This window comes from Pelophylax lessonae (assembly GCF_965119305.1).
Source record: "Pelophylax lessonae genome assembly, chromosome: 10".
In the NCBI taxonomy this organism is placed as follows: Eukaryota; Metazoa; Chordata; class Amphibia; order Anura; family Ranidae; genus Pelophylax; species Pelophylax lessonae.
This window is the reverse complement of record NC_138777.1, coordinates 92,118,919-92,191,007: the sequence shown is the minus strand read 5'-3', so window position 1 is coordinate 92,191,007 and position 72,089 is coordinate 92,118,919. Positions and strand designations below refer to the sequence as shown.

Sequence of the window (72,089 nt, the reverse complement as noted above, 5' to 3'; positions counted from 1 at the left end):
CCTATCAGTGCTGCCCACCAATGCCATCTATCAGTGCTGCCCACCAGTGCCGTTATTGCCATCTATCAGTGCTGCCCACCAGTGCCGTTATTGCCATCTATCAGTGCCGCCCACCAGTGCCCATTATTGCCCATCAGTGCCCATCAGCGCTGCATATCAGTGCTATCTATCAGTGCTGCATATCAGTGCTACCTATCAGTGCCCATCAGTGCTGCATATCAGTGCCACCCCATCAGTGTCTCCTCATCAGTGCCTGTCAGTGCTCATCAGTGCAGGAAAAAACGTATCTATTTACAAAATTTTATAACCTAAACAAAAAAACTTTCTTTTTTTTTCAAACTTTTCAGTCTTTTTTTTATTTGTGCACCAAAAAAAGAAAAAACCTGACGGTGATCAAATACCACCAAAAGAAAGCTCTATTTGTGGGGAAAAAATGACACAAATTTGGTTTAGGTACAGTGTTGCATGACCGCGCAATTGTCATTCAAATTGCAACAGTGCTAAAAGCTGAAAATTGGTCTGGGAAGGAAGGGGGTTTAAGTGCCCTGTATTGAGGTGGTTAAGCAAAGATACAGTAGCTGAGAGTTTGCGGCAGCCCCCATATCAAGTAACAACTCTTTGTTCAACAGTTGCTGTCTTTTTGTGTGCAAATAGTTTTTTTAATAATAACCTGGGTATAATGTAGTTATTTCTGTTTCTCTTTACCAGGTACGTGAGCTTGACGAATGGGCTGCTACCATGAATGCCCAGTTTGAAGAAGCTGAAAAGTTTGATCTAATAGTGGAGTGACAGAAAACTGGGACTGTATTGTTATGGACCATCTTTTGTACATATGTTTCCTATTCTTTTTAGATACTTTTTTTTTTTTTCTTATTTACATCTTACTTTGTCTCTTTGTATGTTTTTTTAGAGAAGTGGTTTTATGTTAAATATATCTTGTAATAAGATCTGTTTCTTGTTAATATTTTGTTTGTAGTTTGTAAACTATAAATGTCATTCAGAATTACAGGCATCCAATAGATGTACTATGTCCCCATTGTAGTAATCGATATTAGTAAATCTAAAGTGAATATACCCCACACGAAGGGCCAGTTCACACCATAGAAACGCAGTCCAGATGCTTTTTTTGCATATGCGTTTTTGACACGTTCTGGTGCATTTTTGATGCATTTCAGTGCAGAAACAAATGCAGCATTTTTTCTTCTTTTTTTATTTACTTTTTTTTTTTTTTTTACTGGAACACACTGAAACTGACTGCACTGGTGAACTATGCCATTGAAAACCATTTAACCTACTATCAAACGCACTGTATTGCATGTGGTGTAAACTGGCCTGAAGGCTAATTTAGTAGTCATTACTCCTAGCATGTCAGTTTACAAAAGCAAAACCTGGACTTGGTTATAAGCAAATACTGGAAATTTGGAACATACCTGTACATACAAAAAAAGTGAATGCTGTATATTGTGTGTACTGTATATATGTAATCCTGACAATGCCTTTAAGTTGAAGGATCAAAAACAAATGTGTAGCAATGCTGACGATGAACAATGTACCTGGTTTAACTGTGAGCAGGCAGGCACTCAGATATATGCATAAAAAACAAAACAAAATAAAATCAGAAGTCTTACTAAACCCACTAAAGTAAAATCAGTCTGTATATGTAGTAAAGCATATGCTTGTTATACTCGCTGTGGAACCTAAGGGGTTAATCCCCCGTATTTTGTAAAAAAGGCTGTTTGGGCCTATCTTCTCTTATCCTCCTTTTACTGTTCCCAATCCATCTACTGATAGAACAGAGCCATGGGAGGCATTCTGCACATACTGTTTTGTGTGCATTGCTAGAGATTTTTTTTTTACAGATTAAATATTATGACATTTATAGAAGACTGGCCTGTGATTCAGAGATTACGGAGTGCTGGATAACATGTTGAACAATGGCTGTATGTCAAGACACAGACAGAGCCCACTTTCCTCTATGGGCAGCTGGCTGTAAATGGACTCTGCTGTCCGTTTGCACCGGCTATTCTCTGATCTGATCCGCCTACATGGAGAACGGATCCCATTCAGTTTTGTTTTTAGCAGACTGGATCAGAGGTAGGCGGGTGTAAACGGACACAAGTTCATAGTGGCGAATGGACCTTTCGATCAGGTCTGCCTGAAAAACTGACAGGCGGACCTTATTGGAATGGTAGTATGAAAGGGGTTCCATTTTGATTTTTTTTTTTTTTTAAATCAAAACAACTTTATTGTGTTCTGAAAACACAAGACATATGCAGCAATAACTGGCACTAGACAGTGAACAGCAAAAAAAGGAATAACATCATAGAGGCACAAAATGCAGGACAGTAAAAACAAAACATCCCAAACATATGACTTGTTACGAGACAGCGGAAACAGTAAGTAAGCATCTAACAGCTGGTCAGTAAAACGGCACTCATGACGTACAAGTAGTAGAAGAATTGAGCCATCGGTCCCGGACCTTATGATACTTGCCCGGGCAACCCCTATTAACATAGATAATTTTCTTATAGGGGAGAGTAACATTTACCACATTGATCCAGGCAGCCAAAGTAGGCGCAACCTGTTGAATCCAGCCTCTAGCCAAAAGTTTACGGGCCAAAAAAAGGGTTTCGTGCATAAAGGTAACCAGGTGTTTATCCAACTCTGCATCAGGGAACAGCCCGAGGAGGCACAGTCTGGGGTCAAGTGTCACAGGAGCACCCATCTGGTCATGGAGAAATTGGACAACTTGGGCCCAAAATCCCCGCACGCGCGGGCAGTGCCACAAGAGATGGTCAAATGTGCCAGCCGACAACAGACACTTAGGGCAATGGGAAGCCCGGGCGGGACAAAACTTAGCCATGCGTTCAGGAGTAAGATATGCCCGGTGAAGGATACAGACATGGGTAAAACGGTCAGACATCTTGGGGGAGACAAATTTGGTACATAGCAAAACATCCTCCCAGTCTTCATCTAGAACCTCCCCCAACAAGGGTTCCCAATTAGATTTAAGGTGATACGCAGCTTTAGTAGCCGCTGGAGTCACCAACATTTCATACAGTAGGGCAATCAGTTTACAGTGATCCGTTCCCATGAGAACCCTAGACAGATCTAGTGGTTCCACAACAGGACACGTCACCGGAAACTGGGCCCGCAACGCATGATGAAGTTGCCTATAACGAAAAAACATGTTGGGCGGAAGGTTAAATTCCCGCTTGAGTTGACTATACGTTTTCACCGATCCCTGATGTAGTACATGAGAGAGCAGGAAAACACCCTTAGAGATCCAAACCTTCGGATCAGGGAGCGGCAGGAGTTCAGGCAGCGCTTTATTTAACCACAGCGGAGTATCAGCATGAAAAGTTTTACATCCCATCTTTTGCCACATCCCAAATCAGTTTATAGTTATAGAGGAGACCCCCACGTGAAGGACACCTAGGAGAACCACGCACTCCCCGAAAAAGATCACAAAACGGGTGAGGGAGATCGGCTCCCGAATCCTTACAGACCAAAAGACGGCACCGCAGATTACCCCTGTTTGTCAAGGTGGAAAAAACGGGACAGCTGAGCAGCTAAATAATACAGGGGGAGGTCTGGGACAGCAAGGCCCCCCAGGGAGGTGGGGAGTCAGAGCACACGCGAGGACAACTTGCGCCGGGAGGAGCCCCAAATGAAGGAGTTCCAAAGGGACTCTAGGACCTTAAAATAGCGGAGGGGCACATACACAGGGCAGTGCCAGAGGACATACAATATTTTAGGTAAAAGGATCATTTTAAGGAGACCTATACGCCCCATCGCCCTTAAGGGAAGCCTAGCCCACGTTTGTAATTTAGCCTTAAACAGAGCAATAACTGACTCAATGTTAAGCGAAACGTATTCTGAGAGATCGCGAGAGACACATACTCCTAGATACTTAACCCTACTCAACCGTTGCAGGGGCGAGGAAGCCTGATCCAAAGTAGGGGGGAAGACATCCATGGGAAGGATCTGAGATTTATCCCAATTAATGCGTAGGCCAGAAAACTAGCCAAAACGTTCGATCGCCTGTAGAGCCGAAGCCAGGGAAGGACCCGCATCAGAGAGGTACAAGAGCATATCGTCAGCATACAGACTGTTTCCACCAGGGGGCCGACACAGAGTCCCCCGTGATGCCCGGATGGGAGTTAAGCACCGCCACCAAGGGCTCCACCGCAAGCGCGTACAATAGGGGAGAGACAGGGCACCCCTGTCGCGTGCCCCGAGAAAGGGGAAACCTATCAGAAGTCCACCCATTCGCCAACACACGCGCCCAGGGGGGCATCGTATAGGATAGTCAACCACCTGATGAAGCGCGGGCCAAAACCAAAGGAGTGTAAACAGTGCCACAAATAGGTCCATTCGACAGAGTCGAAGGCCTTAGCCGCATCAAACGAGACCACCACACGAGACCAGAACTGATCATGCGAGGCCTGTAAGTTCATAAAAAGACGTCTGGTATTGTACGCAGTGTTTTTCGTGGGCATAAAACCGGTCTGGTCAGAGTGTATCAATGTAAGGATAACTTGATTTAAGCGGAGAGCCAGTATCTTAGCCAAAATCTTTTACGTCAGTCTGTAGGAGAGATATAGGTCTGTACGATTCAGGTTGGAGAAGATCCCTCCCCGGCTTCGGGAGCAGTATTATAAGAGCCTCACGCATAGAATCCGGCAGAGCAGCTCCCTCAAATATGAATTGATACCGGGCCACAAGTCTGGGAACCAGGGTAGAGGAGAAGTGAGTGTAAAACTCTATTGGGAGCCCATCTATACCCGGTGCCTTACAGCGGGCAAAACTAGAAATCGCCGCCTGCACCTTTTCCGCGGAGAAGGGGGCCTCAAGGGCCGCCACCTGGTCCGCCGAGAGCTGAGGAAGGGAAAGATCAGCAAATAATGTGAGCAGTTCAGGGGGATCATAGGCCACCTTAGAGGAGTATGTGTCACGGAAAAATTCAGCAAACATGCCAGCCACCTGGGCAGCGTCTCTAACCAGAGAACCGTCCGGGGCAGCTAGGGAGATAACGCGGGGGCGGTCCTCCAAATGAGCCAGGTACGCCAGAAGCCTACCCGGACGCTCACCCTGTTCAAAAATACGCTAAGGCATACTGAGCCTCGCGGGAGGCCAGCTCCTCCAATATCTGGGCATAAGAGGCTCGGGACTGTCGCTTGAATTTGGAGATAACATCCGAAATATGTAAGCGTGCATGGGATTTAAACGCATCCCACACCGTCAGGACATCTGAGGTGCCGTCATTGAGTTAAAAAAACGAGTCCCATTCTGTACCCATGGATTCAGTGCCAGGGAACACATCCAGCCAAAACGGATTGAGAGGCCAGTTACTGCGTGGGGGTCTGGACAAAACATCCAGGACCACCCAGTAAGGGGCGTGATCAGACAGGATACGGGGGCAAAAACCCGCTGCCCGCAGACAGGGAGCAAGCTGTGGAGAAATAAAATCGATGCGGGACATGGACGCATGAGCCGCAGAAAAGCAGGAGTAAGCCCTTTTGGTGGGGTAAAGGTGGCGCCATGTATCAATAAGGGAAAACTGAGCTACAACACGTCCAAAGCGGGTCAGCCCATCCAATGGTCGAACAGGGGGGTCTGAACCCACCCTGTCCAGCATGGGGTCAATGGTCATGTTGAAATCCCCCAACCAGACCACAGGCACCGAGGGGTGCCGGGCCAAGAAATCAAAACCCGCCCCAAGAGCAGCACCAGTAAATGGGGGAGGCACATAATACGCCATGAGCAACATAGGGGATCCTGCCAGAGTCACATGTAGAAAAACATAGCGACCCTGAGGATTGGTCTCCACCGAGCAAATGGGAGGGACTTAGCCACCAGCACAGAAACACCACGGGAATAGGAGCTGTACGTGGCGTGAAAGGCCCAACCCATCCACGGCTTCTTGAGTGCACGAACCATAGAACCAGTGGCGTGGGTTTCAACCAAAACAACAATATCGGCCGATTGGGCCTTCAAAAAAGTAAAAAGGGCCGTACGTTTAATTTTGTCCCTTGCGCCACGGACATTCCAAAGCAATACCTTCAGTGGGGCCATGGCAACAGAAAAAAAAATATATCAGAAGGAGAGTACACTTGAGCGGAGACCGGGCCTACAGGGAGACACAGCAGAAGACCACACGACACAGCAGGGAAATGCATAATAAGAAAAATAAAAAAACAGGAGCATAACACACAATATGAAGATATGCACACAAAGCAATAGTGTAAGTGGTTCATATGCAGTACACAAAAAACATCCATAAAAAACAAAACCCTAACCCACCCAGCTCTACACCAACCCCAACCTGTGTGAGCATACAACCCCGAACAAAAAGTCCCAACAAAAACTGGAAGGAGATTGCGCCAGCCATGGTGAAGACCCCAAAGGATCCAACACAACCACGGCCACAAAACAAGTGCCCAATACGAGATGGCAACACGGGCACGTAGCAGCCGGGGGGCAACCATTCTCTGAAAAACAAAAGAGGTCACTTGACACATCCGGTTGACAGCTCCCAGTCGACATGACACCCAGGGGCCATGCAGGTAGAACAAACCGGAGATGAGTCCGCACGGCAGTCTGTTGAAAGTCCATCAGGTAGGCCGGAAAAACAAAAAGTATAGGCAGCTTCCAAACAGTAAACGAGGGGGGAGAAGGAAAGTCCAGGAGCAAGGGCAACAGTCATAGGTAGTGGCAGGCAGACACTCCAATAACCCCCCCCCCCCCGGTAGGCACAAACAGTGAGATACAGGCCCCAGCGATAATGGTCCTAGGCGATCCATAGCAGCCACGGGCAGTAAAAAATAGGCAACGGGCGGGAAACAAGGGATAGTCAGAGTGCTCACAGCTTAAGCAGGGCGCAGTCTATCCAGCCATGCCACAGCCTCATTCGGGTCCTCAAAAAAGTGCACCCGGTCTTCTCCGACCACTCTAAGCCGGGCCGGGAACAACATAGCGTACTTCAGGTTGCAGGCCCGCAACCTCCGCTTGATATCCACAAACTTGCCCCGACGCTGCTGGACCTCCGCGGAGAAATCAGGAAAAGCCAGCACCTGGGAGTTGAGATGGGGAATATTGCCTTTATCCCGGGCCAGGCAGAGAATAACATCCCGATCCCTGTAATTGAGGAACTTAGCTATGAACACCCGTGGAGGAGCCCCCAGGGGCGGCGGCTTGGACGGCACACGATGGGCCCGCTCCACCACAAAGGACTGAGAGAAGGGTTCACGGCCGTATGTAGTAACAAGCAGGTCCTCAAGGAAGGTGGCCGGGGAGGCTCCCTCAGCACCCTCAGGCAAGCCAACGAATAGCAAATTATTGCGACGCATGCAATTCTTGAAGTCATCTTGTTTAGCCAGGAGCATATTGATATGGCGTTCGGCCTGATCAGAGGAGGCCTGCAGAGGGGGGACCGCATCCTCCACATGGCCCAGGCGGCGCTCTGTCTCCGACACCCGCTCCCGGAAGCCGCTGCATGTCTTGTCGGATGAGGGAGACATCGATCTTCACCTCCTCGATTTTCGCCGTCCGGGTCGCCTGGCAGGTTGAGATGGCATCCAGGACCTGGGCAAGATCAGTGGCGGGGACTCCTTGTCCTTGTGCCGGAATTTGACCAGCTTAGCGGCGGCTTCGGACTTCTGCCGAGGGGGAGACATACTGCCACCGGGTCCGTGCAGGAATAGAAGCCGTTGCAGGGTAAGTTAGACGTCGGGTAGGAAGCAGGATCTTACAATCAGGATGATGCCGGCGGAGCTCACGGTCAGTGCGTCCTACTCCATTGAGCTTCAGGCCACGCCCGTTCCATTTTGATTTTATTTTGAAAATTAATATTTTAGCTGAGTAAAAAAAAGAAATGGCTAAAAATGATGAATCCCTAATATGGGTCTGTAAGAGGGGGAAACTCTGAGAAAAATTAAATATACATATCAGAGTGCCCAAGATTTTGAGGCAGTAAATATGCTGAAAGGGTATGCTTAGACATTGTGTCTGCACTGCAATCACTTGTTTTTTTTTTTTTTTTTTTTTTTAGGGGAACAGTTTTCTTTAAAGCAGTGGTAGGCAACCTCGAAACTCCAGCTGCTGTGGAACTACATGTCCCATAAGGCACTGCCATACTGAGAACCACAGGCACGACTCCAAGAGACATAATGGGATTAGTTGTTTCACCACAGCTGCAGTGTCAAGGTTTACCTACCCCTGGTTTGGGTTCTGGGGTGGCCTTTATGATTTTGGCTTCGCTATCTGGTAGCTCACAGACAATTGAGTACTGTCCGTGATATTTTTTTTATTTTTCACTAACCTACAATTTTTCAGGACAAGCTTTTGGGGTATGTCCCCTTCATCAAGGTCCAAGCAGTACCTGGTAGGTGCAGTGTAGACTCTCAGTAGCTGTACAAAACCATCCACAGGGGTTGTCTACCCTAAAAGATAGCAAAAGCAAGACTTCTATCAGGATGTATTCAAGACAACTGGTGTGAGCTGCTAATGCTGTGAAGGAAACACAAGTCAGAATGTTCATTCTAGTCTAAATTCTCTAATACACTGCAGCTAGATTTTCATAGGCCATCTAACAAAGGGGGGTAGGAAGGCAGTGGTAATATATCTGATTAGTGCTTAAAGCAGTGTTTCTCAACCTTTTTCCATTCAAGGCACCCTTTGAAGTTATGGACAATCTCGAGGCACTCTCCAAAAGCATGGACAGTCTTGAGGCACCCCATTCTAAAATGTAAAAACTATTCTGATTGATGAGTTTTACACAATGCAGCAACATCAACATGTAGGACATGCAACATTAGAGGTGATTTATTCTACCAAAGCAAATAAACTTTTGCAAACTGGAACTAACTAGTATTCCAATGATATCCTCCTTATCAACTGATGATATCATTGGTCATTAGGTGGTTGGCAGCTAGAAGGTTGTAATGGTGTACAATGAAAACCTGTGGCTTTGTGTAAATAAAAGGCAGGCTTCACAAACCCACCAGCTTGTATATAACTTTGGGGCAATTTTTAGGCATTTTGCCAAGGCACCCCTGAAGGAACCTCAAGGCACCCTGGTTGAAAAAGTCTGGCTTAAAGAAAACTTTGTACTGATATTTTTACATCAGGTAAGTTCATTTATGATACAAGGAGCCTTTGGGCACCCAAGCATCTAAAACATGTATTTTGCAGAACCACCAGATTATGGACAAAAGGGACCAGGGGGAACTGGTACAATACAGCAATGCCTGGATAAAAATGTAAGTGCCATCCAGTTGGGCTGTTCCTGTTATGTATCTCAAGGCTTCATTCTTTAACAGCAATTTTCTTTTTAAAAATGCATAAAGATATCTCCATCGCACACCACACCAATAAATACCCAACCACAGGGTGCTGGAGCAACTGGTGGATGATGCCATAACAATCGCTTAAAAAATATTTTGCCAACACACCTTAGTCTTCTCTGGCACCTATGATGTATGACAGGCTGAACAAACGTCAGTAAAGGCGTTTCTTTTTTTTCACAGATTAAGGTGTGCTGGAAACTTTTAACTTTTTTAAATATGCCACACAGTTGCCAGCATCTCTCAATTCTGAACATTTCTGAAAGGTAAAAAATCTATTAGTATTAGATGTTTTTTTCTCCAAAATATTTAAAGCTGGTTTATTCAGATTTTATAAAATCTCCTTGTACTTTTTTTAGGGCAAATATTGTTATTTCCAAAGGTTGTTTGTAAAGCCAGCCATGCATTGATCAAAATTCAGCCAGTTCAGCAGGGACCGGACGAATTTCGATCCATGTATGGGCAGGCTGGATATATTGAAGTTGATCTATAGATCGACTTGTGTACAACCAGCCTCTCAGCTTTATCCCAAACCATCAGTGCCGCCGGCTATAGCCAACAACACTGATTATCGTATTCTGATGGCAGGAAAGGCTCCCTGCTGCCAGAATACAATACCACAGCTGGAAGGATTCCCCATTCACCTTGAATGTGTGGATGGAAGATTCAGATCATTATTTATTTATTTTTTCAACCCATTGGTTGAGCGGAAAAAAAAAGATGGATGTATAGGCTGCCTAAAACACTTTGCAACATTTTGTACAAGTAAATAGCCATGGCTTGCTGCATTAACCGCTTGTCACCGAGACAGGAAATGAAGGGAAATTTCCCCAATGTGAACACATAGAGCAATAATACATTGCTTCCAACCCTACCCTATTCAATCCAAAACAAAAATGATTTGGCTGGGGCTAAACTTCAAAGCCTAATACCATGGGATTAATATACTAAAGGTAAATAGGCTGTTTATTTTGTGCATAAAGTTACACTTTGCAGGTGAAGTTTCCCCACAGCTAAGTGAATGGAGTGATATTTTACTTTGCAAATACTCAATCACATTTAAGGAAAAAATAAAAACAGCAATTTTTACTTGCATATGATTAGATGATGGAAGTCAGCAGAGCTTTACCTCATTCACTCTGTTCTGGGGAAAATTCCCTTTGCAAAGTGCAACTTCCATTGCAAAGTGAACAGTCTGTTTGCCTTTAGTACATCCACCCCATTGTTTCCTTTCATTCTCGATGCAATCCAAAACGAAAAAGATTTGGACCTACATTTCAAAGCTCAACAGAAATCAAGCTATTAAAATTGTTCCTAGCTAATAAAGAATTTAATTCTATTTTGTTTAGGGGATGAACTGAAACAAGATTACTTACCTTACGCCAAGGTCCTGACTGTAAAAACCGGTCCTCCAAAGTTGCTTTTCTTTCCTATCTTTAAGTAGTCTTGTTGCTGCCCTACTTGTTGATATTATCATGTACAGTGTAGGATCAGCCACCACCACTAGCCCTGCATTTTACCTGATGATGGAGTGCCAATTTTCTGATACTGGAGATTAGACACAATTATGGGGGAGAGTGGGCAATTTAAATTGTTTGGTTATCGCCCAGAGTTCAGCTTTTAACCACTTCAGCCCTGGAAGGCTTTACCCCCTTCCTGAGCAGGCCATTTTTTGCAATACGGCACTGCGTTACTTTAACTGACAATTGCGCAGTCATTGTACCCAAATCAAATTGCTGTCCTTTTTTTCCCACAAATAGAGCCTTCTTTTGGTGGTATTTGATCACCCCTGCGATTTTTATTTTTTGCACTATAAGCAAAAAAAGGCCAACAATTTTGAAAAAAAAAAAGACGATATTTTTTACTTTCAGCTATAAAACAAAGCCAATAAAAAAATGTAAGAAATCAAATTCCTTCATCTATTTAGGCCAATTTGTATTCTGCTACATATTTTTGGTAAACAAAAAGCGCATATTATTTGGTTTGCGCAAAAGTTATAGCGTATACAAACTATGGCATCGATTTGGCGGGAATCAGTGATTTTTAGTGGGACTTCGACATTGCGGCAGACAAATCTGACACTAAGTGACACTTTTTGGGAACCAGTGACACTAATACAGTGATCAGTATTAGTGTCAGACAACGGTCTGCCTTGTTTACTTAGGGTGACCGCAGTTCTGTCACTCCTCTGAAATATCACAGGTGGCCGCCAGACCCGCTGATCCAATCACAGCGGGAGCGCAGCTCCGGCAGCGCACACGCGCCCTCCTAGAACCAATGAAAACAATCACGTACAGGTTTCCAATCACAGCCGGCCACATGCACTGTCCTTGTGCACACCGCTCGTGCGCGCCCCCCGGGGATGGAGAGTGTCACTCTGACACAGTCCATCCCCGATCAGGGTAAAGAACCAATGAAATTGGCTCTTTACCACGTGACTGGCTGTGTCCAATCACAGCTGGTCACAGAATGTCAACAAACGGTAACTAGCTGTTACTGGGCTCTCCTCCTCACACACCGATCCTGTGTGAGGAGGAGATTGCAGTAACAGCTAGTTGCCAATTACAGTGCACACTAAAACATACTGATTGCCCCCCAAATAAAGAGGACCTGTCCCTAGCCCATCAAAGTACCTATCACCAGCCCATCAGAGTACCTGTCACAACTCCTCAGAGTACCCGAGTACCTGTCACCAGCCCATCAGGTACTATGATGACAGGTACTCGGGTACTCTTATGGGCTGGTGACGATAACTCAGGGACACTGATGGGCTGCTGACAGGTACTCAGGTACCCTGATGACAGGTACTTGGGTACTCTGATGACAGGTACTCTAAGTAACTGTCATCAGAGTACCTAAGTACCTTCCACCAGCCCATCAGAATACCTGTCATCGGAGTACCCGAGTACCTGTCATTTGAGTACCTGTCACCAGCCCGTCAGAGTACCTGAGTACCTCTCTGTAACCCATCAGAGTGCCCAAGTACTTGTCTCCAGCCCAGAGTGCCCGAGTACCTATCTGCAGCCCATCAGATTACCTGAGTAGCTGTCTCTAGCCCATCAGAGTACCCAAGTACCTCTATGCAGCCAAATCAGAGTACCCGAGTACATGTCATCTGTGTACCCAAGCACCTGTCACCAGCCCATCAGAGCACCCAAGTACCTGTCACCAGCGCATCAGAGTACCCGAGTACCTGTCATCAGAGTACCTGTCTCTAGCCCATCAGAGTACCCAAGTACCTCTCTGCAGCCCATCAGAGTACCCGAGTACCTTTCTGAAGCTGATCAGTGTACCTAAGTACCTGTCCGCAGCCCATCAGAGTACCTGAGTACCTATTTGCAGCTCATCTGAGTACCTATTCTGCAACCCATATCTCATAGATTATGTGTTGGGGTGTTTGCTTTCCAAAATGGGGACATTTTTTGGGTAATTGCATTTTCCTGGTGCTCCAGGGCCTTCAAAAGTGTGATAGGTCGTTAGGAAATTATATGTGTAATTTATGCTTGTAGAACACCTGACGGTGCTCCTTGCATGTCGGGCCTCTGTATGTGACCAGGCTGTGTGAAAGTCTCACACATGTTGTATTGCCATACTCAGGAGGAGTAGCAGAATCTATTTTGGGGTATAATTGCAAGTATGCATATACTGTGTGTGAGAAATAACTTGTTATTATGACAATTTTGTGTAAAAAAAAATGTATTTCTTCATTTTCCCAAGAAATGTGACAAGAAATTACAACTTCCAAAAACTCTCCATGTCTCTTTTTAAATACCCTGGAATGTCTACTTTCCAAAAAGGGGTCATTTGGGGGGTATTTGTACTGTCCTGACATTTCAGGGCCTCAAGAAATAAGATAGGCCGTCGGTACATCAGGTGTGATTAGGTGTGATCAATTTTTAATGATTGGCACCATAGCTTGTAGACTCTATAACTTTCACACAGACTAAATAATATCCACTAATTTTGGTTATTTTACCAAGGATCTGTAGCAGTGTAAAATTTGGCCCAAATTCATGAAAAAAATACTTATTTGCAAACTTTTATAATAAAAACTAAAACAAAATGTTTTTTTTCCAAAATTTCGCTCTTTTTTCACTTATATTGCAAAAAAAAAAAAAAAAAACCCCAGTGGTGATTAAATGCCACCAAAAGAAGCTCTATTTGTGGGAAAAAAATGATAAAAAATTTGATTGGGTACAGCTTTGCATGACTAAATAAAGGCCCGTACACACGTACCGATCGTCGGCCGAAAAGCTTCGGCCGACGACCGATCTGCTGATTGTAGGCTTGTTAGTATGATGCCTCCGACAGCCGACAGCGCACATTCGGCCGAAAAGAATCTGTCATGCAAGCATTAAAATTTTTGTATGCCGACACCAGAGCGGCCGATTGTTCGCCAGTCAGTACAGAATTCGGCCGACAGACCGCAGATTTGCAAGACTGGGCATGCTCAGAAAAGGGAAAACACAGGGAAAGTTAACCATTACATGACATCACTTCTGCAGTCGGCTGTAGTCGGCAGACAAAATTCTTGTGCAGTCTTTTGCACTTTTCAACAGACACCGACAGCCCTGGACAAAAGACGGCCGATCTGTCGGCCGACGATCAGTACATGTGTATGGGGCTTAATTATCATTCAAAGTGTGAGTGCGCTGAAAATTGGTCTGGACAGGAAGGGGGTGAAAGTGCCCTGTATTGAAGTGGTTAAACATCTCTGGAGAGATCTGAAAATGGCTGTGCACCGACACTCCCCATCCAACCTGATGGAGCTTGAGAGGTCCTGCAAAGAAGAATAAGAGAAACTGCCAAAACATAGGTGTGCCAAGCTTGTAGCATCATACTCCAAAAGACATGAGGCTGTAATTGGTGCTTCAACAAAGTATTGAGCAAAGACTGTGAATACTTTCCACAGGGATTGCTGCACAAATATTCTTTCTTTTGTTGGAAAAACATCCAAAAAGTACATACCAGTACTCTAAGGTTAACGTCCTTCCTAATACAGAAATACATCTAAATTTTCATACAAATACAAAATCTGATATATGCTTAATACCAATTAAGAATCCACCAAGTCATCAATCATTAATTAATTCACACAGGTGTCTCCAATTGGTCATTAAGAAGACTGAGATAAGGTTATAAGGATTGGATCCTTCCCCTCATACAATTAGTAGTATCCAGTATATTCTGTCCTAATAGTAAAAAAAAAAAGGAGGGATATTTATCAATATGATAGCTCCAAAATCATACATTTTAATTATTGAAATAACACCAATAATCATATGTTCAGGTATTAAATATAGTTGTCACTGTTGAAGGTGTAAGACACATTCACTGGCATATTAAGTCCGAAACGTTACTAAATGAAATACTCTGCAATTGTACTGGTATGTACTTTTTGGATGTTTTTCCAATAAAAGAAAGAATATTTGTGCAGCAATCCCTGTGGACTTTTCTGTATATATATATATATATATATATATATATATATATATATATATATATTTGTTTATGCACTATAAGCGCATGGGTTATACATGCTTTGATGTTGATATTTAAGTGTTGTGACAAACCTTTTTTTACCAGATCCCATATTAATGTAGCTTGTGTGTTTATTAGTATCATATACATTTGTTTCAAGTTTGAAGTATTTTTAGTAAAAGCTATTGTAGTAGGATATTTAAGCAGAAGGTATTTTGTACCTTTTTTAACCTTGATTATCTAATTAAAAGTGCAGACTGTCTCTATAGTAGAGTATGCAATACTACTACTGTTCACTACTCTTTAATGATTGTTTGCTTCTGTAAAACTTTCATCATCTCAGATGTTACGTAACTGTGCCGTGTGCTCATTCATGTGCTATGGCTTATTGATTAAATGCCACAGCACATATTCACAGATAGTTGAGTTTTGTATTTCTCTCGGTAATGGAATGGATTGCTTCCTAGTTTGGCAGTGCCTGAAGGACCATTTCACTAAAACAATCAATATCATTTAATGCCTGCTGGGCTACATTTTCCACCCATGTGATTTTGTGAAACATTCCTTACGTCAGTAGACATCAGTACACTACTCATATTGAGATATCCCAGGCAAGGTTAAACATAGTTGGTTTCAACTTGCACCAGAGTGAGTTTGGGAAACCATGAGCGTTCAGAGAGAGGGAAGAAGAATCAGACTGCCAGAAACTAGAACATCTTGGGAGGACAAAGGTACTTCTGAAGTAGCAGCTGGAAAACGAGAAGTTATGGAGAAATTTTTCACACCACTGCCCCATTCTAGCAGCCAGAGACCTTCCAAAAGCAATTCAAAAGGAAAATCTAGCTGGGAGGGGGCCAGGAATCATTACTATAAAGAATCTATGTCTTCTTCCTCACCTTCTTCCTCTTCAAGCCCATGGTCATCAGAATCGAATTTCAGAGTCCATGGACAGTTTCAAGGATACAACTCTCGTGCTCCCCATTCACGTTCCTGTAATGATCTATCGCTGGCAAAGGGGAGAGGAAATGAGGCCAAAAGGAATTTTGTTTCTAAGCAAGATGCTCTACATGCCAAAAAAGCTACCCGAGAAGAAATAAATCATTTGTCTCCAGTAAGAATTAGAGCAGGGTCAGCTAAAAAAAGCCATTCAGGAGATTCAAAGGAGGCAGGTCCCAACAACAAGGGTGGAAGAGAGGATAAAAAAGTTTTAAAAAATGAAGCTCGAAGAGCTAGATCAATGGAGGCACTAGTGGAAAAGGAAGCCAGGAAGAAAGAAGGTAAAGGCAAAAGGAGAGTCATTGAAGAGAAGCAGAAATTTTCTCGTTTTCTAGATGAAATAACTGTCCAGGTGTTAAGCCCATCAAACCTGAACTCTTTAGGCATTAAAGAAAGGCAGAATCTAGGCAATCGTGATCAATGGAAGAACTCAAGTACTGACAGCTTGGGTTCCAGGGGTAAAAGAACCCAACATAATTCTGTAGCAGAACATCAGGATGGGAAAAAGAAAGGTAAAGGAAAAATGGGTTCTGCTACAAAAGCAAAAGTGAGTGCGGATGCCCCTGAACCCTGGCGGAGGAGAGATAAGAGTACCAGTCCAGACTCTGTGACCTCCTCAACACGAAACAGAGGTGACAGAGAGGATGCCAACCTAAGTGCTTCAAACACAGGTCACCAACCAAGAAGAACAAGCCGGAGGCTGTCACAGGAAAATGTTGGAAAGCCACTGGATCACAAAGAAAGGGATAACAAAGATGGTGGCTTAAGTGGAACGCCAAAACGAAAGGTAGGTTGAATCTTTAACAAGGCCAATAATTACCACAGTAATGTAAATAAACACTATATTACTATATTTATTAGGAAAGCATGTTATTTTGTTTGTGAACGAAAACTAACTTGAAGTTTACCTTTTGTTTTTGTAAGACTTAAGCCCCCTACACACGTACCGATTGTCGGCCGAACGATCAGTAGTCTTTTGTATGGTGCTGTCCTGTCGGTTGAAAAGTGCTAAAACTGCACACGAATTTTGTCGGCCAACAACAGCCGACTGCAGAAGTGATGTCATGTGATGGTTAACTTTCCGTGTGTTTTTTCTTCTCTGAACATGCCCAGTCTTGCTCATCTGCTGTTTGTCGGCCGAATTCTGTACTGACTGAGGAACAATCGGCCGTTCTGGTGTTGGCCAACAAAAATTTTATAGCATGCACACCAGATTCTGTTCAGCCGAAAAGTCGCAGTTGGTTGTCGGAAGCATCATACTAACAAGCCGACAATCGGCCGATCGGTCAGTGGCCGAATATTTACGGCCGACAATCGTTACGTGTGTACGGGCCTTAAGTTTGTCTTTGTAATAATGCTATTCCAGTACATAAAAACATTTCTTCGAAGAATTCAAAGCCCAGCCCCAGCAAATTAATCCATGTTAGCAGAGAGGTTAGCATTAAATACTTGTTATGCCTACGGGTTACTGTAAAAGTAGCTTTACGTACCTTACACCAGCCGGGTACAGGGCAACTGCAGAAACTGGTCCCAGATCTGGAGGGAGTCCTGCGGGAGCAAGGTATAAAGTAAATATTTCTCCTTAACCACTTCTGGACCGGATGGTTTTACCCCCTTAATGACCAGGCAATTTTTTGTGATACTGCGCTAATTTAACTGACAATTGCGCGAAAGTCCGACGCTGTCCCCGAATAAAATTCATGGCTTTTTCTTCCCACAAATAGACAAATAGAGCTTTCTTTTGGTGGTATTTGATCACCTATGCGGTTCTTATTTTTTGCGCTAGAAACCAAAAAAAAGAATGACAATTTTGAAAAAAAAAAAAACAATATTTTTTACTTACTGCTATAAAACACAGCCAATAAAAAAATTTAAAAAATCAAATGTTTTCATCAATTTTGGCCAATATGTATTCTGCTACATATTTTTGGTAAAAACAAATCCCAATAGGTGTATATTGATTGGTTTGCCCAAAAGTTATAGCGTCTGCAAACGATGCAATATTTTTATAGCATTTTTTTACATTTTTTTAATAGTAATGGCAGTGATCAGCGATTTTTAGCTGGACTGTGACATTGCGGAAGGCAAATCGGACATAACTGACACTTTTTGGGGACCAGTGACACTGTTACAGTGATCAGTGCTAAAACAAAATGCACTGTCACTGCACTAATGACACTGGCAGGGAAGGGGCAATCAAAGGGTTAAGTGTGTCTCTAGGGGGTGCTTGGTAACTGTGTGGGGGAGGGACTCACTGTTTGAACACAGAGATCCGTGTTCCTGCTTAGCAGAAACACAAGATCACTATGTTCTTCACTGACAGAACGGTTATCTCCCTTGTTTACATAGGTAGATCTCCGCTCTGCCTCTTCCAGGGATGATCACTAGTGGCCGGTGGACATCGGGTCCACTGGACTCATTGATTGACATCCCCGCTAGCCAATCGCGGCGAGAACGCACCATCTAGTGGATATTGAACGAAACGACGTACATGTACGTTGTTTCCCGCAATTGAGCCACACTGCCGCAGTATATACACAGCGGGCGGTCGGCAGGTGGTTAAAAATGCATTCTCTGCCCCCAGACTAAACAAGCAATCAACCCTTGCAATGAAGGAGGAAGAATTAACAGCAATGGTGGATTTTATTTTTATTTTTCTGGACTTTAAAGTGGATATAAAAACCCCAAATGAATGATGTTTACTTTGCTAACACACTTTTAAAACAATTGCAATTTTTCTTTAAATACACTTTTTTTTTATACTTTCTTAGTGCTGTTAAACTTCTGCAGTCACTTCCTGTCTATATGCAGGCACTCCAGCAATCCCTGCATGACAATTGTCAGAGTGGGCCACCTGAATGTGACAACAGTGTGCCATACCTGCCTAAGGTATGTTTGAATGGCCACTTCCAGTCTCCATCAGAAGGCCTTGTGACAGAGTGACAATGCAGGGGTACCATTGGAAAAGAGGTGCAGACTGTTGTCACTCTGGGGTTGATTTACTAAACCCAGAGAGTGCAAAATCTGGTGCAGCTTTGCAGAGAAACTTCAGCTTCCAAGTTTTTTTGTCAAAGCTTAATTGAACAACCTGAAGTTAAAAGCTGATTGGCTACCATGCACAGCTGCACCAGATTTTGCACCCTCCAGTTTTATTAAATCAGCCCCCCTGTAACAGGAAGTACCTGAACACAAACCTTAATGGCAATAGCAAAAACACCAGGTGTTATTTTATTAGTAGCTGCAAATTTTTAAATCTTCAGCGCCAGTTCACACTAGTGTGATGCCAGACATCGCATGTGATTTGCACCGCATTGCTGTGCAGATCACATGTGATGTCTGTGCGATGCGATTTCAGCCATACAAAATGTATGGCTGAAATCGCATCGCATTTGCAGCAGAATGGTGCAGGACCCTTTTTTTTGGTTCACACTGGAATCCGATCCCTGCACCATTTCACAGTTCGCATTGCGATCTGCGAACCAATCTGGGGTTGTCATTAACTTTACATTGACACCCCCAGCAACTCGCAGATCTCAGTGTGAACTTGTGAAGCTTATAACATATTTAATGGTTGGGTTTACTTGTGCTAAAGTATCTCACAAAAGTGAGTACACCCCTCACATTTTTGTAAATATTTTATGATATCTTTCAATGTGACAACACTAAAGAAATGACTCTTTGCTGCAATGTAAAGTAGTGAGTGTACAGCTTGTATAACAGTGTAAAATTGCTGTCCCCTCAAAATAACTCAACACACAGCCATTAATGTCTAAACTGCTAGCAACAAAAGTGAGTACACCACTAAGTGAAAATGTCCAAATTGGGCCCAATTAGCCATTTTCCCTCCCCGGTGTCAGGTGACTCGTTAGTGTTACAAGGTCTCAGGTGTAAATGGGGAGCAGGTGTGTTAAATTTTGTGTTATCGCTTTCATTTTCTCATACTGGTCACTGAAAGTTCAACATGGCACCTCATGGCAAAGATCTCTCTGAGGATCTGAAAAAATGAATTGTTGCTCTACATAAAGATGGCCTATGCTATAAGAAGATTACCATGACCCTGAAACTGAGCTGCAGCACGGTGGCCAAGACCATACAGTGGTTTAACCGGACAGTTTCCACTCAGAACAGGCCTCGCCATGGTCGACCAAAGAAGTTGAGTGCGCGTGCTCAGCATCATATCCAGAGGTTGTCGTTGGGAAATAGATGTTTGAGTGCTGCCAGCATTGCTGCAGAGGTTGAAGGGGTGGGGGGGTCAGCGCTCAGACCATACGCTGCACACTGCATCAAATTGGTCTGCATGGTTGTCATCCCAGAAGGAAGCCTCTTCTAAAGATGATGCACAAGAAAGCCCGCAAACAGTTTGCTGAAGACAAGTAGACTAAGGACATGGATTACTGGAACAATGTCCTGTGGTGTGATGAGACCAAGATAAACTTATTAGGTTCAGATGGTGTCAAACGTGTGTGATGGCAACCAGATGAGAAGTACAAAGCCAAGTGTATCTTGCCTACAGTCAAGCATGGTGGTGGGAATGTCATGGTCTGGGGCTGCGTGAGTGCGGCCAGCACTTGGGAGCTACAGTTCATTGAGGTAACCATGAATACCAACATGTACTGTGACAGCCTGAAGCAGAGCATGATGCCGCTGAACATTAATAGAGGTAGTGTGTAGTCAGTGGCACGCATGCGCGCCCCAGACCCGGATACAAAAAAGACATACAGGTACGCGATTTCCGCTAAAGGGCTGCCTTGCCAAAGTATATGTGCGTGGGGCGGTCCGGAAGCAGTTAAAGTAAAATGTTCATATATTTAATTGCTTTCTCTTGTATAGTTTTGTTGTATTAAATGTAGTGGTTTGTAGATGAACTAATAGTTGCAGCTCAGTATTTGATGCAGCCTCATTTAAACTCACTACTTAAAGTGATTATAAAGTCTAGTTTTTTTTTCTATTAAAATAACACACATATCATACTTACCTGCTCTGTAGCAGTGGTTTTGCACAGAGCAGTCCGGATCCTTCTCTTCTGGGTCCCTGGCTGGAGCTCTCGGCCCCTCCCTCCTATTAAGTGCCCCCACAGCAAGCAGCTTGCTATGGGATACCCGAGCCGAGCCGTTCCGTGTGTCCATTCAGATACGGAGCCGCCGTTTGGCCCCGACCCCCTCTCTCTCCTGATTGACTAACTGACTTTGATTGATAGCAGCGGGAGTCAATAGCACTACTGCTGTGTCTCAGCCAATCAGGAGATAGAGTCCCGGACGGCTGAAGCACTTGTGGACATTGCTGGATAGGGAGGGGGCTCAGGTAAGTATTAGGGGGGCTGCTGCACACAGAAGGCTTTTTATCCTAATGCATAGAAAGCATTAAAAAAAAAAAAACCTTCTGCATAATATACAACCCCTTATTCACAACCCTATATACAGCAGCAGGTTGGCAGGTTCCAGCAAATTGCCGTACCTGTACAGCGGTTCACGGGAGCGATCCTGGGGGCACGCGCACGTGCCCATTCACCAGCGGGGAAGCTGAGGAATGGGGCTGGCCGCCGCGATCACCAGCGATTGCTCCCCATGGAGAGTGAACGGCGGTCTGCTGTTGTAAACACAGCAGACCGTTTTTCTCTCAGTAATAATCAGAGGGCTCCTGTGTTCCTCCTATTTAGGAACACAGGTCCCTGTGATGATTCCATAAGCCTATCCCCCCCCCACAGTTAGAAAACACCCCTTAGGTTCACATTTAACCCCTTTCCCTGCCAGTGTCATTAGTACAGTAACAGTGCATATTTCTTGCACTCATTACTGTAGTAATGTCACTGGTACTCCCAAAAGTTTAATTAATGTTAGTCAGGTGTCCGATATGTCCGCCGCAATGTCGCAGTCCTGTTAAAAAATCACTGATCGCCGCCATTACTAGTAAAAAAATAAATAAAAATGACATAAATCTTTCCCCTAGTTTGTAGACGCGATAACTTTTGTGCAAACCAATCAAAATACACTTATTGGGATTTGTTTACCAAAAATATGTAGCAGAATACAAATTGGCCTAAAATGATGAAAAAATGTAATTTAATTTTTTTTTTTTTTATTGGGAATGTTATATAGCAGAAAGTGAAAATATTGTTTTGTTTTGTTTTTTTCAGAATTGTCGCTATTTTTTTGTATATAGCACAAAAAATAAAAATCCCACAGGTGATCAAATACCACCAAAAGAAAGCTCTATTTGTGGGGAAAAAAGGACATCGATTTTGGTTGGATACAGCGTTGCATGACTGCGCAATTGTCAGTTAAATTAACGCAGTGCTGAGTCACAAAAAAATGGCCTGAAAAGATTAATTCGGAGTCTGTGTTTTAACCTGGAATCTTGCCAACATCCCTCGTGAATATTGAACAGTAAAAAACCCCTGAGGAGTGGGACTTTAAACGGCAAGAACCAGGACTTGAGTAAAGTATGTAAAGTATAAATATAATAATAATAATAGCTACCTGTAGAGTTGGAATAGAGTAGGGATATCTCCAGATAAATCTGGTTTATCTGGAGATATCCCTACTCTATTCCAACTCTACAGGTAGCTATTATTATTATTAAATATTGAAATTCAACTCCATGTTTACTATGTTTATCATACTGATTGTTACCTTTCATGCTTCCAGTCTGAGCTCTGGTGTTTCCTGGACTATCGAGAAAGGCAATTTGACCGAAACGCGTCTAGTCCGGTCCAGACATCTCAGACTCTCTCGGTTCCAAGACGTATTTAAGACCATGTTTTTATGATACATGTTATTTTTGTCTTTGTCAATTCATTTTTTGTAATATTTGTAATAAAACTTATTTACTTTCATACTCAAGTCCTGGTTCTTGCCGTTTAAAGTCCCACTCCTCAGGGGTTTTTTACTGTTCAAAAAAATGGCCTGGTCATTAACTACTTGCCGACCGCTTACCGCATATATACTGTGGTAGTGTGGCTCTTCCAGGCAAACCGATGTATGTATACGTTGGTCGCCTAGTGGCAGCTAGGGGGCGAGCATGCGCTGCTGGCGGCGCGCTCCTGCTCCCGATTGTCAGCAGGGAAGCCGATGCAGCGGGCAGGCGGCTCTGATTGCTGCCTGACACCCGCGATCGTTCCTCGCTGAGAGTTGTAAACACAGCTGACCCTTCTTCTCCCTGGGATGATCATAGAGCCCATGTGATCCTGCTATATAGGATCACATTTCTCTATGGTCATTTCAGAAGCCCCCCCCCCCCCCACAGTTAGAATCACTTTCCTAGGCTCACATTTAACCCCTTGATCACCCACAGGGTTGACCCCTTCCCTGCCAATGGCATTATTACAGTAACAGTGCATATTTTTTGTGGGGAAAAAAAGGACATACATTTCATTTTGAATATGTGGATGGGGTATCCATTTGTTCTTTTTTGATCAACCAGCTGGCTGATTAAAAAAAATGGACCCTCTGTGGTCAGCTTTATACTAGCATTGGGAAAAGGAGCAGGAAAGTAGAGTCATACCATAGTATTGTAGAATTGAAAGCAAAGCCTGAATATGTAATGAGCACATTTATCATTTTAAATTAGATAGAAACAATATTTTTTAACAACCATTGATATGAATATTTAATTAAGTTGAGCTCTATTAAAGATATATCTTTGAAAAGGTCAAATGTTTAGTTTAATAAGGCAGTAAAAAAACACTAAGGAGCTCAGAGGTGATGTGCATAGTTCCATAACCTAATGCAACTAGCCAGACCTCGTGTTTTATCACCCCAGTGCAATCTGAGCATTGAAGGAAGATTTCTGCCTCCTAATTCACTTGTGTTAATTTGATACCACTGTAGGGGAAGGTATAACAGATCAATGAATACCCCTAACCGATCTTTTAGCCATATATAACATGATGCAGTATATGCACAATCCCAGAGCTAACCTTTAGGCCCCTTTCACACATACGGTCCGTTCAGTTCATCAGTTCAGTCACATCAAAATGTATCAGTTTGTCATCCGTTTTTCATCCATTTTTCATCCGTTTTTCGTCAGTTGTCATCCATTTTTCATCCGTTTTTTGTCAGTTGTTATCCGTTTTTCATCAGTTTTTCATCAGTTGTTATCTGTTGTTCATTCGTTGTCATCCGTTTTTCATCCGTTGTCATTCGTTTTTACATAGAGATACATTGATGTCTGTTTTTCATCCGTCAACGGATGGATGAAAAACGGACAAACGGAAAGCATGTGTGAAAGGGGCCTTACTATTTCTAATAAAACACTATCCTAAAATCCACCTTAATCACCTTAACCCTATCCTGACCATAGGCTATTGATGCAAAAAAATACCTAGGCCAAATTTAACAGTATCAGTATGTGTCAGTTAACAAAAACTCTATGTTTAATAGGATCATCAAATGTACACGTCATTTTAAAGATACTTTTTTTTGAAACACTGATTTATTATTATTTTTAATAGTGCAGCTTTATCTGATAGTTAAACTTTTGAATGGATGGCAGAGTAGGTGAACACTGCAGCCTGAGGATGGCAATATGCATGTGCAGGCTGAAGGCTTTCAATTTTTTGGCCAATGGAGCCTTCATTCTACTTGTGATCACTATATCAGAGCTGACATCGTGATCCACCAAGATGATCAATGTGTATCTGAAGTCAAAAGAGCATGAAACTCTTTCAGCTTCCCAAACAAGCAAAAATTACGTATAAATTGCAAAGTGCAATCAAAATATAAAGAAAAAATAAATTCTATATATGAAAGTGCAATCACAAAACATTCACCTGCTTACTGGGAAAAGTATATAAGGTGCAAAATATTCAGTCAGCATATAAAGTGCATAAAATATCCTTGAAGCACATACAATTTGCAAACCATGTATCTGTGTATAGATATCACTGTAAAAATATATATATACGTCAATCTTAAATCGTAATCTTAAATTATAGAAAGTCCACAGTTCATCATCAAAAAGCCTCAAGTGAAGAAAAAAGTGCAAGTGCAGGAAAAGTGCAACGAAGGTGCCAAAAAATCCACATGTATAAGTGTCTTCAGTGTGCACCCGTGGGGATCACACCATCCCTGTCTCAAAGGTCTCCCTAAATTGACTCACCAGAGAATGAATAATATTTATTAGACAAAAGGCTGGTTTACACCAGCAACATACAATAATGCATGGCTGCTAGAATGCGCTGTAAAGACCGCACTGACATTGCTCTATAAGCAGCGCATCCGAATATAACCTTTTAAATTAGAACTTTTTCAAAATGTCAAAAAGTGACATATTTTTCAGTTCTACTCACAGTGCGATGTGGTGAACTGCACTGCATAATGCTGATCTGGGAAAAGTACAACATGCCGTAACACACCACTGCAGCACAGTGGTGTAAAATGCCATAATTGGGAACAAGGCTTTATGCCTTGTCTATGCATTGGGGCTGTGTAAAGCTGGATACACACTATCCAATTTTTGTGGTTAGATTTCCTTCAGATTTACCTTTTCTATGTAGTACAAGGGCCTGCCAGATTGCATACAAATTGAAAGTGTTTAGGTTTGACCTCATATTATATGGTTTTGGTAAGTCTAAAGGAAAAAGTCTTCTGAAAATCTTATAGTGTGTATGGCCCATTAGACAAGGCTGTCCAGTGCAGCTTAACGCATCTGGCGTGAACAGGCACAAAAAAGACAGCTCTTTTCTTCTGTTAGAAAAGACAGTAAGACCCCTTTCACACGGGCTTTCCGATGCGGTCCGCCTGTCAGTTTTTCAGACTAACCTGATCTAATGCTCCATGCAACCCTATGGAGCAGCGGATGTCAGCAGTGACATCTCTGCTGACACTTGCTGCTATCTGATCCTATTTTCCATCTGTCTGGGGGACCAGATTGGATGGGATCGGATGAAAATGGACAGTTGGTCCATTTTCATCTGATCTCCCACAGAGGAGAGCAGGGGTCTGACAGGTCTGTCTCAGCACAGTGAGCGGAGACTGACATGTCATCTGCCTGCTTAGCGGGGATTGGTGGATCGATCCCTGCTGAGCAAAACGGAGTCCTTTCACACGGGCGAAAAGCCCATGTGAAAGGACCCAAACTGCAACAATTACAAAGTTCTGGTAAAAGGTTACCATAGGGGAATGAAGACAAGCATTCATTATACATATAGAAAATGAAATTAGTGCTGTATTAACTGCTTGCCGACCGCCCCACGTATATGTACTGTGCGGCTCCTATAGGAGAAATCACCTATCTGTACGTCTTCGGCACTTCCGAGTTTGTGGCCTTTGGACACAGTGAAGTCAATCAGTGGGTCCGGTGGACCCGTTGTCCGCCGGGACCCGCCCATCATTCCCGATAGAGGCAGAATGGTGGTCTGCCTATGTAAACTAGGCAGATCGCCGTTCTGTGACAAGGGAAGACAGTGATCCTGTGTTTCTGCTAAGCACAGTACTCCCACAGTACAAGCATCCCCCACACAGTTAGAAAGCACTTCCTAGGGACACATTTAACCCTTTGATCGCCCCTGATGTTAATCCCTTCTATGCCAGTGTCATTAGTACAGTGACAGTGCATATGTTTTTTAGCATTGATAACTGTATAGGTGTCACTGCTCCCCAAAAAATTGCCACTTAGGGATTTATTTACCTAAGCTAGAGGGGCAAAATTAGTCACAATTCTGCAGAGAAACCAATCAGCTTCCAGGTTTTATTGCTAAAGCTTAATTAAGCAAGCTGAGGTTAGAAGTTGATTAGTTTCTCTGCATAATTGTGACAAATTTTGCCCTCTCTAACTTTAGTAAATATACCCCTTAGTGTCTGATTTGTCCCCTGCAATGTCGCAGTCCCACTTTAACACACTGATCCCCTCCATTACTACTGGAAAAAAACATAGGTAAATAAAAATTTCATAAAAATATCCCATAGTTTGTAGACGCTATAAATTTTGCGCAAACCAATCAATATAAGCTTATTGAGATTTTTTTTTACCAAAACATACAGCAGAATACATATTGGCCTAAACTGAAATTAGATTTTTATATTTTTGTACTGGGTGTGTTTTATAGCAGAAATGAAAAATATTGTTTTTTTTCAAAATTGTTGGTTATTTTTGTTTATAGCGCAAAAAATAAAAACCGCAGAGGTGCTTAAATACCACAAAAAGAAAGCTCTATGTATTCAGGTTATAACGTCACACGACCGAGCAATTGTAAGTTAAAGTAATGCAGTGCCGTATTGCAAAAAATGGCCTGGTCATGAAGGGGGGTAAACTTTCCGGAGCTGAAGTGGTTACATTTATATCTTAAGCACTTAGCTTCAGAGCCCAGAAGTATCATTATATTAGATATACTGTATTACATTTCGTCTCTTTAGTGTAGATTCCATTTAATAATTTGTTTCAGACAGGGGATTCTTGATGCATGACTGGCTGTAGAATATACTGTATCTGATACATATTTCACAATCTTACTCACACACACACTACTAACTTGCACACATTTATTTTCCAAAGCTTTACACACATTACCTTTGTTTGCAGTCAGATTGATCAGATTTGAACATAAACATTTGAGCAAATGTAAGTGAGAATTATTTGGTTGAAAGGTTATTCTAGAAAAGGGCCCATTTGAATTTGTGCAGACACACATTACATTGCGTGTTAACATGCATTGTGTTAGGGAAGTCCATTTATTCTGAATAGGTTGCCAATGCACCCAGCATGTCCAAATTTAGACATAACCCTTTTTTATTCTACAATGCAGAGCAATGCACTACCATGCATGGCCATGCTTTGTGGTGCACTACAATACAGGTGCGTTGGGGAAGGTGCATTGGACTGTCATCTAACATTATTGCAAAGAATTCCCACGGTACCACATGAACCAGCTGCAAACTTCCCATCGCTCAATTACTGCTCCCTGCAAATGCACGGATCAATAACCGCTTTATTTAATTAAATATGCTCAACGATCTTCATACCGTACAACTGAAGCCTATGCTTATATGTTACTCTGCCACCACCGTGCCCATCATTATTGCAGCTACTCATAGCTCAAGTGCCTACTTTAGCATAATGAGGTTGAATAATAATCTTAAAGTATAACTAAAGGCAAAACTTTATTTTTTTTTTTAGTTTTGGATAAAGTGGGGATGGATTAGGACACCTGTCAATTTTTATTGCTATCTGTGTCCCTGATTCCCCCTCTCTATTTGCCTTGCTTACCATTATCATTAAAAGTGAAAGTAAAAGAAAATAGCAAATTTTGGGTTGTTCCCAGAAAAGTAACAGAGGGGAAATCTTCCAATGGGCACACTAGTTCTGGTGACCTGGGGAGGTCCCAAGAATTTCCCTTAATTTGCAAGAATTTTCTCTCACTTCCTGCTTTGGTTAAGGGACAGGAAGTGAAGGTAAATCTCCCCAATGGGAACACACCCTTACTCTATCCAAAATTCAAAAAACATTTTTGCCTATAGTTCTTCTTTAAGGTTACTTTCCTTGGCCTTAAGCTGGCCATACATGTTCAATTTTCTTGTACAATTTTCTGTTAGATTTACCAAAAACCATATAATATGAGGTCAAAACAAAACTTTTATTTGTATCCAATTAGGCAGGCCTTTGTACTACATAGTTGAAGGTAAAATTAAAGAAAATTGTACAGAAAATTGTAAGAAAATTAATAATGTATAGGCAGCCTAAGTTGTATCCCCACCCAAAATCGAGTGTTATCTTCTCTTTTCATGATATGTTAACTATGTTATATCATCATTACTAAAATATCGAAAAAATGAAAAAAAAAAGATTACTAAAATGACAAAATTAGTTAAACCTTTGCATACCAGATAAGTAATAATTTGCTGCCTCCTGTATAAAGTTTAAAGTCTTGTTTTTAATGTTAAAGTCACAATGTATCATTTGATCTGTAAGACATAATAAAAATATTTGGAATAAAATAAATGGCACGGCATTGCGCTAATGCATGCATTATCACAACACAAAGGAAAAAGGTTTCTACAGTATAGAGTGGTTGAGGACTTTCAATGTGCTTCCAGGGAAATATGGAGAGCTTCTCATAAATCACCAGATTGTTTAGATAAAAAAGGTTCGTTTTTATTGTACAAACATACTATAAAAATCCATAAAATGTGTGCACATAGCTCTAATACATAAAAGTTCCTTGAAGTATGCCCATCTTTAGTTGACGCATTTCACGGATCCATCTCTGCTTCAGAACTGGGCCAAGAAAATAGTGTTTCAATTCTTCCATATGCAACAGATTATTCCATCTATAGGTGTAACGGATCAACCGGCACCCCAACTGGGTACCTTCATTGACGGATGCTTCTAGCACTTCCCGAGGGCTCCAAGCACTCCACCAGACACCATAACCACCTCAGACCCCAGAAGCCACCGCAGCTTGGTTTGGGTCTCACCGTCTCCTTCCCACCCTGGACCTATGACAAGGCTTCAGGTTCCAGTGGGTGAACTTCTCTTTCCCCAGAGAGTGAAGCAGGAACAAGCTCTTACAAGAGCTTAGTGATTATCCAAGGGAGTATGAAAAGCATAGCAATCCCTTGTAGCAGATTCCCCCAATAAGAGACAGGATTCTCAATTGAGGGTGAAATAGAACCCAAACTGTTTATTCAAACACATGCACAAAGAGATATACACTGTGGGACAATCCCCCCTCCCCTTAGCAGCCAATCCACATTGACATATACATTTCATAATAAGTTTATCTCAAGGCAGACAGACACAATAGAACAATGGAATACAGGCACTTACCAATAACAAACCCCACCCCATCTCACTATCTAGCAATCTGAAAAGTCAAACCATTCATCTTCATACATTTCCTGTGAGATATTGCTGACAAATATTACTGTCCCATCTGAAGCAATTCAAACCATGAAGTATGTGTCTTTCACTCCCAGTGACGTGCGTACCGTCACAATAGGGGAAACAGAAATACAGTAATAGTACCTTGATAATAATATTGTTCCATAAGTAAAGGTTGATCATATTAACATCACAACCCCATCATTTCATAAGTGTATTGCTTACATAAGATTGGTTATGCATAAAACCAGTGTGTAGGCGACACTGATAATGAATGTCTGACCTTTACATTCATGGTATGGCCCCAGAGGGTCTCAATCAAGACATTGAAAAAATTGATTAGCACCTGGAGAACATAGACAGAATTTCCATCAAAAGATCCTCACAAATATCCATAAGCTTAGAGCTTTTTTTGGCCTGTGAGGGGACCCTAAAGACAGAAGTGAGCAAAAAACAACCTTATGTATATTCTATTTTTATTCATTGGACCCATGTAAAGTGAAGACTCTTACCTAAATTAAACCAACCAAGCAGACAGACTATATATTGGTAAAGAGTAGTCCCTACACTCATTGGCAACCGCATACACCCAATAACCATAACATCAAAAAGATATACAGTGGGTACGGAAAGTATTCAGACCCCCTTACATTTTTCACTCTTTGTTATATTGCAGCCATTTGCTAAAATCATTTAAGTTCATTCTTCTTCCTCATGAATGTACACATAGCACCCCATACTGACAGAAAAACACAGAATTGTTGACATTGTTGCAGATTTATTAAAAAAAGAAAAACTGAAATATCACATGGTCCTAAGTATTCAGACCCTTTGCTGTGACACTCATATATTTAACTCAGGTGCTTTCCATTTCTTCTGATCATCCTTGAGATGGTTCTACACCTTCATTTGAGTCCAGCTGTGTTGGATTATACTGATTGGACTTGATTAGGAAAGCCACACACCTGTCTATATAAGACCTTCCAGATCACAATGCATGTCAGAGCAAATGAGAATCATGAGGTCAAAGGAACTGCCTAAAAGAGCTCAGAGACAGAATTGTGGCAAGGCACAGATCTGGCCAAGGTTACAAAAAGATTTCTGCTGCACTTAAGGTTCCTAAGAGCACAGTGGCCTCCATAATCCTCAAATGGAAGACGTTTGGGACGACCAGAACCCTTCCTAGAGCTGGCCGTCCGGCCAAACTGAGCTATCGGGGGAGAAGAGCCTTGGTGAGAGAGGTAAAGAAGAACCCAAAGATCACTGTGGCTGAGCTCCAGAGATGCAGTCAGGAGATGGGAGAAAGTTGTAGAAAGTCAACCATCACTGCAGCCCTCCACCAGTAGGGGCTTTATGGCAGAGTGGCCCGACGGAAGCCTCTCCTCAGTGTAAGACACATGAAAGCCCGCATGGAGTTTGCTAAAAAACACCTGAAGGACTCCAAGATGGTGAGAAATAAGATTCTCTGGTCTGATGAGACCAAAATAGAACTTTTTGGCCTTAATTCTAAGCGGTATGTGTGGAGAAAACCAGGCACTGCTCATCACCTGTCCAATACAGTCCCAACAGTGAAGCATGGTGGTGGCAGCATCATGCTGTGGGGGTGTTTTTCAGCTGCAGGGACAGGACGACTGGTTGCAATCAAGGGAAAGATGAATGCGGCCAAGTACAGGGATATTCTGGACAAAAACCTTCTCCAGAGTGCTCTGGACCTCAGACTGGGCCGAAGGTTTACCTTCCAACAAGACAATGACCCTAAGCACACAGCTAAAATAACGAAGGAGTGGCTTCACAACTCCGTGATTGTTCTTGAATGGCCCAGCCAGAGCCCTGACTTAAACCCAATTGAGCATCTCTGGAGAGACCTAAAAATGGCTGTCCACCAACGTTTACCATCTAACCTGACAGAACTGGAGAGGATCTGCAAGGAGGAATGGCAGAGGATCCCCAAATCCAGGTGTGAAAGACTTGTTGCATCTTTCCCAAAAAGACTCCTGGCTGTATTAGATCAAAAGGGGGCTTCTACTAAATACTGAGCAAAGGGTCTGAATACTTAGGACCATGTGATATTTCAGTTTTTCTTTTTTAATAAATCTGCAACAATGACAACAATTCTGTGTTTTTCTGTCAGTATGGGGTGCTATGTGTACATTCATGAGGAAGAAGAATGAACTTAAATGATTTTAGCAAATGGCTGCAATATAACAAAGAGTGAAAAATTTAAGGGGGTCTGAATACTTTCCGTACCCACTGTATGAGCCCCCATAGAGATGTATCAGGTTCTAGAATAATCGGTTGCATATGGAATAATTCTAAGAATTAAAACCCTATATGCTTGGCACGGTCCTGAGAAAGAGCTGGATCCATGGCGTGCATTGACTAAAGATAGGCATATTTTTAGGAACAGCTTTTATGTATTAGAACTATGTGCACATATTTTAATTGATGTGTTATGTGTGACACAACAGAATGTTTTTATGATATATGTGTACAATAAAAACTAACCTTTTTATATCTAAGTAATCGGGTGATTTATGGAAAGCTCTGCATATTTTTCTGGAAGCATATTGAAAGTCCTCAACTACTCTGTAGGTGTTTTCTTACCCTTATTTATTATGGGATGATGTTTCCAGAGAAGAAGCATATCATTTTTTTTTCTTTTAGTGATTTCACTATTCTTCTAAATATTAGCTCATGTTATCACAGCGCACCATTGTGAATGGACTCCTACAGTGTTTCTAAAGGCAAAAGGTTTTTTTTTTTTACCTTAATACATTCTATGCATTCAAAAAAAAAAAAAAAACCTTCTGCATGCAGCTCTTATACTTACCTGAGCCGGATCGCAATCTAGTGATGTGCAAGAGATCTGCCACCATCTCCCTCCTCATTGGACTGCCAGTGACGAAGGATCAGGGGGAGGGGCTAAGTCCTGCTGCCTGTGTCAATAGATGCAGACAAACGAGCCTCGTCAGCAAGCCTGCAGCAGTGCTCCCATTACAAGTGGCTTGCTATGGGGGCACTCGGGGCGGGGGGGGGGGGGGCAGTAGTTCCGGCGGGGAACCCAAGAATGGGAGGATTGAGGCTGCTCTGTGCAAAACTATTGTACAGAGCAGATAAGTATTTTTTTGTTATTTTAAAGAAAAAAAAATCACTTTAAGGTGAACTGTAGTCAAACTGCTTAAAGTGACAATAAACTATATCCTTATTTTCCAAAAATAACCCATACATGTCCATTACTTACTGCCCCTGTAATCTGTCATAAAATGTTTTCTTACTGTGGTTTCTGCCTCCTTGCAAAGTCACCTGTGAGCTCCCAAACCTCAAGCAGGTATTGATATGAATGTACAGGGGCGTAACTACAGGGGTTGCAATTGCAACCGGGCCCCATGCTCCAGAGGGCCTGTGCGGCTTCCCTGTACACCTGGATAGGAGGGGGCGGCGGGGGGCAGCATGTAGAGAAATCACTGTCCTCCTTTTTCCTCCTGTAGCTGCAGGAGGAGAATGGAGGAATTTGGTTCCTCTGTATGCTGCCCCCGCCACTCCTCCTATCCAGTTCTAAAGTTTGTGTTCTGCTGTCTCTGGGCCCCTGTGTGCTCCCCTGGTTTCCCCCCCCCCCATACTGTGCTGCCCCCCCCCCCCCAGTGTGCTCCCTCCCCTCTCCTGCTGCAGGGGATGTGTCACAATAGAGAACCAGGAAGGTTGTAATATGTAATTTACCAGCTCCACCCTTTTCTGAATGGACAGAGTCATAGTCAGTGACATTGTAAAAAAATAAAATAAAATGATAAAAAATATTACAAAAAAAACTACTGACACCAGTGGGTGAACCTCCAGGATCGCAAAGGTCACACTTGGAACCAGGGCCTGGCATTCCACCACCGTGGGGAGGCCCCAAGATGGCAGGAAGGGGGCCTACTGCAGAACTTGTGAAAGGCTCCTGCTGCGGGCCTGTAATAAAGGGCCCTAGGATCAGTGGGAAGAGACCCAGGCTTGAAGGGAAGGGCCCGACCGACCCTTCATGGTTTCTTGCACCGGGGCCCTGAAGGTTCTAGTTACGCCTCTGTGAATTTATACTGTAAGTAAAGTGCTGTGTAAATTGATGGTGCTATATTACCATCAAAACATAAAATATATTGTATACAGTACAGTTTCAGAACTGTAGATACACCCCCCCCCCCGCAACATTTTTCCGCTTGCACTGTAGTGCAAGCAGGTATCACCTACATTGGAGTAGCAACTCTGCTCTGAATTTAGGAGCAGTGCAGCATTGTTGCCACATCAGCACAGGAAGCTGTATTAGGTGGAGTTTACTGGCAGAATTATCAGGTTTTTGTGGGACTTTTCAGGAGGACTATGAGAAAACTGTAATGTGCAGATGCATTCGAAATTCAGTGCTGCATAGTATCAGGGACCTGTCCCTCGTCTTCCTGTGCAGTGTGTGGATATAAGAAGATTGCCTGTACATATTTACAAATCCTCCAGCAAAGATAACAGTAAATGTACAGTATTTGTATTTTAATTACAGGTTTAGCACTATATAGGGAAAACTCACAGTTATTCATTTAATTAATATTTTCCTTAGTAACTCAGAATTTATTTATTTTTGTTTTACAGGCTCAATACAATGACAAAGCACAAAACAGGTAAGTATCTTTAAATAATTACTGTATATATTTAGGTCTGTTTAACTGCCTAAATGTTGCATGTACAATGCAGAGCAGTAAGAGAGTATTCACCTCTTAGCAGTTTTAACAATAAATTTGATTGGATCTGTTTATATATAATAGTGAATGTCACTTCTGAACTGATTTTCTCTGCTTAAAGTAATACTAAACACAAACTGTTTAATTTACATTGTCACTTCTATTTCTGTATGTGGATTATGACACTGTAATAATTATTTTAATTTAAAAAACTTCTAAGTACCTTTTTTCTTAATCGATATACAGCTATCACATGACCCAGATCTTTCCCAGCCTATCTGCAGGGAAAAATAAGCAGGAGCTGCTGCTGGTCACATGTTCATAAAAAATGCCTTTGAAATACAATGTAAAATAAATAATATCAATAAACTGTTTTAAATTGTCATACAAATATATATTTGAAATCAAATCTTTATTATTTTGTGGAAATAACATGGTGTGGGTGGATCTCTGCCAGTCACATGCTGTGTCACGTCCCTCCAGCCTGTGTCTTAGAATAAGAGGGAGATGAACCCACCGTTAATCTACATGTAATATCCGCCCCCATTGTGTTTAGCTGGTTAGTGGGCTTGGGAGGGAGTGGGCTGTCATTTACCACTGTGTAAACCCCAACATGTTTGACTCTATAGTCACATGGGCTGCTCAGATGTGATAGAGAGGAACTGCTCAGCATAGAAACTCACTCAAAACGGAGCATGTGCACAGCTGCCACCACAGCTGCAAAATTCCTAGCTGAATTGGGGACATGAACAGAAGATGGAGAGAGAGAGCAGCTGGATCAACCAGGTTTTTTTGCAGAATACAGAAAACAAATCTCATTGTGACTGAGAGATCCATTCACAAAGCGGTATCTTACCGCATCCGAGTATGCGGTAAGATACTGCGTAGCGTTTTTTTTTTTTCAAAACATTTTTTAGCATTCACTAAAAAACCCTAAAATACCAGACGAGTTATTTTATAAAGTCATGTCGTATTTTAGTAGTTAAAGCCTGCAGTACTATACTGCCAGCAGTAGCCGGCATGCTTAACATAGGCTGTCACTAGCTGGTTGTTAAGGAGCAGGCAGCCACCAGCGTACCTAAAAACCAGTAACTGTCATGGTTAACGTGTTGGCTAGCCATTGCATCCTTAACAACCAAGCAGTCACCAGCTGTCAGTGGGGTTACCCACTGAATGTAAAAAAAAATATAGCTGGCAATAACAATAAAAAAAAAAAAACAGCATAGGGTCCCCCTCAATCCATACCAGGCCCTTGCAGTCTAGTATGGATTTTTGAGGGAACCTCCACACCAAAAAAAAAAAATGTCCTGCAACCCCCCCAAATTTCATACCAGACCCTCATCTGAGCATGCAGCCTGGCAGGTAAGGAAAGGGAGGGAACGAGTGAGCACCCCCCTGAACAATACCAGAGCACATGCCCTCCACATTGATTGGGACAAGGGCCTCTTCCCCACAACCCTGGCCGGTGGTTGTGGGGGTCTGCAGGCGAGGAGATTTTTTGGAATCTAGAAGCCCCCAGATCCCATCCCATCCCCTCCCTCCATGTGAATGAGTATGGGGTAGAAGAAGGACAAAGGGAGGGACAGAGAGGAGATGACAGCTTGATTGAAGATTCACACTGTTGTACCAGGCCACAGATATTGGCAGCCATAAAGTAAAACACTTCATCCCCATTGGTTGCTTTATTTACTTTCATATTTCGCTTCTTAGCATCTTTTTTAACATGGCATTACATTAGTATTCTCAACAATGCCAAAGTTTACTAAATAGCACCAAGACCTCTCTCTGGAAGAGATGAGATGCTCTGTGGACTAATAACTTTTTTGATGACACAGATCCCATACAGGTGGATGACCTGGGTGGTCCAGGGACATTTCTGCTGCCCCAGGCTTGGCTGCCTGCTACTATTCAAGGAAATATTAAGTCTTTCTTCAGTCCAAAAAATGTAAGGAATGTCACACCCTCAGTTTATTGACAGGACCTGAAGCTTTGCTGAGTCATGCAGCAAGACGTATTTCTAACATGTTCAGGCGAATCAACAGCAGAATATCTGAAAAAAGTACATTTATGAAATAGACTAATGAAAGTTATGCATGAACCTGATTTAAAATTTTATGACATTGCTAGTAAAATCTTTCCATATTTAGGGCCCATTCACAATTATGCATATAGCAGTGATGGCAAACCTATGGCACGCGTGCCACAGCTGGCACATAGAGCCCTCTCTGTGGGCACACGAGCTAAGTTGTCATATCGCTACCTGCCCCCAGCTGGACCTCAGATTTTTTTTTTTTTTATGCCTCTGCATCTCTGCACATCAATGTGTGTATCAGTACATAATGTCACACGATTTTGCCCTACACAGGGCCATGGTAATTTTGCCTTTGCTTGGCTTGTTACCTGGGGATCAGGGAGTGTCTCTGCTGTGGGGCCATGTTGTCTCCATTCGGCACACGGGGGGCCCCCAATGATTGACTCATGTGGCGTCATCGGTGCAGGATAGGGCCTCCCTTCTTGGGAGTTCTGCTCGTGGACTGGTGGAGCCACGCGCATGTGCCAGTGGACTTGGTACACATTGACTGTCGGGGAGGCGCCATGCACTCCAGGCTCGGTTGGTCCCAGAGATGCCTCCCCGCATGCGTGGTATTACCCTGAGCCGCACATGTGCGTGGGCATTCAGCACCCTATTTAGGTCACCAGGCAGGCTGCATCCACAGTGCTTTGCCCTGGAGGACACCATTGGGACATCAGTAGAATTTTACCAACAGGTAATTTCCATCTCCATCTTGGATGTAGGGCCCCATGGTCCACATACATAGTACACTGATTGCGTGAATCATGAAATGCACCAACACTCACGATGAAGAACCCCATTACTGTCAATGGCCCCGCCCACACCTGAGTGTTCTGTCATCTGAAAAAGCACAAAAAGATTTTTTTTGGGCATAATCGTACATTTTTGGTTCCTTTGAGCTCATTTAGAGGGATGATAAGTCCCATCCTCTGTACAGAGCTCCTGGCAGGTTTAATTCAGTGTTGGCACTTCAAAATAAATACGTTGGTTTTGTGTTGCAGTTTCGGCACTCGGGCTCAAAAGGCCATCACTGCATTATGGTAACATGCGGTAAAACATACATTTTAACCCATGCCAGCGCATGAACCATGGTGCATTGCCATGCAATTAATTTTGAATAGCACTACAAATGCACTATTACAATAGTGGGCAATGCATCCACAGTTTGGTGCACCACAATGCATATACCCTGCATTAGAAAAAGGCTCATGTTTGTTTTTATGTCCATTCAAAAAGAAGTATCAGTGCTTTTTTATTACAGTGATCCCTCTCTCTAGGCAAAAAGTACAAGTAGTATTTTGCCCCATATTCCTACATGTTGTGGAAAGCTAGCTACATGCAGAATGCCCTCCTCCCCCCACGGCCATGCGACAATGCAGATAGTAAGGGGATGGAGCTTATCTCTGGTTCCAAGCACTTTCCAAGCACTTGATGGTGCTTGTCTCAGGAAAATGCTTGGAGCCAGAAATAAGCTCAGTCTCCTTGCCAGCTAAGTTGTCGGAGGCCATGGAGAGAGGGGAAGGGGTGGGTTTTCCGGTTCAAACAACTAACTAACCCTCTACAGCCCATAGGGAAGATGAGACAAAGTACTACATGTACTCTGTCTCCTGGTTGAGGGAACACTGTATTAAAAAAAAAAAAAAGAAATTAGACTTCTTCTGTAGGGTGGACTGTTAGACAAATCAAAATGAAAGGGCTGCTTTTCACGGTGTATCATAATGCATTATAGCACACTGCATTACACAACAATAGGGTTCTATTTATGTGTGAATCCTTGGTGAAAAGTGTGTGAATCATGCTTGAAAACATTTATAAATATATCCTTTGGTGTGAATATACTTAAAGTAAAACTTTCATCAGAAAAACATGGAGGCTACAATTAACGACTTCTCCTTTTAAAAGCGCTAGATGCCCAGCTGTCAATCTCACCATACTATGACTCATTGACACAGAACAAGTATGCAGATAAGGATTTCTGATTTTGTTCTAGCTTTTGATATGCAGATTTATTCCAGGTCAGTGACTCAGAAAGTACTGGACCCAGAGGGTCAATACAACAGACAACTAACATTTTTAGCAAAGACAGCCCCCATGTTTCTCTCATCACAGGTTTACATTAAAAGTGATACTAAAGCCCCCCCCCCTTTTTTCTTCTTTAAAAATATTAAACATGTTATACTTACCTACTTGGGAAGTATACCAAAAAATGGTTTTGCACAGAGCAACCCGGATCTCGGGGTCCCTTGGCTGCGCTCCTGGCCCCTCCCTCCTATTGAGTGCCCCCACAGCAAGCAGGTTGCAATGGGGGCACCCGAACCGAGGCGCAGCTCCCTGTGTCCACTCAGACATGGAACTCGTGGGTTCTGCCCTGCCCCCTCTCTCTCCTGATTGGCTAACTGACTTTGAATGAAAGCAAGGGGAGCCAATGGCACCACTGCTGTGTCTCAGCCAATCAGGAGGGAGAGTCCGGGATGGCCGAGGCATTTGTGCAACATCGCTGGATAGAGATGGGCTCAGGTAAGTATTAGGGGGGCTGAGGGGGGCTGCTGCACACAGAAGGTTTTTTTATCTTAATGCATAGAATGTAATAAGATATAAAAACCTTCTGCCATTACAACCACTTTAAGGCTGGATTCATCCATTCATTCTGCATTGCACCCCAACACACCTCTCTCAACACACCTGCATTGTAGCCCACCATAATGCACAGTAATACACTGCTATCCATTGTAGTGCACTGCGCTGTTAAAAAAAAGTAGTGTGTGCACCAATTCAGTTGCATTAGACAGCCCACTCATATAAATGCTCTGCCTTAATGCAATATTTGTTAATACATGTGCATTAAATGCAATGCAAAGATGTAAATGGGCCCAAAAATTGAAATCCAGGTAGACTGAAAGTATTATATGTAATTATCAAATAATATATTAATAATTTATTATTAAATACTGTAGTATATAACCAGTATTGGTTACTTGGTGCCCTGAACATATATTGTGTTTCAATGTTACGATCTCATTTGATTTCCTTGTTACTCATATGCAACTTTATGAAAACTCTAACACTTAACATCTTTGAAACAAATATATATAGCTGGTATAAGCTTTAAACCTGCCTTCATGTTAGCTTATTTGGTGGAGTGGAAGAGGAGGGTCCAACAAATCTGGCTTTGCCGGTGCTACAGAGACAGCCAGTTAAGCATACTACATATAATTATAAAAATAAATCATTATAAATATAAATAAATATAATTAATAAAAATTTGATTTTTTTTTCTACATACTTACCTATAAAATCAATTTCTTTGAGTACATCAAGGGACATAGGGCAGGTTATATACATTACTATCTGGGTTATGCACCACCTATAGGTGAATAGACACTGGCCGACCAAACAAAAAACAGGAAGTCCTCCTCTATATAACCTCTACCATACATGAAGTACTTCAGTTTTGTAGCAAGCAATAAACTCCCAAAAAAGAGGGGAGGGGCTTTTGTGTCTCATGATGTACTCAAAGAAATGGATTTTACAGGTAAGTATGTAGAAAAAATCGAATTTTCTTTATCGTATATCACGGGACACAGAGCAGGCTATATGCATTACTATCTGGGATGTCCCAAAGCAATCCCTTTGAGGGGAGGGAGACACAATGCAAGAAAAAAAAAACACCATCAATCTTATATAGCAGCCTGTAACACACTATTGCCAAAAGCCAAATCCTCTGCTACTCTAACATCCACTTGATAACATTTTATGAAGGTATGTACTGAAGACCAGGTAGCAATAGTGGCAATAGTGTGTTACAGGCTGCTATATAAGATTGATGCTGTTTTTTTTTCTTGCATTGTGTCTCCCTCCCCTCAAAGGGATTGCTTTGGGACATCCCAGATAGTAATGCATATAGCCTGCTCTGTGTCCCGTGATATACGATAAAGAAAATTCGATTTTTTCTACATACTTACCTGTAAAATCCATTTCTTTGAGTACATCACGAGACACAAAAGCCCCTCCCCTCTTTTTTGGGAGTTTATTGCTTGCTACAAAACTGAAGTACTTCATGTATGGTAGAGGTTATATAGAGGGGGACTTCCTGTTTATTTGTTTGGTCGGCCAGTGTCTATTCACCTATAGGTGGTGCATAACCCAGATAGTAATGTATATAACCTGCCCTATGTCCCTTGATGTACTCAAAGAAATGCATTTTATAGGTAAGTATGTAGAAAAAAATCTAATTTTTAGTGCATTTTATATGTAGTATGCTTAACCAGCACTTTCTATGGCTAAATATGACTAAAGGGCGTTTAAAGGGTAGGATGTTACTGTATAGCTGGGCCACAGCTATGGAACTATTAGGCTACAGTCATTACAGTTATAGTTGAACTAAAGGGCTTCGTAACTTTTTACACCATAGACTTCACATTTCATCATTCATCCCTGACTGGCAAACTGCAGGAAAAAAACTGGTCTCTGTTTTGTCTCTATTGGGCATTATTATCTATTATTACTGCCACAGCTGATAAAACAGATCTGATCAAGTTTAAAGGCAAAAACTAAGCAATTTATAAAATTATGGAAAACAGCACTGTATGAACAGAATATATACAGTAACCATATACTCTTCAGTTATACAATACTGTGCAAAAGTTTTAGGCAGGTGTGAAGAAATGCTGTAAAGCAGGGATTTCCAACCCGCAGCCCGAGGGATGCATGCAGCCCCGGTGAGTTTAGCATGTAGCCCTGGCCTATCTGGAGGGAGCAGCAGCTTACATTGACAAGCCAGGCAAATGCACATCTGGAGGGATGTCTGGACTGTCATGTTTGCAATAGAGCTGTCACAGTGCGCAGGGGCGCCAGGTAATTGTGCTGACCCCCCAAAATCTAAAACTAATCAATATTTGGTGTGACTATCTTTTGGCTTGAAACCAGCATCAATTCTTACACTTGCACACTTTGTACACTTGCACAAAGTCAGGGATTTTGTAGGATTAGAGTAAGGTGTATGATTAACCAATTTTATCAAGCAGGTGCTAATGATCATCAATTTCATATGTAGGTTGAAACACAGTCATTAAATGAAACAGAAACAGCTGTGTAGAAGGCTTAAAACTGAGTGGCTAACAACAAAGCTCTGCTACTAAGGTGAGGTTGTAGAAGACAGTTTCATGTCACAGGTCATATACCATGGCAAGATTGAGCACACAAGGTAGTTATAATGCTACAGCAAGGTTTCTCCCAGGCAAAGATTCTCTGAAGAAGCACAAAGAAACGGGCAACGTTGAGGACTATAGACACAGTGGTTGGCCAAGGAAATTTAATGCAGCAGATGAAAGACAGATCATGTTCACTTCCCTTCAGCATTGGAAAATATCCAGCAATGCTATCAGCACAGAACTGTCAGGAACCAGGAGGACCCAGCTACACCCATCTACTGTCCAGAGACATCTGGTCAGAAGTGGTCTTCATGGAAGAATTGCAGCCAAAAAAAAAACATCCAACGTGGAAATAACTCTAAGTGACTCAATTATGCATGAAAACATAGCATCTAGGGTGCATTAAAATGGTAGCAGGTGCACTGGACTGATAAGTCAAAATGTAAAATATTTGGCTTTAGCAGGAGGCAGTTTGTTCACAAAGGGCTGAAGACCGTTACAATAATGAGTGTCTGCTGACAACAGTGAAGCATGGTGGAGGTTACTTCCAAGTTTGGGGCTGCATTTCTGCAAACGGAGTTGTAGATTTGGTGAGGATCAGTGGTGTCCTCAATGCTGAGAAATATAGACAGATACTTATCCATGATGCCATACCATCAGGGAGGTGTGTGATTGGCCTCAAATGTATTCTGTAATGGAACAACGACCCCAACCACGGCCCCTGGAAGTGATGGTTTGGCCCCCACAGAGCCCTGATCTCAACATCGAGTCTGTCTGAGATTGCATGAAGAGACAGAAGGATTTGAGGCAGCCTACATCCCCAGAAGATTTGTAGCTAGTTCTCCAAGATGTTTGGAACAGCCTACCCGCCGATTTCCTTCAGAAACTGTGTGGAAAGTGTACCTAGAAGAATTGATGCTGTTTTGGAGGCAAAGGGTGGTCACACCAAATATTGATTGGATTTGGATTTCTCTTCTGTTCAGTTACTAATTTTTCACTCAGTTTATTAATAGATAAAAATAAACTATTAACACTTCTATTTCTGAAAGCCTTCTTAACCACTTTAACACTGCTCACTGTGCTGCTACTGCGGCACAGTGGCTCGTTATCTTCTGGCGATGTAGACCTACGTCACCAGACATTCCCCTCTCTCGCCGCCGGAGGCTCGCTCCCACTGTATTCAGTCACAGCGGGAGTCGGGCCAGGGGAGGAGCGGCAGTGATCACTGCTGCTCTTCCCCGATCGTCGGGGATCGAGTGTGTAGATCCGCCCGCTTGTGTAAACAAAGTGGGCGGATCTCCTAAGTGACAGGCAGGGTCAGATTGCAGGATTCAGCATAGCTGAACCTGCGATCTGTGCCTATGTCACATAGTCCCCTCCCCCCACACATGTTAGTAAGCACCAGGCATACATTAACCCCTTGATCACCAATAAAAGATAACCCCTTCCCTGCCAGTGTCATTTTTACAGTAACAGTGCATATTTATAGCACTGATTACTATAGTAATGTCACTGTTACCCCCAAAAGTGTCAAAAATGTCAGTCAAGGGTCCGATCTGTCCGCCGCAATGTCGCAGTCCCGCAAAAAAATCGCAGATCGCCGCCAGATCGCCACCATTACTAGTTAAAAAAAAACAATAAAAATGACATAAATTTCCCGTAGATTGTAGCTGCGATAACTTTTGCGCAAACCAATCAAAATACGCTTATTGCGATTTTTTTTACCAAACATATGTAGCAGAAAACAAATTGGCCTAAAATGTTAAAACATTTTGATTTTTAATTTTTTTTGGGGGGGAATTTCTTATAAACAAATGTGAAAAATATTGTTATTTTTTCAAAATTGTCGCTCTTTTTTTGTTTATAGCGCAAAATTTGCACAGGTGATCATATACCACCAAAAGAAAGCTCTATTTGTGGGGGAAAAAAGTACGTCAATTTAATTTGGGTACAGCGTCGCACGACCGTGCAATTGTCCATTAAAGTAACGCAGTGCCGAATCGCAAAATATGGCCTGGTCAGGAATGGGGTAAAATCTTCCAGTCTTAAAGTGGTTAAAAATACGCTCATTGAGAATTTTTTTGTCAAAGACATGTAGCTAAATACATTTTGGCCTAAATATATGACAATAATTGAATATATTGGATATTTTTTAACTGTCATAGTAGAAAAATATTGTTATTTTTTCAAAATTGTCGCATGTTTTTATTAATATTGCAAAAAATAAAAATCGCAGAGATGATCAAATACCACCAAAAGAAATCCCTGTTTGTGGGAAAAAAGGACGTAAATTTTGTTTGGGTACGGCGTTGCATGACCGCGCAATTGTCAGTTAAAGTCACACAGTGCCAAATCGCAAAAAGTGTCCCAGACGTAAGACAGCAAAATCCTCCGGGGGTAAAGTGGTTAATTGACAGCCTTTTTTTACAGCACTTTATATTTATGTATGTATTTATGACTTATCTAACTCCCTTCCTTTCTGCTGTCAGTAATCTTTCCTTGGAATCTACTACAAAAGTGCCTATCATACCCCCACCAGCTTGGTGGGGAGACTCTGGGAGCCCGGCAGCATCTCAGCACTCAGACAAAACCACGGAGAACCATGGAGACCAATCAAGAAGGTGAGGAAGCTACTCTATGCTAAAATGAGACATAACCAATTCTATTCTCATTTCCTTTTTAACAATTTTTATGTAAAACACATTTCACCCTAAAGTGTAAGGCCATTTCATAAAGTAAAGTGCACTTACACTTTAAAGTAAACCTGCCATAAAGCTGGGCAATCCAACGTGAGCACATGATGAATAATTTATAACCAGCAGTTACCTGGTATCAAACCATCATATCAAAATGATCTGTGGATCTAGAGATACAGATAGCTGAGGTTATACTTCTTCAAATCTAATATACCCCTGTTCTATCCCATCCACCTATTAGTCTTTGATGTCCATTTTATTGTCATGGGCAGCTTTATTAGTCAATAGGGAGACCTTGAAGATAAAAGGAGGTAGTAGAAAGTTTGAGTTTTGTATAAAACTTAAATTGCTGTATCTTTTTTATTTACTTGTTGCTTTGAATTGTGCTTGCTTGGTTTGGAGTGTAAGATCTTGTAGGGGGGTTCAAGAAGACCTTTTTTTTATAACTGCATAGACCCCTGATCAAATTGTGTCCACCTCAGATGCATGCACCCCTGCATCCCACACTTGCGGTCTTTATAACCCACAGACAAAATCTTCTTGCTCCTGGCCATGCTCTTCAGACTTTTATGGGGCCATTATCTGAGGTAGAAGACACTTGCATAATGGCCATACTAGGGGTTTTGGAAATCGAATGCGCAGGCATCGCCAGCATCAAGTATATTTGGCTATATTATGTGAAGGTTCAGGAAAGTATACATCTAAAGCAGGGGAGGGAGGATTATTCTGATCAGGAAGCATAGGAGGTTAGGATAACTGTACCTTATGATTGAATTTTCAGTTTTTCTTTCAATATCTTTAATATTAATACAAGATGTACATAAAGTGAAGTGAAACATGGGTTTACTGGCCCTTTAACAGTATCCCAAATGTTTTTTTTCTGCAGGATCAAAGATAAGTTTCCTGGCACTCAGCCATCCAATCAGAGCCAAGAAGCTAATCTCAACTCCTCTGTAAGTCAGCATGCACTGAACTTTACTAAATTGCATTACTTTTATTATTTTATTTAATCTGTTACTTTATATGCCTTTTACTGTGCTTTATGGACATTTTACCATTTCTTATCAGTGTTTGCAGTGGAAGATTATTCATTACTAATATTACTTTGTACAATTATTTCCAAGAATCATTCCACTAAAATATACAACTGTGAGTGTTCAAAGGTATCCACATTTACAAAATTATCTGTAGAATCTAAATGTCTGCCATTCAGTACTGTCTGGGAAGATTATATTCTATCAGACACTGGGCCACGGCCAGGAGAAATTCTTAACTATTAAAGCCTAGTATACATTACTAGTTTTTATGTTCAACCCAGCGAGTTGAACAAAACAAAACTCACAGCTCAGGTCGGAGCTGCTGTACTAACAATGAAAAGAAGATGTACACCGCTCAGGTGGATCTATATCCACAATCAGCCATGGGTACTGGACCTTGGATCGCCACCGGATAACAGGAACATGAAGAGAAAGTGGCCGCACACCAAAACGATGACTTGATAGTAGCAAAGATTTATTTGTACAAATCTGGATACAAGGTACAACAGAATGGAAATGGTAGACGCGTTTCACACGACCAACAGCGTGCTTGTTCACGTGTACCTTGTATCCAGATTTGTACAAATAAATCTTTGCTACTATCAAGTCATCGGTTTGGTATGCGGCCACTTTCTCTTCATGTTCCTGCTGTACTAACAATCCAATGTTAGTACAGCGAACCCTCCCCTGCTCTGCCTATTGTGTTCTGACAGGGGGACAGCCCCCGCCAGAACACTCCAGTCAGAGCTTTCAGCAGCAGACCCTTTTTTGGTCATGACCCTGTGCAGCCGGCTTCTGTCGGACCGGCTGCCATACACACGGGCCAAATGTTGGCCGTATTCTATTGAAATAGCTGATGTCGCCCAACATTCGGCCCCTGTGTACTAGGCTTTAGTCAAGCAACTGTGTTTATTTTGAAAGACATTTTGGATACAGCATGGAGGGTATTTTTTTTTAATCTATCTGTATCCTTTTGAGATTACCCTTCATTTCCTGTCCTGTAGACACAACAGACAGTAAGAAGAAATCTCTCCAAGTGAAAGAAATCTCCCTTTTTTGTCACTGGAACACGTTTCCCCATTAAAAGACTTCCCCTCTATCAAAATGTTGGAGTTTTATTCACTGCCTGTGTTAGACACTGTGGTCCCCACTACAAATAGAGAAAGCAAATCTTCCCAGTGGGGTCATAGATAGCAATAAAACCTTTTAACCACTTGCCGACCGCCGCACGACTATTTACTGCGGCGGTCAGCCCCTCACAGGCAAAGGGCTACGTCGCTAGCCTGTGAGGCTCTAGGGAGCGAGCGCGTGCCGCCGAAGTCGCGCTCCCGCTCGGTCATGGACCCCCCGCGCGTGTGCCCTGTAGACCGATGTCCGCCGGGCACTCGCGATCATCCGTTACACCGGAAGAAAGGCAGGCGGCTAATGTAAACAAAGCCGCCTGTCATTCTTCCCTGTGTAAGAATGGAGATCATACGGTTCTACTATGTAGGACCGTTGATCTCTGTTCTTACATATCAAGCCACATCCAATCACAGTTAGAAACACTTAACCCCTCCCTCTCAAAAAAGTTAACCCCTTCACTGCCAGTGTCATTTTTACAGTAACAGTGCATATGTATAGCACTGATTACTTTAGTAATGTCACTGGTAACCCCAAAAGCGTCAAAAATTTCAGTCAAGGGTCCGATCTGTCCGCCGCAATGTCGCAGTCCCGCAAAAAAAAAATCGCAGATCGCCGACATTACTCGTTAAAAAAAAAACAACAAAAATGACAAAAATCATTCCCTTAGTTAAACGCAATAACTTTTGCGCAAACCAATCAAAATACGCTTTTTGCGATTTTTTTTTACCCAACATATGTAGCATAAAACAAATTGGCCTAAAATGTTAAAAAATTTAGATTTTTACATTTTTTGGGGGGAATTTCATATAAAAAAATGTGAAAAATATTGTTATTTTTGCAAAATTGATGCTCTTTCTTTTGTTTATAGCGCATGATCAAAAAATCGCACAGGTGATCAAATACCACCAAAAGAAAGCTCTGTTTGTGGGAAAAAAAGGACGTCAAATTCGTTTAGGTACAGCGTCGCACGACAGCGCAATTGTCTGTTAAAGTCACGCAGAGCCGAATCGCAAAATAGGCCCTGGTCAGGAAGGGGGTAAAATCTTCCGGGGCTTAAAGCTGAGTTCCGGGCACAGAAATGATTTTTTGATGAACATACCCCCGGGACAGTCAGGGCTAGCACATTCCACAATGGCTAGCCTCTGATCTGTCCCGGTTCGCACTTACCTTTTAGAAGAAATACTTACTTAGAAAATTTCTTCCACAGCGTTTCCATCTCTGTTGTGGGCAGCTGAAGCCGGCGCAGTCCTCTTCTCTGTCTTCTTCCGCGTCTTCGTGTCCCAGAATGCACTGCACCGGCCCCTCTCGTCATTTCCGGTGCGGCGTCGCCCGGAAATGACGAGCGGGGCCGGTGCCGTCGCATTGATTCCTGGGAGCTATGACGTTTAGCTCCCAGGAATCATCGCGAGGCAGGAAGTGATGGGGTGAGCCTCGGCGCTGGAGGAGGAAGCAGTCATAGGTGAGTATTTACGATCTTCAATAAAAAGGTGAGTAAACAAAAAAAATAAAAATAACTATCCAATTCCTTTTCAGGTGAGCTCTACCTAGCGGAGGGGCACAAAAAAAAAAAAAATCGTTTTTGTGCCCGGAACTCCGCTTTAAGTGGTTAAACAGGCCAATGGTAAAGCCAAACAAATGTCAGAGTCTGACATTTTAATGACAAAATTAGTCATTTGAATGACTGGAGCTCTCACTGGACTGTATATATGTGGATTCTCAGCTCAGGGGATTCTTCCCATTTCTAAGAGGTTGTAGAGTGTTGCAGAACCAGAATAAGTGTGCCCAGTGATAATCTGTATCCAGAGCCTCAATTTTACTTGTACATGAACAAAAAAACCTCAGGGGTTTCAACCCTTCCCCACTCTAAAGTTGCAGCTCCAGATACACTTAAGGTCAGAATATTTTCTCAGTTTAGCTCAGCTTTGTGAGTTTCATACACGTTTCCTATTCCGTTTCTTTCTGCCATATCAAGCAGGTCTTTCATCATGTCTTTGTTTGGCACTGCATCCACTTTAATTAAAGGACATGCAGAATTAAGGATTTAGGATTACGTGTTCCAAAAACACTAGGTCACCAATGACCAACTAAGTTTTCTAGTATTCTAAAACAATACTAAAATAAAATATAAATGATCTGGGCACGTAGACTGTGTCTCATATATGTATCCGTATATGTATGCATAAATAGAGTTTATCTCGAAACTATCTGATTTTATTTATATCTCCCCTATTTTTGCGAGATTTTATACAATGGCTAAAATCAGTACAATATAATATATATTTTAATTATGTAATCTTTTAGGTTAGTAGGTGACATATTCTTTAGTATGAATTGAACATGTGGTTGAATTCCAATACATAGTTCACTGTTTAAGTTTCTATTATGTTTTATGACTCCCATAAAGTATGTCTTGCTTATTTTATTGCGACTTGCCTAAAACTCTTGTTTCACTGCCCTTTATGTAGAATCTGAGTGAGAACTTGGAGCAAGATAAAGACTCCTTGAACCAGAAGATCACTGAGCTCCTTGAACATCTTGTACGGGCACAAAGTACCATCTGTGCCCTGGAAAAACTAAATGTAAGATCTTTTCTTTAGCTTCACGGGTTAGGAAAAGTACACTGCTCAAAAAAATTAAAGGAACACTTTTTAATCAGAGCATAGCATAAGTCAATTAAACTCCTGGGATATTGTTTTGGTCAGTTAAGTAGCAGAGGGGGTTGTTTATCAGTTTCAGCTGCTTTGGTTTTAATTAAACTAACAACAGGTGCACTAGATGGGCATCAATGAGACAACCTCCAAAACAGGAATGCTTTTACAGGTGGAGGCCACTGACATTTTTTTTTCCCTACTCATCTTTTCTGACTGTTTTTCACTGGTTTTGCATTTGGCTAGGGTCAGTGTCACTACTGGTAGCATGAGGCGATACCTGGAACCTATAGAGGTTGCACAGGTGGTCCAAATCCTCCAGGATGGCACATCAACACATGCCATTGCCAGAAGGTTTGCTGTGTCTCCCAGCACAGTCTTAAAAGCATGGAGGATATTCCAGGAGACAGGCAGTTACTCTAGGAGAGCTGGACAGGGCCGGGAGGAACAGGATGAGCACTGCCAGAGCCCTACAAAATGACTTCTAGCAGGCCACTGGTGTGAATGTCTCTGACAAAACAATCAGAAACAGACTTCATAAAGGGTGGCCTGAGGGCCTGACGTCCTCTAGTGGGCCCTGTGCTCACTGCCTGGCACCATGGAGCTCGATTGGATTTGCCATTGAACACCAGAATTGGCAGGTCTGCCACTGGCGCCCTGTGCTTTTCACAGGTGAGAGCAGGTTCAATCTGAGCACATGTGACAGACATGAAAAGGTCTGGAGAAGCCCCTGAGAATATTGTGCTGCCTGTAACATCGTTCAGCATGACCGGTTTGGTGGTGGGATAGTGATGGTCAGAGGAGGCATATTCCTGGAGGGACGCACAGACCTCTACAGGCTAGACAATGGCACCCTGACTGCTATTAGGTAACACAATGAAATCCTTGGACCCATTGTCAGATTCTATGCTGGTGCAGTGGGTCCTAAGTTCCTCCTGGTGCACAACAATGCCCGGCCTCATGTGGCGAGAGTATTCAGCCAGTTCCTAGAGGATGAAGGAATTGATACCATTGAATGGTCCCTACGCTCGCCTGACCTCAATCCAATAGTAAACCTCTGGGACATTATGTTTTGGTCCATCTGACGCAACCAGGTTGCACCTCAGTCTGTTCAGGAGCTCAGTGATGCCCTGGTCCAGATCTAGGTGGAAATACCCCAGGACACCATCCGTTATCTCATTAGGAGCATGCCCCGACTTTGTCAGGCATGCATACAAGCACGTGGGGGCCATACAGACTACTGAGTACCATTTTGAGTTGCTGCAATGAAATTTCAGCAAAATGGACTAGCCTGCTGCATCTTTTTTTCACTTTGATTCTCGGGGTGTCTTTGAATTCAGCCCTCTGTAGGTTGATCCTTTTAATTTCCATCAACTGATGTGGCATCCTTTCCTTCCTAAAACATTACCCAGTCCATATCAGTATAGATATCCAGAATAAGATTTTTCCCCATTGAGATATGATGTGTTTTCAAAGTGTTCCTTTAACCACTTGCCGACCGCCGCAAGTAAATATACTGCGGCGGTCAGCCCCGGCCAGGCAAAGTGACGTATATAAACGTCACTAGCTTGTGACCGGCTTGTGAGCCAATAGCGGGTGAGCGCGCGCCCGCTGAGGCGCGCCCGCCGCGGCTCGTTCACTAAGCAGTCAGTGCGTGTGACCGGCGGACCCCATGTCCGCCGGTCACTCGGCGATCGTCGGTAGAGAGGGAGAAAGGCAGGCGGCTAATGTAAACAAGCCGCCTGTCATTCTCCCCTGTGTAAAAATGGAGATCAGATGGTTCTACTATGTAGAACCGTTGATCTCTGTTTTTACAATAGTGGACATGTCCTATCACAGTTAGAAACACGCCCCTAGGACACACTTAACCCCTCCCTCTCCAATACAGTTAACCCCTTCCCTGCCAGTGTCATTTTTACAGTAACAGTGCATATGTATAGCACTGATTACTGCAGTAATGTCACTGGTAACCCCAAAAGTGTCAAAAATGTCAGTCAAGGGTCCGATCTGTCCGCCGCAATCCCGCAAAAAAATCGCAGATCGCCGCCATTACTCGTTAAAAAAAAAACCACCAAAAATGACAAAAATCTTTCCCTTTGTTAGTAAACGCGATAACTTTTGCGCAAAGCAATCAAAATATGCTTTTTGCGATTTTTTTTACCAAACATATGTAGCATAAAACAAATTGGCCGAAAATTTAAAAAAAGTTTGATTTTTACATTTTTTTTGGGGAATTTCATATAAAAAAATGTGAAAAATATTGTTATTTTTGCAAAATCTACACTTTTTTTATTTATAGCGCATGATCAAAAAATCGCACAGGTGATCAAATACCACCAAAAGAAAGCTCTGTTTGTAGGGAAAAAAGGACGTCAAATTCGTTTAGGTACAGCGTCGCATGACTGCGCAATTGTCCATTAAAATCACGCAGTAAAAAATCGCAAAAAAAACCCTGGTCAGGAAGGGGGTAAAATCTTCCGGGGCTTAAGTGGTTAATTTTTTTGAGCAGTGTGTATAAATTGTACCTAGATTTTCTTAAGTTTTTTTTACAATTACCTGTGTTAGGATACGGAGGTATTCTTTTCATTTGGTGATGAGATCCATTCTGGTGAAGTAAGGCAAGACACAATAATGTGTGGAATGAAAACTTTTTTAATATATATTGCACCATTGCACCCACAAAATGTCTCTTCTTCTGATGAATAGAGGAATACAAATGCTCACTCACCTTTTCTGGAGAAATCTTGCTCTCTCTCCAGTCTAGGTTACATAAAAAGGCAAGGCACATAGTCATGTGATTTCTCCCCAAGGGCAGGATCAGTGTTCAGAATGCCTGCTCCTGTAAAATATATAAATCTCCTGTACTGAAAAATTCCCTTTCTGTTCTATTTCAGCAGCCTATCAACACTATTATGTGCTTCCCAGACTTACTACCAATATAATCCTTGAATCAGTGGAGTGCCACTTATTTTTACTACTTAATTATTACCGCATGTATAAACATATTCAAAAAGAATAAATCAACTCCACCTGTCCAAAATTTTTAATAATCGAATCACTCTTCCTTCTCATTATACTTATATTCTGCTTCCGTACGTAGAAGTGTATCACAAGTGTTTCACTCCAATATACCACAGTATTGTTTCATCCTTCATCCAATATATGTGATATTAAACATAAATACAATACACCACGCTGGAAATTAAATATTCTTGTAAAGTCCAATCCAAGTTATTATTATGTATCCAAATGTGTTACCATTGGGGAGCTTTCCCTGAGACTCAACAGGAAGTAGGAGGAAATCTTCCAAAGTGAGGGAAAACACCGCTCTTTAGACAGTTATTCAAAAATAAAAAAGAAATTGCCCAATGAAAGATTTACCATAACCTCTTGTTCTGGGGAAAACCTTAAAACTTTGGATACAAAAAAGCTCAGTTAAATAATTAATAAAAATGTATTAAAGTGGCATCCATCCCTAAATTGTTACAAAAACACATGGAGGGCTACACCCGGCTAAGGGTTGCCCCCAAGAGAGGACGGGGGAATGGGATGTTTAAGATGCCTCAAGTGAAAATCATATAACAGCCAACAACTTTATTAAGCCCTTTGGGGCTTTTGGGGTCCTTTGTCTGGTTCCCTCTTCATATATGCATGTATATGATTATGTACCCTATCTGTTCTTGGTCTTCCAAGAAAGCATATTGTGAATCCTTGTTTATTACTTATTGCAACTCTTTCAGGTTTTAATATGTCTGTATATTTTTTGCACTGTTCTATGTGAATTTATTTAATAAAGACTTTTTATTATATCTCTTGCTTCACTACTAGTATACCTATAGTAACATAGGTATTTTCATACATATGATTTTCACTTGAGGCATCTTGAACATCCCATCCCCCCGTCCTCTCTTGGGGGCAACCCTTAGCCGGGTGTAGCCCTCCATGTGTTTTTCTTAAAACTTTGGATTTCCCATAATTTTCTATTTAAGTGACAATGATCACCAGTACACATAGAGGGACGAATCCCCCTATATGGATACAGACAGCAATAAAAACTACATAGAGCAAGGGTCTTCGAACTATGGCCCTCCAGCTGTTCAGGAACTACAATTCCCATCATGCCTAGTCATGTCTGTGAATGTCAGAGTTTTACAATGCCTCATGGGATGTGTAGTTCCGCAACAGCTGGAGGGCCGTAGTTTGAGGATCCCTGACATAGAGGATATAACCATCATCCAATTTATCCAAAACTAAAAAATACATTTTATACATAAACATATATATATATACACTATATTACCAAAAGTATTGGGACACCTGCCTTTACACGCACATGAACTTTAACCACTTAAGCCCCGGAAGATTTTACCCCCATTCCAACCAGGGGGTATTTTGCGATTCGGCACTGCGTGAGTTTAACGGACAATTGCGCGGTCGTGCAACGCTGTACCTAAACGAATTTGGCGTCCTTTTTTTCCCACAAACAGAGTTTTCTTTTGGTGGTATTTGATCACCTGTGCGATTTTTTGATCACGCGCTATAAACAAAAAAGAGCGTCAATTTTGCAAAAATAGCAATATTTTTCACATTTTTTTATATGAAATTCCCCCAAAAAAAAATGTAAAAATCAAAATTTTTTAACATTTTCGGCCAATTTGTTTTATGCTACCTATGTTTGGTAAAAAAAAAATCGCAAAAAGCGTATTTTGATTGGTTTGCGCAAAAGTTATCGCGTTTACTAACAAAGGGAAAGATTTTTGTCATTTTTGTTGTTTTTTTTTTTAACGCGTAATGGCGGCGATCTGCGATTTTTTTTGCAGTACTGCGACATTGCGGCGGACAGATCGGACCCTTGACTGACATTTTTGACACTTTTGGGGTTACCAGTGACATTTCTACAGTAATCAGTGCTATATATATATATGCACTGTTACTGTAAAAATACACTGGTAGTGAAGGGGTTAACTTTATTTGGGAGGGAGGGGCTGTGTGTGTCCCTAGGGGCGTGCTTTCTACTGTGATTGGCTGTGGCTTGAGCTTTAAGGACACTGATCAACGGATCTACATAGTAGATCCATGTGATCAGTGTCTTTACAGCGAGGAGAATGACAGGCAGCTTGTTTACACAAGCTGCCTGACATTCTCCCTCTCCCCCGCCGATCGCCGAGTGGCCGGCGGACATCGGGTCCGCTGGTCACACGCGCGGGGGGGGGTCCGTGACCACGCGGGAGCACACCTCCGGGGGCGCGCGCTCGCTCCCTAGACCCTCACAAGCAAGCAACGTAGCCCTACGTTAGTTTGCCTGTGAGGGGCTGACCGCCGACGTAGATAGTCGTGCGGCGGTCGGCAAGTGGTTAATGTTCCCAGTCTTAGTCCATAGGGTTCAATATTGAGTTAGCCACTTTTTGCAGCTATAACAGCTTCTGGGAATTCTGTCCACAAGGTTTAGGATCGTGTCTAGGAATGTTTGACCATTCTTCCAGAAGTGCATTTGTGAGGTCAGGCACTGGTGTGGACTAGAAGGCCTGGCTCGCAGTCTCCGCTCTAATTCATCCCAAAGGTGTTCTATTGGGTTGAGGGCAGGGCTCTGTGCAGGCCAGTCAAATTATTTTCCCCCTAAATTCGCTTATCCATGTCTTTTTGGACATTGCTTTGTGCACTGGTGGGCAGTCATGTTGGAACAAGAAAGGGGCCATCCCCCCAACTGTTCCCACAAAGTAAGGAGCATGAAATTGTCCAAAATGTCTTGGTATGCTGATGCCCTAAGAGTTCCATTCACTGGAACTAAGGGGCCAAGCCTAACCCCTGAAAAACAACCCCACACCATAATCCCCCCTCCACCAAATAATTTGGACCAGTGCGCAAAGCAAGGTCAAGACACGGATGAGCCAGTTTAGGGTGGAGGAACTTGACTGGCCTGCACAGAGTCCTGACCTCAACCTGATAAAACACCTTTGGGATGAATTAGAGCGGAGGCTGCGAGCCAGGCCTTCCCGTCCACATCAGTGCCTGACCTCACAAATGCGCTTTTGGAAGAATGGTCAAGTATTCCCATAGACACACTCCTAAACCTTGTGGACAGCCTTCCCAGAATAGTGGAAGTGATTAAAGCTGCAAAGGGTGGGCCAACTCAATATTGAACCTTACGGACTAAGACTGTGATTGTATTAAAGTTCATGTGTGTGTAAAGGCAGGCGTCCCAATACTTTTGGTACTATAGTGTGTGTGTGTGTATATATTTATATATATATATTACAGTATCTCAAAAAAGTAAGTACACCCCTCACATGTTTGTAAATATTTTATTATATTTTTTCATGTGACAACACTGAAGAAATTACACTTTGCTACAATATTGGCCTCTTGCACACGATACTCCTTTTTGAGCAGTACAGTTACATAGTTAGTGAGGTAACAAACAAAACAAAAGAACACAGTCCATCCAGTTCAACCTATGATGTGTGTGTGTGTGTCTACTGTTAACCACACATTGTATACCCCTGCATGTTGTGGTCTTTAAGGTGCCCATCTAATAGTTTTTTGAAACTATCAAAGATCCCTGCTGATACGACTGTTTGTCCAAGAGAATTCCAAATCCTTACTGCTCTTACAGTAAAGAACCCAAGGCGTATTTTAAGGTTAAACCGCCTTTCCTCTAGTTTTAGTGAGTGGCCACGCATCTTATTGTATTTCCTTTCTCTGAATAGGTTTTTCCATATGCTAGGGTTTCCAGTACAATATTTGTACATTGATATCATATCCCCCCTCAATCGTCTCTTCTCCAGAGAGAATAAGTTCAGTGCTTGTAGTCTTTCCTCATAGCCGATGTCCTCCATTCCTCTAATTATTTTTGTTGCCCTTCTCTGGACTTTCTCCAGTTCCAGCACATCCTTCCTGAGGACCGCTGCCCAGAACTGGACAGCATACTCCAGCTGTGGCCGGACCAGTGTCTTGTAGAATAATCTCTTTATTTCTGGAGTGAATCTCCTTTTTTATACATCCCAGTATTCTGTTGGCTTTGCTTGCAGCGGCTTGGCATTGCATGCCACTGCCAAGCCTGTTGTCTACCAGAACCCCCAGGTCCTTTTCCATCCTAGACTCATCCAGAGTCCCCCCCCCCCCCCCCTAGTGAGTAGCTTGCTTTCTGGTTTCTGGCACCCAGGTGCATTACTTTACATTTTCCAACATTAAACCTCATCTGCCATGTAGTTGCCCACCCCGTTATTTTGTTCAGGTCCGCTTGTAAGATTTCCACATCCTGCATAGAAGATATTGGCATGCTTAGTTTAGTATCATCCGCAAATACTGAGATTTTGCTCGATATCCCCTCCTCTAGATCATTTATAAATAAATTAAACAGGATTGGCCCCAGGACAGAACCCTGGGGGACCCCGCTTTCCACACCCGCCCAATCTGAGTACTCCTCATTAATTACCACCCTTTGCAACCTCCCCTGGAGCCAGTTCTCTATCCAGGTACTCACCTTATGGTCCATACCTACCTTCCTTAGTTTGTACAGTAAGCGTTTGTGGGGAACGGTGTCAAAGGCCTTTGCGAAGTCCAGGTACACCACATCCACAGGCTTACCTTTATCTAGGTGGCAGCTCACTTCATCATAGAAGGTTAATAGATTGGTTTGGCAAGAACGATTTTTCATGAATCCATGCTGATTACTACTAATAATACCATTTTCATTACTAAAGTCTTGTATGTGGTCCCTTAACATCCCCTCCAAAATCTTGCAGACTACAGATGTTAGGCTGACCGGCCTATAGTTACCCGGGATATATCTCGGCCCCTTTTTAAATATTGGTACCACGTTTGCTCTTTTCCAATCAGCTGGCACCATACCCGTCTGTAAACTATCCTTAAAGATCAAGAATAATGGTCTGGCAAACACCTGGCTGAGCTCTTTAAGAACCCTCGGGTGCAAGCCATCCGGTCCCGGTGATTTATTTATGTTAAGTTTCTCTAGTTTAGTTCTAAGTCTATCTTCTGTTAGCCATGGCGGTATTTCCTGAGGTGTGTTGTTTAATTTGGCCTTACAAGCTGGGTTAGTGTAGCCCCCCGATTCTTTTGTGAAGACTGAAGAGAAGAATTTATTTAACACTACCGCCTTTTCCCTGTCCTCTGTGGCCAAAACTCCCTTATCGTCTTTTATGGGGCCAATGTGTTCTGGCCTCGCTTTCTTACTGTTTATATACTTAAAGAATTTCTTGGGGTTCTTTTTACTCTCTTCCGCTATACAGTCAGGTCCATAAATATTGGGACATAGACACAATTCTAATCTTTTTGGCTCTATACGCTTCCACAATGGATTTGAAATGAAACAAACAAGATGTGCTTTAACTGCATACTTTCAGCTTTAATTTGAGGGTATTTACATTCAAATCAGGTGAAAGGTGTAGGAATTACAACAGTTTGTATATGTGCCTCCCACTTTTTAAGGGACCAAAAGTAATGGGATAATTGGCTGCTCAGCTGTTCCGTGGCCAGGTGTGTGTTATTCCATCATTATCCCATTTACAAGGAGCAGATAAAAGGTCCAGATTTCATTTCAAGTGTGCTATTTGCATTTGGAATCTGTTGCTGTCCTCTCTCAATATGAGATCCAAAGAGCTGTCACTATCAGTGAAGCAAGCCATCATTAGGCTGAAAAACAAAACAAACCCATCAGAGAAATAGCAAAAACATTAGGTGTGGCCAAATCAACTGTTTGAAACATCCTTAAAAAGAAAGAACGCACTGGTGAGCTCAGCAACATCAAAAGACCCGGAAGACCACGGAAAACAACTGTGGTGGATGACCGAATCATTTTTTCCCTGGTGAAGAAAACACCCTTCACAACAGTTGGCCAGATCAAGAACACTCTCCAGGAGGTAGGTGTATGTGTGTCAAAGTCAACAATCAAGAGAAGACTTTACCAGAGTGAATACAGAGGGTTCACCACAAGATGTAAACCATTGGTGAGCCTCAAAAAACAGGAAGGCCAGATTAGAGTTTGCCAAACAACATCTAAAAAAGTCTTCACAGTTCTGGAACATCATCCTATGGACAGATGAGACCAAGATCAACCTGTACCAGGGTGATGGGAAGAGAAGAGTATGGAGAAGGAAAGGAACTGCTCATGATCCAAAGCATACCACCTCATCAGTGAAGCATGGTGGTGGTAGGGTCATGGCGTGGGCATGTATGGCTGCCAATGGAACTGGTTCTCTTGTATTTATTGTGACTGCTGACAAAAGCAGCAGGATGAATTCTGAAGTGTTTCGTGCAATATTATCTGCTCATATTCAGCCAAATGCTTCAGAACTCATTGGACGGCGCTTCACAGTGCAAATGGACAATGACCCGAAGCATACTACGAAAGCAACCAAAGAGTTTTTTAAGGGAAAGAAGTGGAATGTTATGCAATGGCCAAGTCAATCACCTGACCTGAATCTGATTGAGCATGCATTTCACTTGCTGAAGACAAAACTGAAGGGAAAATGCCCCAAGAACAAGCAGGAACTGAAGACAGTTGCAGTAGAGGCCTGGCAGAGCATCACCAGGGATGAAACCCAGCATCTGGTGAGGTCTATGCATTCCAGACTTCAGGCTGTAATTGACTGCAAAGGATTTGCAACAAAGTATTAAAAAGTGAAAGTTTGATTTATGATTGTTAATCTGTCCCATTACTTTTGGTCCCTTAAAAAGTGGGAGGCACATATACAAACTGTTGTAATTCCTACACCGTTCACCTGATTTGGATGTAAATACCCTCAAATTAAAGCTGAAAGTCTGCAGTTAAAGCACATTGGGGTTGTTTCATTTCAAATCCATTGTGGTGGTGTATAGAGCCAAAAAGATTAGAATTGTGTCAATGTCCCAATATTTATGGACCTGACTGTATGTTTCTCGTGTTCTATTTTAGCCGCCCTGATTTCGTCTTTACATCTCTTATTACACTCTTTTAATGCTTGAATGCTGCCAATGACCCCTCAGCCTTGTATTTTTTGAAGGCCTTTCCTTTAGCATTAATATCAATTTTTATGTTGGAGTTTAGCCACCCAGGGTTTAGTTTTGCTCTTTTAAATTTATTTCCCTTTGGAATGCACTGGTCAATCCCTTTGTTAAGTATGCTTTTGAAGCACTCTTATTTTTCCTCCGTGTTCTTTTTTCCCAGGGTTTTATCCCATTTGATATTTTCTAGCAGAGAGCGCAGTTTTGGGAAATTGGCTCTTTTGAAATTCAGTGTCCTTATATTACCCTTGTGTTTCCTATTACTGTAATTAATACTGAAACTAATTGACCTATGGTCACTGTTTCCTAAGTTGTCCCGTATTTCTATATCCGTGAGCAGGTCTGTATTGTTGGTAATCAGTAGGTCAAGAATCAGTAGGTGCATTCACGTTCTGACCCATGAAATTGTCCTGCAAAACATTTAGGAACTGCCGAGCCTTGGCTGAATGCGCGGTTCCTTCTGCCCAGTCTATATCTGGATAATTAAAGTCCCCCATTATAATGACATTTCCCATCCTTGCTGCCAATCCTATCTGTAACATGAGGTCCGCCTCCCCCTCCTCCCTCAGGTTGGGGGGCCTATAGCATACGCCCAATATTACCTTCCCCACAGTTCTACCCATAGGGATTCTGCCTCATCCATAGCTCCATTATTAATATCATCCCTCATATTTACCTGTATACTGTTCTTAATATACAGACATACCCCTCCCCCTTTATTACCTTCTCTATCTCTGCGATAAAGGGAATACCCCTGAATGGTCGCCATCCAGTCATGAGAGCTGTCAAACCAAGTCTCTGTTATCCCCACAAAATCGAAGTCCTCCTCATACATCAGCAGCTCCAGCTCTCCCATCTTGTTAGCCAGGCTTCTGGCATTGGTATACAAGCCTCGTAATCGGTTTATCGGTGATAGGTTACAAATATCCTCATTTGATGTTTTTAGGCTGCTCTTGTGATTTTTCCCCATACCCCTCCTGGGTTTAGGAAACCAAACACCCTACCGCTAATGTCCCCATTTCTGCCCTCTGGATCTTGCTTTCTACTGGCTAATTCTACATCTGTACCCTCCCCCCCATTCCCTAGTTTAAAAGCCCCTCTAACTTTTCGGCCATCTTCTCACCCAGTACGGTTGCACCCTCCCCATTTAGGTGCAATCCGTCCCTACCATAGAGCTGGTGGCTTTTTTTGTTTTTTTCTGAGCTAAAATACAGCCCATTAATTGTAATATGCCTGTGCACACAGGCACATAAACAAGTGCTGTGCATTCTTCAGTAAAAACAAAATTAAAAAATCTGCATTTTTGGTCAGTAATTTAAGCCTCAATGCACGCAAATACACATGAATACAAGCAAATACAAGCAAGTGCATACAAAATAAAAAAAGTATGGAAAAAGTAGATGCTCAAACAGGAGTATTGTGTGCAAGAGGCCTTAATGGGCTGTATTTTTAGCAAAAAAAGAAAAAAGCAGTACTGAGCATTTTCAAGCTGCAGTGTGCAAGAGGCCATAAAGTAGTGACTGTACAGCTTGTATAACAGTGTAAATTTGCAGTTCACTCCAAATACCTTAACACACAGCCATTAATGTCTAAACCGCTGCCAAGAAAAATTAATACACCCCTAAGTGAAAATTTCCAAATTGAGCCAAAAGTGTCAATATTTTGTATGGCCACCATTATTTTCCAGCACTGCCTTAATCCTCTTGGGCTTGGAGTTTACCAGAGCTTCACAGGTTGCCACTGTAGTCCTCTTCCACTCCTCCATAACAACATCACGGAGTAAGTGGATGTTAGAGACCTTGCGCTCCTCCACCTTCCATTTGAGGATGCCCCACAGATGCTCAATAGGGTTTAGGTCTGGAGACATGCTTGGCCAGTCTATCGCCTTTACCCTCAGCTTCTTTAGCAAGGCAGTGGTCGTCTTGGAAGTCTGTTTGGGGTCGTTATGTTGGAATACTTCCCTGTGTCCCAGCACATTCATGGTATTCATGGTTCCCTAAAATGAACTGTAACTCCCCAGTGCTGGCAGCACTCATGCAGTCCCAGACTATGACACTTCCATCACCATGCTTGACTGTAGGCAAGACAAAATTTACTTTGTACTCCTCACCTGGTGGCCCCCACACACGCTTGACACCATCTGAACCAAATAGGTTTATCTTTGTCTCATCAGACCACAGGACATGGTTCCAGTAATCCATATCCTTAGTCTGCTTGTCTTCGTTAAACTGTTTGTGGGCTTCCTTGTGCACCATCTTTAGAAGAGGCTTCCTTCTGGGACGACAACCATGCAGACCAATTTGATGCAGTGTGCGGCGTTTGGTCTGAGCACTGACAGGCTGATCCTCCACCCCTTCAACATCTGCAGCAATGCTGGCAGCACTCATACGTCTATTTCCCAAAGACAACCTCTGGATATGACGCTGAGCATGTGCACTCAACTTCTTTGGTCAACCATGGCGAGGCCTGTTCTGAGTGGAACCTGTCCTGTTAAACCGCTGTATGGTCCTAGCCAATGTGTTGCAGCTCAGTTTCAGGATCTTGGCAATCTTCTTATAGCATAGGCCATCTTTATGTAGAGCAACAATTCTTTTTTTCCAGATCCTCAGAGAGTTCTTTGCCATGAGATGCCATGTTGAACCTCCAGTGACCAGTATGAGAGAGTGAGATCGATAACACCAAATTTAACACACCTGCTCCCCATTCACACCTGAGACCTTGTAATGCTAACGAGTTACATGACAACGGGGAGGGAAAATGGCTAATTGGGCCCAATTTGAACATTTTCACTTAGGGGTGTACTCACTTTTGTTGCCAGCGGTTTAGACATTAATGGCTGTGTGTTGAATTATTTTGAGGGGACAGCAAATTTACACTTAGTGTCTCAGCCCCCTACCTACCTCCGAGCACTGACCCTTGTTTCCACCCCCCTACCCAGCTCCCAGTACAGCCCCTTTTGGAGAATATAGGGCCAAGTATCATTTTATAGTATGGAATTTGGTAATGATAACAAGAAAAGTAATAAAATAGATCCCCGCAGCCAGCAGCAATAGACCCCCCATCCAGCAACAATAGACCCCCAGAAGCAACAATAGATCTCCCAGGAGCAAGCATCAATGGACTCTCCAGCAGCAAGCATCAATGGACCCCTCCCTAAACAGTAGATCCCTCCCAGCAACAATTAACCCCCAGTAACAAAAGATCCTCCACCAGCAACAATAGATTGGCTTGCAAAATATATCCCCTCCAGCAACAATAGATCCCCCCAGCCAGCATCAGTAGACCCTCCAGCACACCCGAGAACCCTTTGCCATGGCATACATTCAGTACTGGAGGTGCCGGAACTGCGTTTCCCCACGTTCCCGCTGAAAAAAAGCCCTATATATATAATACACACACACACACTATATTTTCAAAAGTATTGGGACGCCTGCCTTTACATACATAAAACACAGTTGTCCAGGAATCAGTCCAGTGAGCTAAATAGGATCTGTTAAATACCGATTTCTCAATTGCCTACATTTCAAATCTGTCTAGAAAGGTTCTACTAGATGAGAAATTTTACCAATCCTTTACCTTGTAGTCTGTGACCTGCTCCTGAAGAGTTTAAGAAGGTGGATACCCCCATACCCACCCCCCATTTCTCTTTCCTTTCTTTTTTCTCTATTCCTCCTTTTTATCTTCCTCCTCTTCTTTTTTCCTATTTTCCCCACTTTTCCTTGTCAGCTAACAAGGATTGTGTTTGACATAATATAACAAATCTATCTTTCCTCTCCTTTCTCTGGCAGAAACAAAAGACATTACAATTCTAACAATAAATTGCAAAATCCATACATTTGAAATCTATACCTCACCTAATTGATGCACTGCCTAAACCCTAAAGCTTCACTTACCCCATCCTCACAAGTCTTGAAAATACAATGTGGGGGCTGTGTAATGTAAAGGGGGCCAGAGGTGTGGGGGCTGTGTAATGTAAAGGGGGCCAGAGGTGCAGGGGTTGTGTAATGTAAAGGGGGCCAGAGGTGTGGGGGCTGTGTAATGTAAAGGGGGCCAGAGGTGTGGGGGCTGTGTAATGTAAAGGGGGCCAGAGGTGCAGGGGCTGTGTAATGTAAAGGGGTCCAGAGGTGCAGGGGCTGTGTAATGTAAAGGGGGCCAGAGGTGTGGGGGCTGTGTAATGTAAAGGGGGCCAGAGGTGTGGGGGCTGTGTAATTTATTAGCAGGTGAATGCAGCCTTCCATGCATTCATATACATTGAATACGGCCCTTAAGTGGAAAAAGGTTGCTGACCCCCTGTGTTAGGAGTTAGGTTTTTTGATTCATGGCTAACGGTGAGCTCAGGGCAAATATGCAGTAGGAATACAAATAATCAAAGTGTTTTGTCTGCCAAAAAATGTGCATTCTGAGCAGTCAGTCTTGTGATCCATCATCTCTGCCAGATTTAAATCCAGATCCTTGACCTCCACTGCAGCAATAGTACAGTTTGTTCCTGAACAGTGGTTAAAACACATCTCAACCTTCCCCTCCAGCCATATAAATACCCAAAATGTGACTGTGGATTTCTTATGGCTTAGGGGAATGCCCTAACCTGTGCTCTTTGGAAAATATTGAGAAATTACTATAGCCCATCCCATTTGTACTTGGGATTCCACCCAGAATAGGAAAATAGAACCTTTTGGGCTTCTATTACTGAAGTGGACCTTTTAGTAGCCAGGACAGTGTTTGGAGTTCCTGCACTGCATCACATGACCCACATTTTGAGAAAGTGATTAAAATGCCAAATTACACTTTTAAACGTTTACTTCCTAATACTACCCAATGGTTCTAAACTGTGCCTTTTTATAGAATCTGTTGGGAAAATAATAACTCAATTATAAACACACACACACACACCAAAATAAAATGTATAAAAAAGCACCATATATTTATTTGAGGGGGGGGGGCGGACCGAGTCGCAATGTGTGTGTTTATGGACACACACAGCAGGGCTCAAGAGCTCGCCCGCATGTGTGCCACCATAGGAAGCGAATGCCATTGCACAGAGCAGGTAAGCATAAACCTGGTTATTATTTTAATTTAAAAAATGAAGGTTTACAACCCCTTTAAATGTGGTCACTGCATTCCTTTTTGGCCTTTTTTCCTTTTATTTTTATCTGGTGATCCAGCCAGTAACACACTTCCTTCCTTGGGGTGTCTCCACTTGGGATGGAGGGGCAACAGAAACACTTTTGGACTGCAGCAATGTCAATCTGGGATGAGGGTTGTGTTACATGCACATAGATTTAGATGGACTAACTAACTGACTTGACTAACAAATTAGGGCTGAACACAAAAATGTATGATTATTTGGAGGGATTCTTAGAGTTTTAAGTCTGTAATATGTGTTTTATTCTGTGTAAAAAATCTCCTAATTAACCCCTAATCTAAAAATAACACTTAAAGCAGTATTAAAACCTAAAACAAAAATGTAATATATTGAGCTTACCAACCCTTAAATTGGTACTAAAGGGAAAACATTTTTACCGTAATACATTCCCTGCATTAAGATAAAAAATGTTCCAGTATTTATATTGGCCCCTCACCCTCTAAATACTTACCTGAGTCATCAATCGATCTAGCGCTGTGCCCGTCTGCAATGGCTCTCTCCTCTCTCACAGGATAGAGAGGCAGCAGTTGGAGGCATTGGCAGAGAACGGGGCAGAGCCATGCTGTTTGTGTCTATGGACACTTCTTTTGGTACCACATACTGTAGATCAATATGAATGCAAAAGCAGCTTAGGAGGACAAATACAGATCAGAAGGCGGTTAACTGTGGGTAAAATATAGGTAAAACTCTGAATAGTCTCTAATGCAATTCAAGTGGATCTCAAATACAAGAAGGATGCACCAAAATCAAGCTGCATTCATCCTTCGACATAGGCCCAATGCCCATCCTAAGACTGGCAGCTGCATATTAATTTGTTCTTGCAACTGAAGTGAATTAAGGCTCAAGCGCTAAATGCGCCTAGCGTTTAGGCGCGTTTAGCAGCATCAATCGTTTTTTCTGCTAGAACTCTGCTGCTCCTGGACACACTGGCAGTGTTTTTTGTTACTGGCTCTAAAAGCCCCTGTCACTAAACGCTGCTAAAAGCCTATGTGTGCATGGACAAATAGGCTAACATGCAGAGGAGTTAAGACGCAGGAAAGAAAAAATGCCCGACACCCCTAGGGGTAGCTGCAAAAACGTCCAGTGTGCATTAGGCCTTAAACATGCATGTTGCTTAAAATGGGGCTGATCTATAATACTGGATGGGAGGTGAAGTGGCTGCTGTGCCCAGTTACATTTCCATTCGAGTTCCACAGGTTAGCAAATAAATAGTATCTGTTTAGTTACTATGGGCCACATGTCCAACTTTACCTTTCTCCATTCTTATATATCCACCTCACTAGTGCTTTTTCTTTCTATTTTCCCATCATATTCCATCATATTAACAGGTAGCCTCCCTTCTTCGATATTTACCTGCTGATGTGTTGGATTCAGTGAAGGTTTTCCACCAAGGTCCTGATGGCAGCATACAAACAGAAGGCAATAAATGCCCATCATCATCATGTGCCATCACTACACAGATGAGTAATTTAGCCATCAGTAGTGGCAATCAGAAATATACTAAGGAAGAGAATACAGCGGAGTCTCAGTCTGCACCAGGAGTGACTGCTTTTAACCCTTGGAGTCCTAGAAGGCAAAAGTCCATTTCTGAACTTCACACACTGTACACCTCCAGTGAGAGTGAGTGCAGCTTGGAAGACACTCCACCTACCTGCAAACTCCTATCTCCTCGCTTTCCTAAACTTGGGGAGAGCTTTTCTGATGATTGGAAAGATGATCAGACGACTGATGTAAGAATATACAATTTATTTAATGGGTTGTACAGGCAAAATATATCTAAAAGAATATACTCTAGGTCAGGCCTGTACAGCTCAGCTTACACTTGAAGTATATTGCAACTTTGTCCTGACCATCACACCTAACTATATGGCAAAAAGAATATAGCTCCCCCTTTAAATTATTTAGTTGTGGTGTTATGGAAATAAAGAAGCCTCCAGAGAGACCACACCTTAACACCACTGAACACCTACAGGACAAATTTAAATGGCAATTGCAAGCCAAGTCTTTTCGGCCAACATCAGTACCTGACCTTACAAACTAACACACATTCCTACAGAGACACTCCAAAATCTTGTACAAAGACTCTCCAGTGGATTGAAGTCTGTTAAACCTCTTGCCAACTGCCCACCGTAGTATTACTGTGGCAGGGCGGCTCGGCTGCGCAAAATCCCACAGTACTACGTGATTTCGTGCACGAGGTCTCGGCGGCACGCGTGTGCGCCACCAGAGCCGCACCCCCGCAGTGTTTAGACACAGCGGGAGGCGGGAGGAGCGGCGGCGGTTGCCGCTGGTCTCCCGCAATCGTCAGATAAACTGACAGAAAACCCGTCTGCTTATGAAAACAAATCAGGCAAGTCTTCTGTCAGACAGGCAGGGAGAGATCAGAAATCTCATGTATACAGTAACAGTGCATAACATTTAGCACCGATTACTGTATTAATGTCACTGGTCCCCAAAAAGTGTAAAAAATGTCAGTTAGGGGCCCGATCTGTCCGCCGCAATGTCACAGCCCGGCTAAAAAATGCTGATCACCGCCATTACTAATAAAAACCAAAAAATAAATAGAAATTACAAAAATCTATCCTGTAGTTTGTAAAAGCTATAACTTTTGCGCAAACCAATTAAAATACACTTTTTGGGATTTTTTTTACCAAAAATATGTAGCAGAACACAAATTGGCTTAAACTAATAAAAAAAATTAGATTTTTTACATTTTTTATTGGGAATGTTTTCTAGCAAAAAATAAAAAATATGGCTTTTTTTTTCAAAATGGTCGTTTTTTTTGTTTATAGCGCAAAATCTAAAAACCGCAGAGGTGATCAAATACCACCAAAAGAAAGCTCTATTTGTGGGAAAAAAAGGGCATCAATTGTATTTGGGTACAGCATCGCACGACCACGCAATTTTTCGTTAGAGTAACGCAGTGCCAAATCGCAAAAAATAGCCTGGTCATTAGGGGGCAAATCCTTCCGGTCCAGAACTGGTTAAAGACAAGATTTGGTTTGGGGGGGGGGCAACTTAACTTTAATACCATTCGTTTTGGAATGAGATGTTCAAAAAAACTAGATAGATAGATGTGATAGTCAAGCCTTTACAAACTGTTTGCCATATAATGCATATGACTAACAAATCATGTAAAAATGCGAGACAAGTGGTTTCAGCTAAAAATTCTGTGAGGGAGGTTTTTGTTGCACACTGGGAAAGCACAAAACAGGAGCAGAGAGACAGATTATAAAACAAAATTTGTACAGGAACATGCCTTGATGCAATAATTCTTCCCTGTGCCACTCAAAGGTATCATTGTGCTAATATAAATTAGGCCCCTGGCACCTTGTCAGGTGTTCATATGTTTTAAAATGGTAGTAAGCTCTGAAACTACAAAAAATAAATAAATAAATATGTTCTCCCTGGAAGGTAAAGGTGTAATGTGCTAGTATGTATCGCATACAAGCACTTTATGGAAGACTTACTTTGAAACTAAGCCCTCCAGTGGCATGCTGTCACCACTGCAGAGGCTTCAACTTTCACCCGGTCTTCCTTCTGAGTTTGTGGGCTGCTTGAATGGCTGAGCCGCAATGACGTCACTCTCGTGCATGTGCGGGAGTCACGTCCGCAGCACAGAGCTCTGAAGGAACGGCATGGATATACCAACTGCTGCTCACAAGAACCCCTCCTAAATGGTACACGTTTAGGAGGTATTCACTTTACCTACAGGTAAGCTTTGTTAAAAAACTTACTTGTAGGTAAAAATCAGTTAGAAGGTGAAAACAGTTAGAAGGATAAATCTGTTGTAGATCTTGTATGATACTTCTGTTGAAGTATCATATGCCGCTTTTCCACTGCATGGAACCAAACCGTTCGGCTCGCTTTTGTGCTTTTCCACTGCTGGTACCGCATGGTATGGTGTAGGAACGGTTCGGTACGGTACGGCGGCGCTTTTCCACTGCATGGAACCGAACGGTACGGCTCTCAAAAACAGTACCACCTCGATTGTGGTTCCAACAGGTACCATACCCGGTACCATATCCCACAATCCTTTGCATGCAGTCACTACTAGCTACTGATTGGTCAGAGAATCCCACCCACCCCGTTGTTATCCCACCCACTTAACTTTAGTACTACTTTAGTGGAAAAGCAAACCATACCGTACCGTACCGAACCGTTCCAACACCGTACCATGCGGTACCAGCAGTGGAAAAGCAAATCGGGCCAAGCAGGGCCGAGTAGAGCTGAGCCGGTACTTGCAGTGGAAAAGTGCCAATAGTTGTCAGATCAGTATTGCAAGGGCTGAAAAAAAAAAAAAAGAATATGGTAAATCTCTTACTAAATGAGAGGCTACCTGATTTTCTCAAAGTAAAGTAAAGTAACAATCTGCATCATTGTGTTTTTAAATGACATGACTAATGTCCCCCTTTGTAATTTGCATTTCTACAGTACAAACTAGGAACAGTAAAGCCCTGGGAAGAATAACCAGATACCCTTTACATTTCTACAGTGCTTTCTTGTGGTTTTTGAACATGTTATTGGCAGGATAGTAATTGATGACTAGACCAGTCAAAAACACTCAACTTATAGTACAGCATCATGATAAAGTAAACAATATCTGTAATAGCTGCGGCGAATATTGCAATATTTTGTTAAAGTAGATGTTATGGAGCTTGGGGTGGAAGGTGCTTTAATGTTTTTTTTTTTTAAATATATATAAAATGCAGGTTTCTTTTCTTTACTAAATCTCAACAATATATCCCAACAGGGCTGTGATTCCAAAACAGAACAAAACCATACGGGAGCTTCAAAGTCTTCATTACCCAATCCTAGTCTCCTACCTGCCCATCGAACCCCTCAACGTAACCATCACTCCAGGACCAGCAGTACTGAAAGCTCTGGAGATGATCCGATCACAAGCTGGACAGATGCACCTTCGTATGAACCACCACTGGATTACAATTCTGCCCAAAAAATGTTTGATACCCTTTTAGGGTTGAAAAATTCTGACCCAAATATTGCTAAACCTGAAATCGCTGGTGGTTTTTTCTCTGTTGACGCTTCAAAGATTGATGGGCGTCTTATTAGAAGTGAAAAGTACTCAGAGAATCAAAAAAGCGTTGCTCCAAGAATTGACAAAAAACATATATCTTATGCAGAAGTAAACAAAGATTGTCTACACATTTCTGGCAAATGTTCTCAAAATGATAGCACCCACAGTCCTTTGCCCAGTCCTGCTAGTGGAGACAGCAAACTGCCCCCACTACCAACCAAAAGAACTTTGGTTCCAGGAAGTTCTGTCAATACTAGTCCAGCCCTGAGCCCGGTAGGAGAAGTTGGTTTTCGGCCAGTAGGGAAAAATGAAGGTTTAATCCATCATAAATCAGACTTTCTTATACCAACATGCTATCTGTCCTCATCCATGCAATCTACAGATCCTCTGATTCAACATCCTGATTCATTTATGCTCAGAAGCCCGTCAGGAACTGAGTTGGCTATGGGGAACTGGGAAATTAGCCAGAGTCATCATCAGGAAGGTCAGAGGGAGAGGAAGCCTCGAAAAGAGAGAACAGTGACTTTCAGCACAATTAACAACGATGGTCAGTCAAAGCAAAGTCTAGTGACAGCGAGATCAAAATTCATGTCCAGCAAGATTGCAGATCAAGGGCAAGAAGACAATACATCAATGGACTCAACCCTACTTTGAAGAGTTAAGGCTAGATCAATAAATGGACATTCGCAAGATTGTTTTGATCGTAAAGTTGGTGATAGAAACAAGAAATAATAAATGCTTTAAAATAGAACTATAGGCAAAAATGTTTTCATTTTGGATAGAGTAAGAGAAGATTATAACCCTTGTCAGATTTTTTATTTTTTTTTTGCAATCGTCCCATTGCGACAACTTCCCTTCTCTTCCTGTACCATAGTCCCACAGGAAGTTAGAGGAAATCCCCCTGCAAATTAAAAAGATAATATTTGGGGACCCCCTAGGTCACCAAAACTAGTGCCCTCTTTAGAAGATTTTCTGGGGACAACCCAAAATTTGGAATTTTCTTTTACTTTCAGTGAGAATGGTAAACAGGACAAATATAGAGGGTGAATCTCCTTTATGGCTCTTTCACACGGTCCGCCTCCGTAGGCAGACCTGAGCCGGCGGATGACAGCTCCGTCTCCGCTTGCAGTGCGGAGAGGGAGGTGTCACAGCCCCCGCTGCTCTCTATGGGGGATTGGATGAGAGCGGACTGCTTGTCCGCTCTCATCCGATCTGATCTGATCCCCAGGACGGATGGAAAATAGGGTTTCCATCCGTCTGGATTTCAGGGACAGGATCGGATGCGGATGGCAGCGGACATGTTACCGCTGACATCCGCTGCTCCATAGGGCTGAATGGGCATCCGATCAGATCCGCCTAAAAAACTGACAGGCGGATCTGTTCGGAACGCCGTGTGAAAGAGCCCTTATGGGGGCACAGACAGCAATAAAACCTGACAAGCATTCTGATTCCTTCTGCACTCTACCCAAAACTAAAAAAAAGAAAAAGTTTTACCTTTAATTATACTTTACCAATGTGTTGGTATTATTTGAATGTTCCTCACAATATAGCTTAATTTTGGTAGGTCAAACATCTCTAAGTTTGCTGCTGCGATTATTTTCAGTCAGATGTGGCTACGTGAACAAGGGTCAACAAATGAAATATATTTTGCTTCTATATACAACAAATACTTCATCATTCAGGAAGGATTAATGCAGTTCACAGTACGTATGCAGCGGACCGCCATGCACATCTGAAACTGGAATTAGAATAAGTTAATTTCATTATTTTTATTTAAATAAAATTATACTTTGCATGTGTGTTGGAAACATGGGTGTTGATTTACAAAAGGCAAATAACCTGTGAACTGCAAAGTGCTGTTGCTCTAGATTCGAGGGGAAGCTTCGATTTCTATCATCCAATCATGTGTAAGCAAAAATGCTGTTTTTTATTTTCCTTGCATGTGATTGAGTATTCTTTGCAAAGTGAAGCTTTACCTAGTTTACCAAGGCTCCATTTACACCTGAGCGTATCTATTTCAGGCGTTTTTTGCAGGGCTTTGGAGGCAGGCATTGACATTTAACAAAAACGCCTGTAATCTGCCACAAAATAAGCTCATGTACTTCTTTGAGCTTCAGGCAACAAGCTGCTCATATGTGAACAGGGGCCATTGAAATTAATAGGAGTTTTCTTGTTGGGCGTTTTGAGACTTCAGAGATGAGCGTTTTATGAGCTGAAAGATGCTCAGGTGTGAACAGGGCCTTAGCTCGGTAGAAAGTGCACTTGCAGTGTGCAGTATTTTTGCCTTTAGTAAATCAACCCCATTGTATCTGAGAAAAAAATGTATTGTGTGCTTCCTGCTTTGAATATTAATCTCACACATCTGGGCAAGTGGCAATGATTACTGAATATTATCGCTCTAATATATAATGGCAGTTGATGATGGCAATTTATGAGATCACATATACACCATATTGGCATGTGATGGGAGACAGGAATGCTATTAGTCAGTGTACAGTTGTTGGAGGGCCGGTTCACATTCCTGCGAGTGCGCCGATCGCATGTAATTCGGAGCGCACTGCTCCTTCATTACATGCGATCGGAGGTGCGGATGCGAATTCAGCCATACACTTTATATGACTGAATTTGCACTGTATCCAAACACGCACAGGACCCTTTTTTCCAGCCGCATCAGGATCGGATCGCACAGTGGTTCACACTTGTGCGATCCGATCCTGTGCGAACTGTCAGATCGCACTGCGATATGCGATCAAACTGGGGGTGTCGTTAACATTTCATTGACACCCCCTGCGTATCGCATATGGCAGTGTGAACTGCCAGGGGTGCGTTTGCGA

General features: G+C 42.5%; 2 protein-coding genes across 5 annotated transcripts in view; both read left to right on the top strand.

Moving 5' to 3' along the window:
* The window catches only part of CDCA5 (cell division cycle associated 5), a 32,567-nt gene extending 31,730 nt beyond the window's left edge, over positions 1-837 (top strand). For all 4 annotated transcript variants that reach the window (XM_082270170.1, XM_082270173.1, XM_082270172.1 and 1 more), the window contains one exon: positions 709-837. In XM_082270170.1, the coding sequence (XP_082126296.1) occupies positions 709-789 (81 nt within the window). In that variant the 3' untranslated portion in view covers positions 790-837. The remainder of the gene's footprint in view (positions 1-708) is intronic.
* Positions 838-15,492: 14,655 nt separating this feature from the next.
* On the top strand, positions 15,493-69,909 carry LOC309565747 (uncharacterized protein; the record flags this gene model as incomplete). Its single annotated transcript, XM_082270729.1, has 7 exons — positions 15,493-16,611; positions 34,254-34,282; positions 44,056-44,187; positions 45,149-45,215; positions 48,890-49,003; positions 65,546-65,947; positions 68,971-69,909. 7 exons carry the CDS (start codon positions 15,493-15,495, stop codon positions 69,907-69,909), a joined length of 2,802 nt encoding a protein of 933 aa, XP_082126855.1.
* Positions 69,910-72,089: the final 2,180 nt, after the last annotated feature.